Source organism: Scyliorhinus torazame, chromosome 13, assembly GCF_047496885.1.
Source record: "Scyliorhinus torazame isolate Kashiwa2021f chromosome 13, sScyTor2.1, whole genome shotgun sequence".
Taxonomy (NCBI): Eukaryota; Metazoa; Chordata; class Chondrichthyes; order Carcharhiniformes; family Scyliorhinidae; genus Scyliorhinus; species Scyliorhinus torazame.
Window position 1 is genome coordinate 135610971 of NC_092719.1, and position 72089 is coordinate 135683059.

Consider the following 72089-nt stretch of genomic DNA (forward strand, 5'->3'; position numbering starts at 1 on the left):
CTGGATTTCCAGGAAGCCTTTGACAAGGTGCCACACAAAAGGTTGCTGCATAAGATAAAGATGCATGGCATTAAGGGGAAAGTAGTAACATGGATAGAGAATTGGTTAATTAATAGAAAGCAAAGAGTGGGGATTAATGGGTGTTTCTCTGGTTGGCAATCAGTAGCTAGTGGTGTCCCTCAGGGATCAGTGTTGGGCCCACAATTGTTCACAATTTACATCGATGATTTGGAGTTGTGGACCAAGGGCAATGTGTCCAAGTTTGCAGACAACACTAAGATGAGTGGTAAAGCAAAAAGTGCAGAGGATACTGGAAGTCTGCAGAGGGATTTGGATAGGCTAAGTGAATGGGCTAGGGTCTGGCAGATGGAATACAATGTTGACAAATGTGAGGTTATCCATTTTGGGAGGAATAATAGCAAAAGAGTTTATTATTTAAATGATAAAATATTAAAACATGCTGCTGAGAGACCTGGTTGTGCTAGTGCATGAGTCGCAAAACGCTGGTTTACAGGTGCAACAGGTGATTAAGAAGGCAAATGGAATTTTGGCCTTCATTGCTAGAGAGATGGAGTTTAAGACTAGGAAGGTTATGCTGCAATTGTATAAGGCGTTAGTGAGGCCACACCTGGAGTATTGTGTTCAGTTTTGGTCTCCTTACTTGAGAAATGACCTACTGGCACTGGAGGGTGTGCAGAGGAGATGCACTAGGTTAATCCCAGAGCTGAAGGGGTTGGATTACGAGGAGAGGCTGAGTAGACTGGGACCGTAGTCATTGGAATTTAGAAGGATGAGGGGGGTTCTTATAGAAACATATAAAATTATGAAGGGAATAGATAGAATAGATGCGGGCAGGTTGTTTCCACTGGCTGGTGAAAGCAGAACTAGGGGGCATAGCCTCAAAATAAGGGGAAGTAGATTTAGGACTGAGTTTAGGAGGAACTTCTTCACCCAATGGGTTGTGAATCTATGGAATTCCTTGCCCAGTGAAGCAGTAGAGGCTCCTTCATTAAATGTTTTTAAGATAAAGATAGATAGTTTTTTGAAGAATGAAGCGATTAAGGGTTATGGTGTTCGGGCCAGAAAGTGGAGCTGAGTCCACAAAACATAAGCCATGATCTCATTGAATGGTGGAGCAGGCTCGAGGGGCCAGATGGCCTACTCCTGCTCCTAGTTCTTATGTTCTTATGATGTTAACCATTGCTAATGGCATATATTAGCAGACATCATTAAATAATCAGAAGTATAAAATGGGTTGGTATTACTCTTTTCTTGAATGCTCCTTTTGTGCTGTTATAACTGAGGAAAAAAACTGATCAGAGTTTTTAAGCAAGCAATTTTAGAAATTACATTTTTCTTCTCTTTAAAGTCAGTAAAACTGTCACATTCTCTGTCTTAACCTAATTAGAATTGCATAGTTCAATCATCATTTGACAACACTTGTCAAAATCATTTCAGACTTCCATTCAAATATCTTTGCCAGTACTTTCATTTCCCTGGTCAATGATGGCAATTTCAGAGGAAAGTGCCTGTTTTTCAAAGTTTGATTGTCAGCGAGCTTTCCATTCCATCTACAGGTGACCAGGGCATTTCTGCAGCACTCCACTGCATCATCTACATTTCAGCAACCACGGGAAATGAACGACTAGCAGCTGGATGACAAGGGCTATTTGCTGACCACCTGGCTTGTGACTCTCGTGCACAACATAAACCCACATGGGCAGCATGTACCGAGAGCCACATGAAATGTCCATCAAACAGACCCACTCGGGTGCTTAAACAAAACCTCCTCTGTCTTGACCTCTCTGGGAGAGCCCTGCAGTACTCAGCAGAGAGTGCATCACAATTCATTGTCGTTGCTGCATCCTGCACAACTGCCCCATCGTGAGGGTACAGCCTTTGCTATCTGACATATGGCAAGCAGTTGAGGAGGACAAGGAAAGGTAGGAGACGAAAGCCAAAAGCCTTCTTTCTTCCTAGTGTCCAGGATCAACTCATCCAACGGTGAACAGCTATGGCGAACATAGCTCCTGTTATCCTTTTTACAGCAGTCCACCTTACCTTCACTCTGTTACCGACCACAGTAAAAAAGTAAAAGACAGTACAAAATAACCATTTCAACCAAATTTTTACATGAAGGCATGCCACTTTGCAACCAAAAATTAAGCACTCATCCATAAAAGCGATCTGTTAATGGCTATTTTTGTGTGTCTTTGTTAATTATAGTGCACCTAGGCAGTGCTACCCCAGTGGCTGCAGTATGGCTGGTGGAAGGCTGCTGACTTTCAGTGAGGAGACTGCAGGAGGCCCAGCAGGATGACCACAAACAGTCTTGGACTCAAAAGAACCAGCTTGGGACTGCATCACCGCATCATGCGTGGCAACAGAGTGGACTTGACAGAGAACAGCAAGAGTGGAATGGTAGGAGGATGTTGCCATGCTGAGAGAAGACAGCCAGTAAATTCTGGCCTCTGTGACCTCATTCAGCTGTACAAAGGGCAACAACTTACCTTGTTTTGTTGCTAGTGTGTGTCTCATTGAGTGGCACTTCATTTTAAACTGTCCCTGCGTAGTTGACATGTGCACAAAATGAGGTATCCATCAACACCCAAAGTTCTTGATACCATCCAGTGCAAAGCAGGCTAATTGGATTGGGAGCACATGAGAACATAAGAACACAAGAAATGGAGCAGGAATAAACCATATTTGGATTTGGATTTTGTTTATTGTCACGTGTACCGAGGTACAGTGAAAAGTATTTTTCTGTGAGCAACTCAACAGATCATTAAGTACATGGAAAAAAAAGGAAATACATAATAAGGCAACCAAAGGTACACAATGTAACTACATAACACCGACATTGGGTGAAGCATACAAGGGTGTAGTGTCAGGTAGCCCAACAAGACAGCTCCAGCATTCAATACAATTGTGGTTGGACTTGGACAACTTAACTTTCCCTCCCGCTCTCCATATCTCTTGATTCTCGGAGAGACCAAAAGTCTGTCCCAGTCTGAAATATATCCAATAATGGAACATCTGCAACCCTCTGGGGAATAACATTTCAATGGTTCACAACCTTTTAAAAAAATTATTTTTATTGAAATTTAGAGTACCCAATTCATTTTTTTCCAATTAAGGGGCAATTTAGTGTGGCCAATTCGCCTACTCTGCACATCTTTGGGTTGTGGGAGCGAAACCCACGCAAACACGGGGAGAATATGCAAACTCCACACGGACAGTGACCCAGAGCCGGGATCGAACCTGGGACCTCGGCGCCGTGACGCAGCAGGGCTAACCCACTGCGCCACCGTGCTGCCCTGGTTCATTACCTTTTGAGTGAAGTAATTTCTCCTCACCTCAGTCCTAAATGATTGGCGCCTTTTCCTGAGACTGTGCCCGATGTTTAGATTCCCCAACTAACAGAAACAATCTCTCAGTGTCCACCCTATTAAGCGCCTTCAGAATCTTGTATGTTTCAATGAGGTCGCCCCTCATTCTTCGAAACTCTAGACAATATGAGCCTAATTTACTTTTCCACAGATTACAGGACAACCTCCTCATCCCAGGGAGCTACTTAATGAAGCATCGCTGAACCTGCCCCAATGCAAGTATTTACCACTGGGTGAAACATCCAAACCCTCTACCCTCTAGGCACCATCTCAGAGGCACTGCAGCAACTCACCAAAAAGTTTTTCAGCAGCACACCTCAAGCTCATTGTTTCCACAACCACGAGTACAAGGCAGTAGGTGCATCACTTCTAAGTGCCCCCCACAAGTCACACGCCATACTGGCTTGAACATATATTGCTGTCCTCTCAATGCTTCTGGGTCAAAATCCTGAAAATACTGACTGAAACATTGTGGGGGCACTTTCACATGGACTGCCATCTCAAGAAGGCCTACCATCACCTCAGCAAGGGCAATCACGGATGGACAATACATGCTGGTCTTAGCAGAATGCACATATCCTGAGAATATATAGAATTAAAATGCAATCCCAGCAGACCCATCCAATTGAGGACATTTTCCATATCTGGGAAAGGTGGCAGAGTTTGAGTAAGTATATGCAAACCAATTAAGCCAAAAGCAGTTAGCAATTAATCATGAAACAATTAAGGAAGATTGAACAGATAAATCAGAGTTGTGCAACAGTTATTTAAAAAAAAAAAAAATTTTAGAGTGCCTAATTCATTTTTTCCAATTAAGGGGCAATTTACCGTGGTCAATCCACCTACCCTGCACATTTTTGGGTTGAGGGGGCGAAACCCATGCACACATGGGGAGAATGTGCAAACTCCACACAGACAGTGACCCAGAGCCAGCATTGAACCTGGGGCCTCAGCGCCGTGAGACAGCAGTGCTAACCACTGCGCCGCCATGCTGCCGTGTTGTGCAACACTGATGAAGCTAAACATGGAGGTGGTTTTGGGAGCCCTCTGTGACAACCAGAGATAACTTAAACCACCGCTGGACACAATGAGCAGAGCAAATGACACATTTAAAAAATAAATAACATAGCTATGCTATATCTGAAGAGCAGAACACATTTGTGACTGTCCTAGCTGTCAAGTCTGTTGAAAGCAGAGTGGTGCTGCTTTGACATCTTTCTGAGCATTTTAAAATTAGAAATCACAATTTTTATGTATTTGGTGAGTCTGCAAGAAGTGACTCCAAGATGAAATTCCGACAGGTTCAAAAAAGTGCAAAGGCTGCAGTGCCAAAAAACTCTTTTTTTTGTCTTGAGTAAGAGGCTAACGCACAACCTTGCCAGTCCCTGGAAATGCTGAATGCTTCAGTTCCACTGGAGACATCTTTGCATAGCCATATCCGTATCTAAAGGGTGCTACCAAATGTTCTGTTGGTGTATAGTTCTTCTCTAAAAGACAGCAGATTCTTTTTGCTTTGTGGTTCCAAATAAAGATTTTCATGCATTTTTGGAAGACTGCTACATGTCCTCTAATCCTTTAGAATAAACCTTATTGCATTTATATGCCTTGTAAACTCATCGGAGTGATCCCAATTCCTGCCCACATGTGTAATAGTTGCTAGGTAATGATTCATTTGTATATATTTCAATTAGCTGTTTACACTCTCTCTCATCTTACTACTATAATTTTTACATTACAAATTATGTAATGGCTCAGTGCTTAAATAGGTTGTTTTACAGCCTCTGAAGCATTCTTCATTGAGATTTTCACGGTTTTATCACTTTCAGAATTCACCTTATGTAATCATCTGCTCTATTCCATTTTGCTTTTAAATTCTCCGCCCATTTCATATCCTACTAAATACATTCATCCTCCAGTAGAATTCTGAGAGAGAGATTTTCTAGCATAAAAAATGGTTGGAAAGACAATCTATCCAACAAATTATTTTCAATAAAAGTAGAAATGATGCAATATGTCTGACTAGCACTCTATTGTATTGCTTATGAGTTCATGTGAATCTCCTCTTACGATGGTACCTATCACTGCCTTTCATGTTCTGCTTGTCAACAGCATGAACGGTTCTGTTGGATAAAAATAAGAAAATGTTTGTGTGAAAGCTTTTATTGATGACTAACATCGAAGACTATTGAAAAGAATAGCAATGGCACTGATTGTTCTTTCCTGCATGGTTTCTTAATCCACCAGCCTACTTCAACTGAGTCTTTCATTTCATACAAATGTCTAAGTAGAAACAAGGGATTAAAATTTCAATAGTCCCTGAAAAACAGGCACGGAGAGTGTGTTGAGAGACTAACCCATGCCGATTCAAAGTAAAGCAGCAGCACACAAACTTGGTGCTGCCTGCTAACTTAAGTGATAGTGCGTGTAGTCCAGCGCTAAATGCACTGTTGAGTGACTACACACCTCCGTAGGAGTGAGGTGAGGGGAAGGGGGGTGGTGGAAGTTGGGCAAGGTTGTGCAACACCAGCATCACTCAAAGCTAGCCTGCATTGTTTAGAGGAGCTGCATTCTGCTGTAGCATTTATTGGGGGTTGTTTAACACGAAGGAATGGGAGCAGAGGGTCGCAGAGGTCAATATGAGCAGGGCTGCTCCAGGAACCTGAATGCAGTGACATAAGAAGTTTAATGACCTCACATGAGTGCTCAAGGTCAGTGGATTTATCTTCAAATGCCATACCCACACAGATGAACCACTAAACTCATACACTTCTAAATTTACCAGTCTCTTCACTTACCGACTAACATTCTCTATCAAGCACGACGTACACATATTTATAGCATCATCTCAGCCTCACACACTTAGCACAAACCTCACACCCACTTCTCAGAGCTTGCACATTGATGCACTATCAATTACGACGAGACGAGAGTAGAATGTAATCGAGGCTTTATTACACAAAGATGTGTGGCCTCCTACAGCAGCTTACGAAATGGCTGCTGTTCGGAGAGCACACACATTTATGCTCCGCCTCCTGGGCGGAGCCAGCAGGCAGGGATCTACCCCCGTACCTGTCGTACAGGGGCCTTACTGTAATACCCATATATACAATATAATACAACAGTGGTGACTACCACACACATATTTCCAGCTATTCAACCATGAAAGTCACATCCACTGTTCTGGTAAGTAGACTCGTGAAAAAGATAATATTGAAGCCCATAATTTGCTGCTGGCTTTAAGATCCAGGGAGGTAATTTATCTGAATCCAGAGCTTGATTACATTTCAGTAGGTCTGACAGCATCTGTGGAAAGAGAAAGGAGCTGTGTCAAAGCTGAATCATCCAGACTCAAACTGTTTGCTCCCTTCTCTCTCCACAGGTGCTATCAGACCTGCTGAGATTGTCCAGTATTTTCTGTTTTTGTTTCAGATTCCAGCATCTGTAGTAATTTGTTTTTAGCTTGATTAGATTTGTTCACCTTGCAATAATTTGAAAATGCACTGTTTCTAATGAGTTTTAGGATGTCTGATGAGTGGTTATGTGCATTATATCTTCTCTGGTAGATACAGAGAAAAATTGATCACTTATTGCTTCTGCGTTAGCTTTAGAATCACATGAAATGAAATGAAATGAAAATCGCTGGTGTCACAAGTAAGCTTCAAATGAAGTTACTGTGAAAAGCCCCTAGTCGCCACATTCTGGCGCCTGTTCGGGGAGGCGGGTACAGGTACAAATCACATTGTTGGTCGTTGTTCTGAGATCTGAAATATCCACTTCTTCCTTTTTGATCTTCATAATGAATGAGATTTAGGATTCTCCAGAACAGAGGTTGTAAAATACTTTGAAACATAGGGCTGAATTTTACATGCCCCTGGCAGGCATGTGTCCCACGTGGAGGGGGTACGTAAAATAGCATCAATGCCCATTCAGCTATCTTCCTGCCCACCCCTGAGCTCACCCTCATAATACAGTGTTGGGCTCATCTGCCATACCAAAATGACCATTTAAGAGTCAATTAGGTTTATTACCCAGCCTTTTGACCCTTAACTGCCCATGCCACGTTGCATTTTACAGGGGAAGCAAGTTGGGAGCAGGAAGCCTGATTTTTATCCTCAAATGGTTAAAGGGCAGAAAGGAAGTTGTCATGGTGGGGGTGGGGTGCTGGCGGGGTGGGGGGTAGTTCATCTGGGGCTGATCCTTGATGATTGTGGGGTGGTCCCCCTTTGACTGAAGCCGTCTTTCCTTCCTGTCTGTTCCTGTTCTAAAACCCACCCTCTCCCCTTCCACCGTCCCGCTCCCTAATGCTCCCAAACCCTCCTGGCCGAAAATGCTGGATCACCTGCTCTGGAGATCCTGGCACCTCTTTTCAGCTGCAGGACTTCTGCCTCAATGTAGGGCAAGAGACTCACTTGGTGCTTGTTAAAGTTTGGTGTGTTATCAGTCGACTTCACACTGGCATGGTTTACGGGGGTTGGGGCGGGGGGGGGGGGGGGGAGGGGGGCGGGAGGGAGGTGCGGGGGGGGGGGTGCCATCAGCCACTCCCCTCCCCCCTGCCCCACACTATATTAATCAGTCCCTAATATTTCCTTGCTCTGTTGAGAGCTTTCTTTTGTTTCCTCTGACAGGATTTGAATCCTTTTAGTTCGCTTCAGCCCAGAGATCACTGCTCTTTGTTGTAAAGATGATTTTTTTGCTGCATCTCCCACAATGTTCCATCAGGAAACTTAGGAGCTTTCTCCTATTGGATGATGTATATATTTATCCGTGGCTTCTGACAAGGCATTTTGCAGTTTGTCTATTTTTGTGTGCTGATGATGGAATTAAATTGATAAAATCGCAATTATTAAAATTCTGGAGTTGTTTTCTTAAATTCGGCTATGTTTCTAAAAGTTTTCCTCTGCGCTTTTGTCTTATATTTACCTCAGAGATTCAGGTCAGATATGAGGTGGCAAGGTGGCACTTAGGTTAGCATTGCTGCCTCGCAGCACCAGGGACCCAGGCTCAATTACAGCCTTGGGAGTTTGCACATTCTGCCCATGTCTGTGTGGGTTTCCTCCGGATGCTCTGGTTTTTTCTCACAGTTCAAAGATGTGCAGGTTAGGTGGATTGGCCATGTTAAATTGTCCCTTTATGTCCCGGGATGTGCAGGTGGGGTCACAGGGATAGGGCGGGGTGTGGACCTGCATAGAGTGCTCTTTTGAAAGGGTTGGTGTAGATTTGATGGGCCGAATGGCCTCCTTCTGCACTGGAAGGTTATATAACTAATCCCTGGTTCTACAGACACTTTTATGAACAAGCCTGTGTTGTTGATGAGCACAAAATCCATGAGATTCTCACTTGGTGGTACTTCAACCAGCTGTTCCATTCCACTACCCAACACTCACACTTAACAGGTATTTCACAGTCTAGACATAGAGTGCAGTGATTTGGGATGATTTCTTCTGAACCCCAGTTAATGTCAGATTGATTAGAGTCCCCTGCTATGCTACGAGTAAATAATAATAACAGACTGATGATTACTCTATATGCAATGTAAATATTCATTCTTGATGTCTTACAGTGTCGGTGAATTCTTAACATTGTCAAACAGTTCATTTTCAATGTATACATCCTTCCATCACACACTAATGGCAGGTGGTAAGAGAGAGTGTTTCCTAGCCAGTCATGTGAGGGAATAAAAAGCTTTGAAGCCTCTGCCATCACTATCCATAGCTCCAGAATAAAAAATGCATGTAAATGTGCTGTTGCCACAGCAACTCGGACTCTGAATAATCTAGAACACACTGCCATACCACCACTCTTAATAATGACTAATAATACTAAATCAGAGAGGCTATACAGCTCAAATCCACATTTGCAACATATAATTAGAATGAACCTAATTGGGACAATGTGCATGAAGCCAAAATTAAGATAAAGAACTTCAACCTTTTTTTTAACCATGCAATGATGAAGGGAGGGAGGTGGAAAGCCACCTCAAACATTTTGATTAAGATAGATTGTTAATTTACCTGAGGGAACAGGGATTAATATTTCATGAAACATATTTCCCAAGTGTCCTAATCTCTTCAACACGGAGAAAGGACCAGTGTAACAGTTTGCTAACAACTGGGGGACAGTACAACACAACATAAGACTTTTTATGCAATCCAAAATTGCTTTTATTTTTTCACTTCATTTCTTGTAATTTTTAACAGGTGGTTTTCTTACTTTATTTTTGCGGGCTGTTAAAATCAATTTTATATGATATTCTGAGACATTTGTGATTTATCTTGCACCATGCCCATTCCTCTATTTCAGCAAAGATGTATCAATACACATGTTTCAGGTAGAATTGTGTGAAAACTAATTTATAAAACTAATCTTCTGTGATCACCAATAAAAAACAAATCAGAAGGACCAGAAAACTCTCACATTCACCAGAGTCTCTCACAGCTTTAGTGCCACCCCGTTTATTTTGCAAGAAGCATTCTGCTTCATTTACTGTTCTCTTTTGATAATGGATTTGTGCATACACAATATTGCACCTGACACAAGCTTATATCATAATGAACCCAGGTAGTCACTAAGTAATGGGCCAGCAATCAAATAACACATCAACACATCTCATGAATGCTTTATCAATAGTGGGAGTAATCTCCTTATTTGATAACTCCTTACATGAGCCAATGGCCCAATGTAGAAGCTTAAATACACCTTCCACCACTCTGCTGTGACTTTAGAAATACATGCCATGAACTGTTACTATTCCATTGATGGATATGTTCCTTTAAATTGATATGGAAGTTCATAAGCATTTATGTCAATTATAAGACACTTCAAACATAGGATCATAGAATCCTTCTTGCAGAAGGAGGCCATTCAGTCCATCTGATATGCACCAACCCCCACAAAAAGCACCCTACCTGGGCCCATTCTCCACCTTATCCCCATAACCTCACCTAATCTTTGGACACTAAGGGCAATTCACCAAACTTGCAGATTTTTGGACTGTGGGAGGAAGCTAGAGCACCCGGAGGAAACCCATGGCAACACGGAGAGAAAGTATAAACTCCACACAGACAGTGACCCAAGGTCGGAATTCAACCCGGGTCTCTGACGCTGTGAGGCAGCAGTGCTAACCACTGTGCCACCGTGCCTCCCAGCTCCACTGTTCACATCTCCAATTGATGTCAACAACAATGGGCTTTGTGCTTTTTTAAAATTTAGAGTACCCAATTCTTTTTTTCCCAATTAAGGGGCAATTTATTATGGTCAATTTACCTACCCTGCACATCTTTGGGTTGTGGGGGTGAGACCCATGCAGACATGGGGAGAATGTGCGATCTCCACAGGGACAGTGACCTGGGACTGGGATTGAACCCAGTCCTCGGCGCCATGAAGCAGCAGTGCTAACCACTCTGCTACCGTGTCACCTAATGGGTTTTGTGCTGTTTGCCAATTTCATACTCTTTTTACTTCTTGCTGAAAAAATTAACCCACAGCTGCATTGTTCTGGAATTCATAACCTCTTGGAATGAAAGAAGATAGAGCTACATTAATCTTTCATTTTGGACTTATGTCTTAGAATATAAGAGATAAATTATATCAATTTTTTTTAACAACACTCCAGGCTTCTTAACATTTGTAATTTTTTCTGTGGACTAAAGTATATAGGTTTTCGATGTAATGATATAAAACCTTGCCTACTTTGTAAATGTGTCAGCCATTGATTTTTTAAAAATCTCATAGATCATTTCAATAATCCATCCTTTTTAATTGTTGACTTCAGCCAAATTAGTGACATCTCTCCTTACTCATTTGGCAACGTTTTAAGGCCAATCCTGTCCAAAGTTATTAGTTTCCTCTCAGGAAGATATGACTGTTGTGCATTAACATTAGATGTTTTGCTAAAAATGTTAGTATTTGTTCTTGTCACCAATTTGTCAAAAAGGCTCTGCAGTGGCAGAGCACAAAGTTTATAAAATTACACCATGAAGCACACTGACAAATATAATTTTGAATACCTTTCATGATTGTGTGAGAAGCTTTAATAATTTTGCCTGACTTAGTTGTTCTTTATGTGAAATGCAAGGTTGAGGCTCATGAAAGCTCTTGAATCCAGGGGAGGAAAATAGGGAAATAAAATGAAATATAGAATGCTATTTGCTGTAGAGTTGTACAGAAACAGACTGAATTTACAAAAGTGCCAAAAAGATTTTCAAAATAAAGTAACTGTTAATAGTTACAGATTTTTTTCCACAGATAAACAAAGTCATGAGTTCATGATGTAGAAGAACCACTTTTAAGGCTATGGACTGTTTAGCAAGAGGCTCAAAAGTCATAAAATTAGGTAAAAACCAGTAAACAGTGAGAAATACACAAAACAAAATGGAGCTGTGGTGCCAAGAGCCCCAGATTGACATGGCTGAAAATGTTTTTAAAAATATCACTTCTTAAGGGCTCCATAGTATTTTTAAAACTGCAGAAACTGGCACAAACTGCCATTCATTTGAAAGCCAGAAAAATTGGGCGGGATTCGCCGAGCGTCCCCAGCCCTGTGTTTCTCGGCGGCGTGCCATTCGTTGGCGGCGGGATTCTATACTTCCATCGCTTGTCAACGGGGTTTTCCATTGAAACCACCCCATGCTGCTGGGAAATCCGCTGGTGGGTGTGCGCTGCCGGCGGGAAAAGTGAATCACAGCCCCAGGAAAATTCCCGTCATTGTCTCCTCAAGAAGCCAATTTTATACATGCTCTGTCAGGTAGGTTTGTGCTGAATTTTTCAGCCCTTCCTGCTGGAGGGATCTTCTGGTCCGCTGAAGGTGACCCTCCGTGGCACGTTCCCCAGTGGCAGGATGGGCGAGCCATGCAAATTGCCGTAGAAAGCGACAGGACCGGAAGATCTGCCAGCAGCCAATGACGAGCTGCCTCCACTGTTGAAAAACATGCTGTAGGCAGGGGCGGGTGGGGGTGCGGATATTGGAAAGCTCTGGGCTTTTTCTTTAATTCTCTAAGAAACAGCTTGTAAGATGCCAGTAATTTCAGAGACTTCAATTGTTTCATTACCAAGAAAGGAGGTTGTTGTTGCATTTGCTGATAATGGTGTTGAAGACAGCTGTAGCACGTGTTATGTATTTTCTGGATGCTTTATATCTCACAAGGGATTTATCTCAGAGCTATGCTGAGATACACGTTCTAAATCTACAACACATTCATTTATAATACTTGAGAACATCTCAGAACTTACAGTATTTGCAAACATGGGGCAAATTCTCCCATGTCCCCACCGGCAGGATCAATGCCGGGCGGGACGGGGATGGAAATTCAAAACGAGGCCCAAAGTGGTTTCCCATTGGTATGAATTTACAGCAAGATGCTCCGATGCTACACATCATGGCAGATCGGAAATCCTGCTGGAGGCTGGTGTGAAACCAATTGCATCCCATTCATAGGATACAAATGAAGGGCTGACCCGAATCACCCTCCCCACATGCCCGATTCTCTGTTACATCAGCAGGCAGGCCCACCAGCCAGAACACGTCGGGACCAAAATGGGGTGCAAAAGTCAGGGCTTACCTTTATTCTTTTCTCAAATTGAGGACAACTGAGGAAAAGGTGGCGCTGGAGGCATACAGATACCGGATCCTCGAGGGAACGTGTGTAAATCGAAACATTTGTCAAGAGGAAGAAGGAGGCTTATGTAAAGATGAGACATGATGGTTCAGTTAGGGCGCTCGAGAGTTACAAGTTAGCTAGGAAGGACCTAAAGAAAGAGCTAAGAAGAGCCAGGAGGGGACATGAGAAATCTTTGGCATGTAGGATCAAGGATAACCCTAAAGCTTTCTATAGATATGTCAGGAATAAATGAATGACTAGGGTAAGAGTAGGGCCAGTCAAGGACAGTAGTGGGAAGTTGTGCTTGGAGTCCAAGGCGATAGGAGAGGTGCTAAATGAATATTTTTCATCAGTATTCACACAGGAAAAAGACAATGTTGTCGAGGAGAATACTGAGATTCAGGCTACTAGACTAGAAGGGCTTGAGGTTCATAAGGAGGAGGTGTTAGCAATTCTGGAGAGTGTGAAAATAGATAAGTCCCCTGGGCCGGATGGGATTCATCCTAGGATTCTCTGGGAAGCTAGGGAGGAGATTGCTGAGCCTTTGGTTTTGATCTTTAAGTCATCTTTGTCTACAGGAATAGTGCCAGAAGACTGAAGGATAGCAAATGTTGTCCCCTTGTTCAAGAAGGGGAGTAGAGACAACCCAGGTAACTATAGACCAGTGAGCCTTACTTCTGTTGTGGGCAAAACCTTGGAAAGGTTTGTAAGAGATAGGGTGTATAATCATCTGGAAAGGAATAATTTGATTAGAGATAGTCAACACGGTTTTGTGAAGGGTTGGGCGTGCCTCACAAACCTTATTGAGTTCTTTGAGAAGGTGACCAAACAGGTGGATGAGGGTAAAGCAGTTGATGTGGTGTATATGGATTTCAGTAAAGCGTTTGATAAGGTTCGCCATGGTAGGCTACTGCAGAAAATACGGAGGCATGGGATTCAGGGTGATTTAGCAGTTTAGATCAGAAAGTGACTAGCTGGAAGAAGACAAAGGGTGGTGGTTGATGGGAAATGTTCAGACTGGAGTCCAGTTACTAGTGGTGTACCACAAGGATCTGTTTTGGGGCCACTGCTGTTTGTCATTTTTATAAATGACCTGGAGGAGGGTGTAGAAGGATGGGTGAGTAACTTTGCAGATGACACTAAAGTCGGTGGAGTTGTGGACAGTGCGGAAGGATGTTACAAGTTACAGAGGGACATAGATAAGCTGCAGCGCTTGGCTGAGAGGTGGCAAATGGAGTTTAATGCAGAAAAGTGTGAGGTGATTCATTTTGGAAGGAATAACAGGAAGACAGAGTACTGGGCTAATGGTAAGGTTCTTGGCAGTGTGGATGAGCAGAGAGATCTCGGTGTCCATGTACATAGATCCCTGAAAGTTGCCACCCAGGTTGATAGAGTTGTTAAGAAGACGTAGGGTGTGTTAGCTTTTATTGGTAGAAGGATTGAGTTTCGGAGCCACGAGTTCATGTTGCAGCTGTACAAAACTCTGGTGCGGCCACATTTGGAGTATTGCGTGCAATTCTGGTCGCTGCATTATAGGAAGAATGTGGAAACATTGGAAAGGGTGCAGAGGAGATTTACCAGAATGTTGCCTGGTATGGAGGGAAGATCTTATGAGGAAAGGCTGAGGGACTTGAGGCTGTTTTCGTTAGAGAGAAGAAGATTAAGAGGTGGCTTAATTGAGGCATACAAGATGATCAGAGGATTAGATAGGGTGGACAGTGAGAGCCTTTTTCCTCGGATGATGATGTCTAGCACGAGGGGACATAGCTTTAAATTGAGGGGAGATAGATATAGGACAGATGTCAGAGGTAGGTTCTTTACTCAGAGAGTAGTAAGGGCGTGGAATGCCCTGCCTGCAACAGTAGTGGACTCGCCAACACTAAGGGCATTCAAATGGTCATTGGATAGACATATGGACAATAAGGGAATAATGTAGATGGGATTTAGAGTGGTTTCACAGCAGCGTCGACTTTGCTGACTTTTCACACCTTCATAGAAGTTAAATGACTTTGCCATAGCCTCACACCATCTTCCACAGTCTTCACTGAGGTGTTGGACCTGCTTTGGAACTTCAGGGACTTCACCACTGGCTGGTAAGAATGCAACAAATTTGAGTGGGGGAGGGGGAAAGGAGGTGTGAGTGACAGAGGAATGTCTGGAGGGGAGGGGGCGTGAAGCTGGGGGAGGGGAAGTGTAAGGACAGGGTTTGAAGAGTGTTAAAGTGTTCGGGCAGAGCAGGAGGGAGTTCAGAGGAGGGAAAGTGTCCCAGTGGGGAGGAAAGAGTTCAGGGAGAGAACGTGTCCGGGAGGGGGTGTTGAAAGAACGCAGGGGAGGGGAGGAAGGAGTTTGGGAGGGGAAGAAGAAGTTTTGGGGGGGGGGGGAGAAAGGAGTACAGGTGAATGTGAGAATGAGGACTTTGTGGTGGACCCTGAGGGTGGCAATGCAGACATCATGCAGGTTAATGTGGATGGGATTTTCAGGAAGGTAGGAAACATACATGTTCACCTGGACATCCTGCAATGAAAATGGTTCAGGCCATAGGGTAACAGTGAGGAGGTTGAAGGCAATGCCTGTGTTGTCAACAATAATGGGGTAAAGGATATAGGTGACGTGTGGAGGGAAAAGACAAGGGAGACAATGAGAAACCTGACGATGACCATATTTTTAACATAGTGATATGGGCGAGGTGTTTTCAGAACTCCAAAATGTATCATGGAGTTCAACCAACCTCCCCTTTTAATGCATTTTTTGCTTTTCCGAGCACACGGCTTGTTCTCCAGGTGTGGTGTTACAATTATGGACACGTGGGTTTTTAAACACAAAACAATGTTTATTCCATGAACTCAACTTAACCTTTTAAATAAACATTGGATCACTTAACACCCCTTACTTCAAAGATAACCCCAAAAATAATACAACACTAAATAATCCTTCAGTTATTCCTGGCAACATCCAGGAGACTTAATACGTTTAAACAGAAACACATCAGGTTAAAGGCATTACTTTTATGAGTTTAAATCACCCAAATGATCCAGAGATAGTTTTTCATAGCAGAGATCACAGCAGATCCAGCTCACTGCAAACACAGACACACCCCAGCTCTTTTCAAACTGAAACTAAAAAACTGCAAAATGTCTGATCTAAAGCCCAGCTCCACCCACACTCTGACATCACTGCATTTCTTATAGGTACATTGCTTAAACATCCTTTTCTTAAAGGCACTCTCACATGACAATAGGAAGTGAGTGGCGCCTCGTTTTGGACGGTCACAGGTGCTGCGTGGGAGGTCAGTCAGTGGGTGAACAGAGATGCAGGTCAGCTCAGTTGGACAACTGAAAGAAAACTGCAGCAGAAAGCATTGAAAATGCTCAGGCCAGTGAGATGAGTGTGATGGATGAAGGCTCTGTGTGCATGGGGGAGTGACTTTATGAGGCTGTGAAAGGCCCTGCCACAGACACTTCTCCCGCCAGAATAACTCGTGGTCTGGCTGAGTGTGTCTGGGGAAGAGGGGGGGGGGGTGTTGGAGGGTGCAATTAGGGAGCGGCGGGGGTGGGGGGGGGGGCTTGAAAGCCTATATAATGTCATCAGAGGACAACGGGGAAAATCTTTAGCAAGTGTGCATATTTTTGCAGATAATGCAGTAACAGTATTCATCTGATTTCTGATCAAAATCTCTTGACTTTTTGTTGCCTCCGACTTCTCTTAGGTGCCGCTTTAACATCGCAGGAGAACTTTTAATTAAACACACAGCACTGCAGTTTGGGGCCCTGGCCAATGGGGGAGCCCCATACAGAGAGGTGACTATTGTGTATGGAAAACCATGGGAACACCAATGAGAGCTCTAAATGAGCTAATCGGCTCAAGAAATGAGTCTATCAGCAGGCAAAACTGAACAACATCGGGCTCTGATTGGTGGACTTCCCTTTAAAGCAGGAAAACAGTTGCCAGATGTTGAGAGATGGTGGAGACTTACAGCAGTTCAGACAAGGATCTCCTGAATTGGTGTGAAGTTTCTGAACATTCATTAAGTGAAGCAGTAGCCAGGTTTCTGGCATTCACTCTGGCAGGCAGCCTGAGTCAAATGTGTGGTCGCCAACCTAACATCGGAGTGTAAACCTCTGAAGTCTTCATGAGATGAGGAGATGGCGTTGGCCAATAGTCATCAAGAGGAGCAGGGGGACAACTCTCAACCTCCCGGCTAGGGCTGAGGAGGGCGGGCAACCAACCAAAAAGAACAGAGGCATCCAGACTGCAGTGATATGCATAAGCAAGTGTATAGGTAAATATGCTTCGCCTCCAACCACTAGGTGCCAGGTAAGTAATAGCACATGGCACTGTAACCCAAATGGGGTCTGAAAGAGAATTTGTTGTGGTTAGTTGTATTTGTTCCAGTTTATGAGCATTAGTTTCCAACCCATGGTTTGGTATACAATAATAAATTTGACTTTGATAGATGTTCTTTAATACGTCGACTCTGTAATGTTCTCTGTACAAGAACATAACATGGTATTAGGGGTGGTGATCAAAAACTTAAGATCTGAAATGTGAACATTTGAAGGACACAGTCTTCAAATTTAGTGAAACTGTGCTACAAAAAAAACGTGCAACATCAAAGGTAATCTTTGAAAACACTAAACTGGTAGCAGAAGAAAATGGAAAGTTTGAAAACTCCTGAACATCTTTGAGTAACCTGCAATGTTTAAGCAACAGTTCATGCGGTATGTAGCAGCTTTAGGATTGCAAGCACAGCCAGATGAAACAAAAATAGCATTTTTGGTAATAGTAGCAGGGCCCCAGGTGATGGGGATTTACAACACATTAATTTTTGAATGGGAGGAAGATGGTAAAAGCTTTGATGCCATCATTAAAACATTTGAAGAGCATTGTATGCCGAAACTGAATGAAACTTTTCGAGTGATACATATTTAGAACGCGCATGCAGAAGACGGGTGAGTCCTTTGATAGCTTTCTTACCAACCTCAAGTTAAAAGCACAAACATGTTACTTCGCAACGTAAAAATCCTCGATGATGCGGGATCAAATTGCCTTCAGAATAAATTGTGATAAGGTGCATGAACGTCTCTTACGGGCGAATGAGTTTCAGTTGGAAGACGTGATTAAGATTTGCCATGACAGTGAAGTAGCTGCACAACATATAAACACATTGAATGCACAGAGTTTTGGCACAAAAATTGGGAGCAATGCCGACGCCATAGATGTTGTGACACACTCGAAAATAAAATGTGGTCTCAGCACTGGCAGCCATTTTAAACGCTTGCCAGAAGCAGCCATTACATCAAAAGATGTGGAAACAGGCACCTACCGAGGCAATGTCCAGCATATGGGAAAATTTCCACAAAGTGCAAAGAGAAAAATCATATTATAATAATAATAACCTTTATTAGTGTCACAAGTAGGCTTACATTAACACTGCAATGAAGTTACTGTGAAAGATTTTGCGAAACATTTTCACAAACAAGAAAGTAAATGTAGGGAAGTCAATCAATATTGATGACATTAACTTGGAAGGCACATTTTAAAATACTATAGTCTTGGATGAAGACAGGGCAAACACAGCCAAAAAGAATAAAATGTCACCTACAGAAACAAAAAATGATTCAAACAATATTTCAACAGTGACAAAAGACAAATGGACAGTTCCTCTGTTAATAAATACGTCTGTTAAATTAGACACTGGAGCAAGAGCAAACCTCATAAGCATCAGTTAATGGCCAGAAAATTGACACATTGGGAATGTGTGAGCTTCATGTTGAAATAAAAGATAAAATTTACAAGTTAAATTCTCCATTGTAGCTGAAGATGGTGAGTCGTTGCTATGTGTTGAAGTGTGTGAAGCACTGGAGCTGGTGAGAAGAATGTATAGCACTGACTGTGCACTGAGCACACACAGTGGATCAGTGGAGTCCATTGTGCAGGCTTTTCCAGCAATATTCCAGGGTTTTGGTGTTTTACCTTCACTTACAAGATTCAGTTAAAAAATGATGCTCAACCAGTGATACATGCCCCGAGAAGAATTCCAGCACCATTATGTGATCGTCTAAAAGCTGAATTAGATGGGATGACAGATCTTGGTGTTATCAAAAATATCGAAGAGCCGACAGATTGGTTAATTCGGTGGTGCATGTTAAAAAAAGAAACAATAATCTTAGAATATGCATGGATTCCAAAGATTTAAATGCAAATATAACAAGGGAACACTATCATAGAAACATGGAATTTACAGAGTAGAAGGAGGCCATTTGGCCCATCGAGTCTGCACCAGCCCTTGGAAAGAGCACCTCACTTAAGCCTCCACCTTATCCCCGTAACCCAGTAACCCCACCCAACCTTTTTGGACACTAAGGACAATTTAGTATGGCCAATCCACCTAACCTGCACATCTTTGGACTGTGGGAGGAAACCAGAGCACCAGGAGGAAACCCACGCAGACATGGGGAGAACGGTAGTGGACCTGCAACAGTAGTGGACTCGCCAACACTAAGGGTATTCAAATGGTCATTGGATAGACATATGGACGATAAGGGAATAGTGTAAATGGGCTTTGGAGTGGTTTCACAGGTCGGCGCAACATCGAGGGTCGAAGGGCCTGTACTGCGCTGTAATGTTCTATGTTCTATGTAACGTGCAGACTCCACACAGACAGTGACCCAAGCCAGGAATCGAAACTGGGTCCCTGGAGCTGTGAAGCCTCTGTGCTAATCAATGTGCTACCGTGCCGCCCAAATGCGCGACCTAAAAGAGAGCAGATCACAAGTGAGATGGCTGGGGCAACATATTTCAGCAAACTTGATGCCTCGCAAGGATTCTGGCAGCTCCAGCTAGATGAAGAAAGTATCAAGTATTGTATGTTCAAAATTCCGTTTGATAGATATTGCTCTCTTCGTATGCCCTTTGGCATAATCTCAGCGTCAGAAATATTCCACGGTACGATGGAACACATTGGGCGGGATTTTCCAAGCCCGTGCCGGGCCGGAGAATCGCCGGGGGGGGGGGGATTCTCCGCGCTCGACGGGCCAAATGCCCGCCGAGTTCGGCCGAGTTCCACCGGCGCCGTTCGCGTGTGGTCCTACCCAGCAGGTCCTCACTGTTCATGCTGAAGGGGCCGTCCTGGTGTGGGGTAGGAGGGATCGGACTCCGCGGGGGCCTCTACGGTGGCCTGGGCCACGATTGGGGCCTACCGATTGGTGAGCGGGCTTTTCCCGGGGGTGGGGGGGCTTTGTTTCTCTGCGCCGTGCCCCTATAGGGCTCCGCCATGTTGTCCAGGGCCCGGTGCGGAGAAAGCAATCCACACGCATGTACGAACTTGCGCCGGACATCGCGCATATGCGCGAACCCGCGCCGGCCGTGCTGGCAACCGTATCAGCAGCTGGAGCTGCTCCAGTGCATTGCTGGCCCCTTGTGCAATGCAGGATCGCTGATCCAAAGGGCCAGATGACACCGTCGTAAAACGCCCCGCCGTTTACAATGGCGTCAACACTTAGCCCCAGGATCGGAGAATCCCGCCCATTGTTTTTTTTAAATTTTAGAGTACCCAGTTATTTTTCTTTTCCAATAAAGGCGCAATTTAGCATGGCTAATCCACCTAACCTGCACATCTTTGGGTTGTGGGGGTGAAACCCACGCAGACATGGGGAGAATGTGCAAACTCCATACAGACAGTGACCCAGGGCCGGGATTCGAACCAGGGTCCTCAGCGCCACAGTCCCAGTGCTGTCCACTGTGCCACATGGCGCCCGGAACACAATGTTGAAGGCATTCGGGGTGTTTGAGTATACATCGATGACATCATAATCCGGGGTTCCACCCAAGAAGAACACAATGAAAGGCAATTAGGGTTTTCAAAATGTCAGAAGAAATGGGCTATGACTCAACAAGGCCAAATATCAGTTTGGTGTAAATGAAATAGGAGACAGATTGGCTGCTCAAGGAATAGATCCTGATGACATGAAGATACAAGCCATTATAAATATGCCACAATGTACAGATAAAAAGGGTGTACTAAGAGTAGTGGGCATGATCAACTTCATGGGAACATTTATACCAAATCTCTCAGCAAAGACAGCATGTCTTAGAGATGTCCTGAAGAAAGTGAATAGCTTCACTTGGACTGAAAAGCATGAACACAAGTGGATAACACTAAAGAAAGCTCTGTCGCCAACACCAGTGTTAAAATTTTTCGATCCAACAAAAAATACCAAGATTTCAACAGATGCATTGAAGGATGGTCTCGGTGTAGTTTTACTGCTACAGGAAAATGGTAGTGATTGGAAATCAGCAACATATGCTTCCAGATCAATGACAGAATCGGAATGTCGTTATGCACAAATAAAAAAAGTGTTTAGGGCTAGTGAATTGATTAGAGAAATTCCATAGCTACGTGTATGGTCTACGTTCGTTCATTGTCGAGACAGATCATAGACCATTGGTTGCAATAGTCAAGAAGAATCTCAATGAGATGTCACCTCACATTCAACGGATGATGATGAAACTTCAGAGATATGACTTTGAATTGATCTATACAATGGGCAAGCATATTATAGTAGCAGATGCGCTGTCCAGAGCTACAACATCTCTAGTTGACAATTCCATGGGAGACGATGTGCAGGTTCATGTAGATATGATCATGGAAACACTACCAGTGTCGGATGCAAAGTCAAGACTGATTATTGTAGGAACAGAGAAGGATGAAGTATTACAAATGAGATACATCATCTCAACAATGGATGGCCGAAAGGTTCATGTATCATCACACACGATCAGAGCTAAGTGTAGCAAATGGTTCATTACTGAGGCAAGAGAGAATCGTTATTCCACAGTCTCTGCTCAAAGAAATACTGCAAAAGCTTCATTAGGATCACCTTGGAATCGATAAATGGAAGAAAAGAGCATGGGATACTGTACATTGGCCAGGAATAACAAAGACACACCGAACATGGTGGGAAAGTGTACCACTTGTCACCACTTTCAATATCGGCAAGCAAAGGAATCGATGGAAATCGGTGAAATTGTGTCAGTTTATTGGCAAAAGATTGGGATAGAATTATACTACCTTGATGGTAAAGAATATTTGCTGGTAGTGGACTATGGTTCAAACTATCCAGAAGTAGCACAATTATCTAGCTCGTCAGAAAATTGTCTAATCATGCGCACAAAAACAATGTTTGCACGACATGGAATATCTGAGGTAGTTATGAGTGATAATGGACCATATTTCAACTGTAAAGAATGGCAGGAATTTGCACAGTTCTATGATTTTAGGCATGTAACGTCAAGTCCATTATACCCGCAATCCAATGGTAAAGCAGAAAAAGGAGTTCCAATAGTCAAACAATTACTGAAGAAGGCTATGGACAGTCAAGATAATCCATATTTAGCACTACTTAGTTATCGAGCATCCCCTTTAAGTTGTAGTTTGGCGCCATCAGAACTGTTGTTGAGTCGAAAACTATGAACAACTCTGCCATGCCATACCAAACAACAAGTAAATAACACATTCTCCAGTGTCTGCTTGGGTTTCCTCCGGGTGCTCCAGTTTCCTCCCACAAGTCTCAAAAGGCATGCTTGTTAGGGGAATTGGACATTCTGAATTCTCCCTCAGTGTACCCGAACAGGCGCCATAGTGTGGCGACTAGAGGATTTTCACAGTAGCTTCATTGCAGTGTTAATGTAAGCCTACTTGTGACAATAATAAAGATTATTATTATTATTAGATAAAAAATCAGTTGCAATCTCAAAAGAAGAAGAAAAAGGAGCATTATGACAAGTCTACAGGAGTTTGAAACCTTTGAAACCGAATGACATGGTGAGAGCGGAGGATTCTGTTGGCTGGTAAAATGTTCTAAGGTATTGCAGAAAACAGGTCCAAGGTCCTATACTGTAATAACTGAGCAAGGACAGATTCGAAGGAGAAATAGGCGAGCACTCCTAAAAGTGAAACAACCTGTTGCTGATCTGCCCTACCTGTGGAATGCCCTACCTGCTACAGTAGTGAACTCGCCAACATTGAGGGCATTTAAAAGTTTATTGGATAAACATATGGATGATAATGGAATAGTGTAGGTTAGATGGCTTTTGTTTCGGTGCAACATCGTGGGCCGAAGGGCCTGTACTGCGCTGTATTGTTCTATGTTCTAAGGCGGGGATGGATATGAAAACGTACATTCGTTGAAACCAACACAACCAGTGAACGAATCAAATGTCATTGTACAAACTGATGCTCAGAACAGTGATACGGTCGGAGCAGATGTAACTACAGAAGTCCAAAACTATCACACAGATTCATCAGATTTACCGAAGTTGAGACGATCAACAAGACACTGAAAGAAACCTGAACGGTTGGATCTGTGAATGGACAACATAACTGTACATGATGTAAAATACTTTGTTATGCATAGTATTTATTGAAATGATGTATTATATGTTTTGTTCAAAATCTCAAAGAAAGGTGGATGTAGTGATATGCATAAGCAAGTGTATATATAAATATGTTTAGCCTCCGACCACTAGGTGTCAGGCAAGTAATAGCATGGGACACTGTAACCTAGAGGGGCCTGAAGGAAAATTTATCGTGGTTAGTTGTGTTTATGTTTGCTCCAGTTTATTAGCATTAGTTTCCAATCCACAGTTTGTTATACAGTTATAAATTCGACTAGTCTTGAACTAGATGTTTAGTACGCCAACTCAGTGATTGTCTCTATACGAACATAACACAGGCCAGATAGCCAGCAGCAGCATCCAGGAAGGCAGCCAGGAGAACACACAATGGTCGAGGGTCAAGGCTCAACATCATTGTGGCCAGAGCTTGATGTCATTGGGGTGGAGCTCAATGTCACTGTGGGGCAGGTTCAATGTCATGGGGCGGGGCTTGATGTCATGGGGGCCGGGTGCAATATCATTGAGGCGGGGTTCAGCTTCATTGGCTGGCATGTCTCCAGGAATGTGTGATGTGGAGGGGAATGTGTGATGCGGAGCCCCAAAAAAGGAGAGTGCAGGGCCACCAAAAGTGTAAGTCCGTCCCTGCCTGACATCAAGAGCAGGTGTGGAAGCAGCCTGTGGAGTTGTTTGTCCTGGTGCCTTTAATGACTTTGGCATCAGTCCTCTGGCTTACTTTGGCTGTCCCTCTGTGGGGCAGCTGCTCTCTCTGCGGTGACAGAGGATGAGGCCATAGGCCAAGAGGATTCAGAGGAAGCAGACAACCTCTGAGAGTCCTGGGTGGATGACCAAGGCATGTTTTGCTGCTGGATCTGCCTGGATCTCCAGCAGATACTGGGCGTTTTGCTGGACTACAGTCCCCGTAGCATGCGCCAACCTCTCTATGGAAACGGCCATGTGTACACATGTGGCATCACATCATCAGAGAGCAGGCGGACAGAGTCCTCTGACTCGTGTGACACCATGGGCGTCATTCTCCGACCCCCCAGAGGGTCGGAGAATGGCCGTTGGCCGCCGTGAATCCCGCCCCCGCCGGTTGCCGAAGTCTCCGAAGGGAGAAAAGTCGGCGGGGCGTTAATGTCGCCGCTGCCGTCGGAGAATGTCACGGGTCTGCGCAAGGCAGCCGATTTTCGGCCTGCCGATATTCTCCCTTCCGGATGGACCGAAGTCCCGTCGACGTGATGACCGTTCACGTCGACGTAAATTAAACCTCCTTTTCATCGGCGTGACCCTGTGCTCCAGGTTCACGCCAACCAGCGTGGAGGTGAGTGACGGCCTGGGGGGTTGGCTCTGGGCAGGCGATGGCGTGGCCGCAGTCTGAATGCGTGAGGAGAGGTGTGTCTCGGGTTGTGTGTGTGTGTGCGCGGCGGGGGGGTTAGAGTAGGCTGGGCTCCGGGGGAGTGCCGGGTGGGGGTCCGTGCCGGGGAGGGGGATGGGGGTGTCCGTGCCGGGGTGGAGGTTGGGGGGGGGGTCCGTTCCGGGGTGAAGGTTGGGGGGGGGGGGTCCGTGCCGGGGAGGGGGATGGGGGGGGGCGTCTGTGCCGGGGAGGGGGAGGGGGATGGGGGGTCCGTGCCGGGGTGGAGGTTGGGGGGGGGGTCCGTGCCGGGGTGGAGGTTGGGGGGGGGTCCGTGCCGGGGAGGGGGTAGGGGGGGTCCGTGCCGGGGTGGAGGTTGGGGGGGCGGTCCGTGCCGGGGAGGGGGTAGGGGGGGTCCGTGCCGGGGTGGAGGTTGGGGGGGGGGTCCGTGCCGGGGTGGAGGTTGGGGGGGCGGTCCGTGCCGGGGAGGGGGATGGGGGGGGTCCGTGCCGGGGTGGAGGTTGGGGGGGGGTCCGTGCCGGGGTGGAGGTTGGGGGGGGGGTCCGTGCCGGGGTGGAGGTTGGGGGGGGGTCCGTGCCGGGGTGGAGGTTGGGTGGAGGTTGGGGGGGGTCCGTGCCGGGGTGGAGGTTGGGGGGGGGGGTCCGTGCCGGGGAGGGGGATGGGGGGGCGTACGTGCCGGGGAGGGGGATGGGGGGGTCCGTGCCGGGGTGGAGGTTGGGGGGGGGGGGTCCGTGCCGGGGAGGGGGATGGGGGGGTGTTCGTGCCGGGGAGGGGGATGGGGGGGTCCGTGCCGGGGTGGAGGTTGGGGGGGGGGTCCGTGCCGGGGAGGGGGATGGGGGGCGTACGTGCCGGGGAGGGGGATGGGGGGGTCCGTGCCGGGGTGGAGGTTGGGGGGGGGTCCGTGCCGGGGTGGAGGTTGGGGGGGGGGTCCGTGCCGGGGAGGGGGTAGGGGGGGTCCGTGCCGGGGTGGAGGTTGGGGGGGGGGCGGTCCGTGCCGGGGAGGGGGTAGGGGGCGTCCGTGCCGGGGTGGAGGTTGGGGGGGGGGTCCGTGCCGGGGTGGAGGTTGGGGGGGCGGTCCGTGCCGGGGTGGAGGTTGGGGGGGCGGTCCGTGCCGGGGAGGGGGATGGGGGGGGTCCGTGCCGGGGTGGAGGTTGGGGGGGGGTCCGTGCCGGGGTGGAGGTTGGGGGGGGTCCGTGCCGGGGTGGAGGTTGGGGGGGGGGGTCCATGCCGGAATGGAGGTTGGGGGGGGTCCGTGCCGGGGTGGAGGTTGGGGGGGGTCCGTGACGGGGTGGCGGTTGGGGGGGGGTCCGTGCCGGGGAGGGGGATGCGAGGGCAAGTGAGTTGGTCCACCTGGCCAGGTGCCAGCCTCCAACAGTTGGACCCATGCGGTCCATGCCACCTGGCTGGGGGGAGGAGGGGATATGGGCAATGATGGCATGTCGTCGTTCCCCTCCCCCCCCACCAGGCCGTCATGTTTTCCGATCATCCAGCGATGTTGGCCGCCGTGGCGGCAGCCGCTCATGTCTATGTTGCCCTGGATGAGGAGGAGGAGGAGGAGGAGGAGCGTGCCAGAGAGGCGGCGCAGGCTGCCGCAGAGGGACAGGCGGCAGCCGCCCAGGCTGGAGGGACACCTGACCGACAGGACGAGGAGGGGGAGGACGTCGCGGCCCCACGGCAACGGAGGCACCCGAGGGGCATCATTGTGGTGTGCTGCGTCCTGCACAACATAGCCCAGCAGAGGGGCGATGTGCCGCAGGCAGAGGAGGGCGGAGTGGACGAGCAGCAGGAAGAGGCGCAGTCCTCCCCAGATGAGGGGGATGGGGGTAATGGTCAGGGCAGACGGGGTAGACACAGGCGGGTGGCTGTCCACCGTTACCGGCTGGCCCAGCGGGCACGGGTCAGACTGATAGTCGCCCGCTTCACTGACTAGATGGGCGTGGGAATCGGGTAGTATGGCCACAGACCGCACACCATGGCAACTGCCGACCACCCACACCCCCCACCCATCCACCCACCCAACACCCTCACCCCCCTCCCCAACCCCACCCACCCCACCTGCATGCACACCACCCCCCCCCCCCATTGCCGATCCACCTGCGGCACAACGGGCCGGGCTCACACAGTTGCGGGTGGACGCGTGTCTATCGCAGGCCATGGAGGATGATGACAACCCACCCTGCGGTGAGCTCCTGGCTCTACATCGTTGGACTATGTCTGACCCATGGCCACAGTACCACCATCCACCCGGACCATCCCTGCATGCGGCTGTGACACTGCAGCGCACGGTCCCGTCCTCTGCCCGGGGGATGTTGACGGCGGCCCAGGGGGAAGGGGGCAGACTCACCTGGGGCTGAGGTAAGACCGCCCCTCACACACACACTTGCGCTCAACGTACATGACACCCCCGCACGCTTTGGACAGAGCACAAAGGCAGCTTCTGTAGGTGTAACATTCACTTTAATAACCAAAGGAGTTCATGCACGTGCCCTAGCCCCTAAAACTCATCTGTGCCCTGCACCCATGCCAACTTACTCAGTGTCTAATTGTTTGGCCTTACGGGCCCTTTGACTACGTCTACGTGGTTCCCCAGACGGTACAGCAGAACTGGAGGTGGACTCCTGTGATTCCTGCCCTCTGACACTGGATCCCTTTGGCGGCCGTTTCCTGGGGCGTCCTGGCCTAGATGGGCCAGGCTGCGGCCCGGGCGACTGGGATGGCGAGCTGCCAGCCTGTCCTGCCCGTTGCCCACCCGATGCACCTGGGACGGAAGGGGGGGGAGTCCGAGGTGTCGCGGTGTTCCGGGACCTCCCCTACAGGGGGAGCCGGGACGGACCACACCACCTCCTCCTCCCTCGGGATGCCCGATGGCCCCCAGGCCTCTACATGGGTGGGGGATGCGAACGGACTGGCCATCCGACGCCCCCCCGACATCTGGCGCTGCCAGTCCTGGAGGCCCGTGCTGGTATCGACAGGGGTCTGCAGGTTTGCAGCCATGGAGCCCAAGGGGTTGGCAAACCCTGTCTGTGACAGTGCGACGCCGGCTCGCACATGGCCACTGGCGCCGATGCCCTCAGCGATGGCCTGCAGAGACTGGGCCATGGCCAGCCGAGACTGGGCCATGGCCTGCAGAGACTGGGCTATGGCGTTGAGCGCCTCTGCCATCTGGCGCTGGCACTGGCTCATGGCCTCCTGTGAGAGGGCAGCCATTTCCTGGGCCACAGACGCCGCCTGCACGGAAAGCCCCAGGCCTCGCAAACCGTTCCCCATGTCTGACACTGTCGCACCCATTGCCTCCACCGCGGACGGCACCCGTGCGGTGTCAGCTTGGGTGGCACGCATGACCGGCACCACTCCCAGCTCCTGGACGCGGGTGGACTCCTCCACCTGCGACTGCAGCCGCCGCAAGCCGCCCGTCACCCTCTTCGCTCGTTCCGGGTCGGTGGTTGCATCGGATCTATGTGTGGGTGTGGTAACTCCAGGAACCGGGGATCCATCTGGGCGGCAGATGTTCGCTTGGGCTGGGCTGCCCTCCGACCGCCCGGCCCCTCTGCTGCTCCTACCTCCACCTGCTGTACCGGGACGGCTGTGTTGTGCGCACCAGTGAGTGTACCAGACGCCTCATCACTAAAGTGCCCAACCGAGGTGAGTGTTTCTGCGATGGTGGAGGGTGTTGGTGACAGCAGTGGCGTTGTGTCGTGCTCTTCGTCCCACTCTGAGTCCATGGCACCTTGGGGTGGGGGTTCGTCTCCACCCATCCACTCTGAGTCACTGTCCGGTATTTCGTCTTCCTGGGTAGTGCTGTCCCGGGTAGGGGTCTCTTGGGCAGTGGTGTCCCGGGTAGTGGTGTCCCGGGTAGTGGTGTCCCGGGTAGTGGTGTGCCGGGTAGTGGTGTCCTGGGTAGTGGTGTCCTGGGTAGTGGTGTCCTGGGTAGTGGTGTCCTGGCTTAGATGTGACGGGGGCCTGTGGCTGCCCCCCTCGTCGCTGGGTGGTCGCTCCCGCACGTGACGGGGGTGTCGTCTCCCTGTTGCTCCAGGTCTCTCCGTCTCCCGTGGTGTGCGAGGGGCATCCTGCGGGCGTCGCATGCTGGAGGGTGCGGGTCTCTCCGTCTCCCGTGGCCTCCGAGGGGCATCCTGCGGGCGGCCTGCATCTGCGGGGATGGGTGCCTGGACGTTTGGTCCTGCGATACACAATGAAGCATGCATGGTTAGACATCAGGCAGTGATCAGGTGATATGGGGGAGGGGGATATAGGGGAGGGGGGATATGGGGACGGGCTGTCGGTGGCACCCTTGCTCCTACACCCCCGACCTCTGCATCAGCAACCTCCCGGTCGTCAGGTCCGCCAGCCAGTTCCAGGGCCCTTTCCTCGTGTTCGGTCAGTGGCCTCTCATCAGCGGGGCCTCCTCCAGCCCTCACATGCTCCCTATTGTTGTGTGCGCGCTTATCCTGTGGGGGGGGGGGGGGATGGCAGAGGTAAAAGGCAACGCTGTTAGGCAGGTATATGAATGCACGCCATCGGTTGCGCGTGCATTTCAGAGGTTAAGGTTAGGGCTGGATTCACTTGGGGATATGGGGGAGGGGGGGATATGGGGGAAGGGGGGATATGGTGAAGGGGGATATGGGAGAGGGGGGCATATGGGGGAGGGGGGAGATATGGGGGGAGGGGGGATATGGGGGAGGTGGGGATATGGGGGAGGCTCACCCTGCCTGCTCTGACGAGGTTGTTCACCTTCTTGTGGCACTGGGTGCCTGTCCGTGGTGTCAGGGCCGCAGCGGTGACGGCCTCTGCCACTTCCCTCCACAGACGCCGGCTGTGGCATGGGGCAACTCTGCGGCCGTGCCCGGGATACAGGGCGTCCCTCCTCTGCTCCACCGCGTCCAGGAGCGCCTCCACATCGCGTGACTCGAACCTCGTGGCTGAGCGACGGCCAGCCATCCAGTCGGGTGTTGCGGTCGGGTGTTCCGGTCGGGTGGGGGGGAGCAGCGCGGCCTTATGAGCCGTCACGCCGTGCGGCACGTATGACGCTGCACGGCGTGAACCACTGCGCAAGCGCGGACCCCTTTACGTCGCTGCTAGCCCTTTTCGGGCCGGAGACTTTTGACCCATTTTTCTGACGTGACGCAAGTCGGATTTGCGCCGATCGGCGGACTTTCCGCCGATAACGGAGAATTTCGCCCCGTGTTTTTTAAATATATTTTGAGTACCCAATTAAGTTTTTCAATTAAGGGGCAATTTAGCCTGGCCAATCCACCTAGCCTGCATACCTTTGTGTTGTGGGGGCGAAACCCACGCAAACACGGGGAGAATGTGCAAACTCCACACGGATAGTGACCCAGAGCCGGGATCGAACCTGTGACCTCAGCGCCGTGAGGCAGCAGGGCTAACCCACTGCGCCACCGTGCTGCCTTGTGAGACCATGTTGAGGGCTTCCAACAGCTCTGCTTGATGTTGCCTCTTGCTGACTCTCCACCATGATTTGGAAGTTTATTTCAAAAGCTCATGGTCTGACTGGGACCTCTCAGGTGCCTCTTCCCCAGTAGTCCTCCAAAAGCTGGGGAGTTCAGCCGAACCTGCCTCCTGCTGCTGCAGGCACATGTCCATGCGGTGACCACCAGATTGTGAGGCTTTTCCTGAACTAGTGATAATACCCATCAAGGTGTGTGTTCCTGAGCTGAGAGAGGGTGCTGTGTGGACGTGTGGAGCTCTCCCTTTCCTCCCCCTCCTGACTTATCACTGGGCAGCAGCTGAGGCCTGATAGCGAGTCCACCTCCTCCTCCTAGTCCTTAGGCCTGGGTCTCTTTCTACAGATACCTGTAAGTGAGAGAGGAGAGTGCAACTGACAGCATCAGCTGCCTCCAACATGCAGGAACTTTTGACACTTTGTGTGATGAATGTATTACTGCTACCATTCACCATTGTATTGCATTACATTGTATTGTATTATGTTGATGCCCTTGTGGGCTCTGCCTATGGCTCCGCCCCCTCGGGGGAGGTATATAGATCTGCAGCCAGTAGGCGGCACTCAGTACAGAGCAGTCACAGGCAGGCCAAGATCTAGCTGATTAAAACCACTGTTCACTTCAACTCTTCGTCTCATGTGAATTGATGGTCGCATCAATTTAATCAGCTAAGATATCGCTATGGAAGCTGCCCTCAAAATTGATCGACTGGAACTCGACCCACAGGCAGCTGAAGCCAAAGGAATCTTTTTGCACTGGCTCCGCTGTTTTGAGGCCTACCTCGCCGCCTCCTCCTTGCCCGCCGTCACAGAGGCACAGAAACTGAGTCTCCTCCACGCCTGGGTGAGCCACCGAATCACCGTATTTATTGAGGAAGCGACCACGTACGCAGATGGGGTCGTGATCCTGAAAAGACACTACGTGAGGCCAGTGAACGAAGTGTTCACGTGGCACCTCTTCACCACTCATCGTCAATGCCCCGGGGAATCGCTGGAGGAATACCTACGTGACCTGAGGGTACTCGCTCAAAAATGCAACTACAAGGACGTCATGGCCTTGCAGCATATGGAACTCGCCATCCGGGACACCTATGTGGCTGGAGTCCGGTCCAACTGTGTCAGACAGCGCCTGCTCGAAAAGGGCGCCCTCGACCTAGAAGAGACGGTAAAACTATCCACCTCCTTAGAAGTAGCTTTCCAGAGCCTCAATGCTTTCCCCTCCGACCACGCGATTCCCTCGTGGACACCCGACCAAAGGGTGTCCCAGGCCTGAGCCGCACGGCTGCCCGCCCAACCCGGGACGCTGCCCTGCTATTTCTGCAGCCAGAACCAGCACCTCTGGCAGCGCTGCCCGGCTCGGTACACGACCTGTAGTGACTGCAGCATGAAAGAACACTTTGCCACAGTCTGCCTGGCCTGATGCAAAGCTCCTAAATTGCAGGCCTGGCTCACAGACTCACAGGCCTGTAGACCCCGCAGCGTGGCTATGTGCCTGTCGGTACTGCCCCCTTCGGACGCGTCATCAGCCCCATGCTATCCGTGGGGGCCGCCATCTTTAACCCTACCCAACACGTGCGACTCATGGGGGCCGCCATCTTGGCCATCATCTTCAACGCCACCCGACACGTGTACCGACGGGGGCTGCCATCTTGGGACCACTCCGCTACCTCCGACCACGCCGGCTACCCGCAGCTCAGCGCTGTCACCCACCCTCGACCAGTCACGGCCGAAGCACCTCAGGAATTTGATGATGACCGTCCGGGTCAATGGGCACGAAACGCCCTGTCGGTTTGACTCTGGGAGCACGGAGAGCTTCATACACCCAGACACGTTAAGGCGCTGTTCTCTCCAGATTTCCCCCGCATCCCAAACAATCTCCCTTACTTCCGGATCACATTCAGTGCAGATCCAGGGGTACTGTGTCGCGAACCTTGCGATACCGGGAGCCGAGTACGCCAATTTGAACTTTATTTCCTCCCCCATCTCTGCGCTCCTCTCCTGTTAGGACTGGACTTCCAGTGCAACCTCAGGATCCTGACCCTGAAGTTCGGCGAACCCCTACCCCCTCTAACCGTATGTAGCCTCGCGACCCTTAAGGTCAACCCTCCCTCGCTCTTCGCGAACCTCACCGCTGACTGTAAACCCGTCGCCACCAGGAGCAGGCGGTACAGTGTCCTGGACCTTTATCAAGTCAGAGGTCCAGCGGCTCCTGAGGGAGGGAATCATCGAGACCAGTAATAGTCCCTGGAGAGCCCAAGTGGTGTCGTCAGGACCGGGGAAAAGAACCGGATGGTTGTAGATTACAGCCAAACCATAAATCGGTACACACAACCCGATGCGTACCCCCTTCCCCGGATAGCGGACATGGTGAATTAGATTGCACACTACCGGGTTTTCTCCACGGTAGATCTGAAGTCCGCATGCTACCAACTCCCAATCCACCCGGAAGACCGCCACTACACTGCCTTTGAGGCAGACGACCGCCTCTTCCACTTCCTCAGGGTTCCCTTCAGCGTCACCAACGGAGTCTCGGTCTTCCAAAGAATGATGGACCGAATGGTGGACCAGTATGGGCTGCGGGCTACATTTCTGTACTTGGATAACCATCTGCGGCCATGATCAGCAGGACCATGATGCTAACCTTCAGAAGTTCCTCCAAACCGCCCAAGCCCTCAATCTCACCTACAACAAGGAGAAATGCGTTTTCCGCACAACCCGACTAGCCGTCCTTGGCTATGTCGTGGAAAACGGAGTCCGAGGGCCCGACACCGACCGCATGCACCCTCTTGCAACTCCCCCTCCCCACTGCCCCAAGTCCTTGAAAAGATGCCTCGCGTTCTTGTCATACTATGCCCAGTGGGTCCCCAACTATGCGGACAAAGCCCGCCCACTTATCAAAACCACCATCTTCCTCCTGACGACTGAGGCCCGCCTGGCCTTCAGCCGCATCAAGGCAGACATTACCAAAGCCACGATACATGCAGTGGACGATTCCATCCCCTTCCAGGTGGAGAGCGATGCGTCAGATGTCGCCCTGGCTGCTACCCTTAACCAGGCAGGCCAGTGGCCTTTTTTTCCCGTACCCTCAACGCCTCTGAGAATTGACACTCCTTGGTCAAAAAAGAAGCTCAAGCCATTGTGGAAGTTGTGCAGCAATGGATGCACTACCTGGCTGGTAGGAGGTTCATCCTCATCACCGACCAACGATCTGTAGCCTTTATGTTCAACAACACACATAAGAACATAAGAACATAAGAACTAGGAGCAGGAGTAGGCCATCTGGCCCCTCGAGCCTGCTCCACCATTCAATGAGATCATGGCTGATCTTTTGTGGACTCAGCTCCACTTTCCGGCCCGAACACCATAACCCTTAATCCCTTTATTCTTCAAAAAACTATCTATCTTTATCTTAAAAACATTTAATGAAGGAGCCTCTACTGCTTCACTGGGCAAGGAATTCCATAGATTCACAACCCTTTGGGTGAAGAAGTTCCTCCTAAACTCAGTCCTAAATCTACTTCCCCTTATTTTGAGGCCATGCCCCCTAGTTCTGCTTTCACCCACCAGTGGAAACAACCTGCCCGCATCTATCCTATCTATTCCCTTCATAATTTTATATGTTTCTATAAGAACCCCCCTCATCCTTCTAAATTCCAACGAGGACAGTCCCAGTCTACTCAACCTCTCCTCATAATCCAACACCTCCAGCTCTGGGATTAACATAGCGGGGCAAGATCAAGAATGATAAAATCTTGAGGTGGAGAATCGAACTCTCCACCTATAATTACGATATTGTGTATCGTCCGGGGAAGCTCAACGAGCCCCCAGATGCCCTGTCCGAGGCACATGCGCCAGCGCGCAAGGTGACAAACTCCAGGCCATCCACAATTACCTCTATCACCCGGGGGTCACCCGGCTTCTCCACTTCATCAAGGCCCACAACCTGCCCTACTCCACCGAGGAGGTCAGGGCCATGACCAGGGACTACCAAGTTTGCGCGGAGTGCAAGCCGCACTTCTATCAGCCAGACAAGGCCCACCTGGTGAAGGCATCCCGCTCCTTTGAACGCCTCAGCGTCGATTTCAAAGGGCCCCTCCCCTCCACTGACCGCAACGTGTATTTTCTTAACGTCGTTGACGAGTACTCCCGTTTCCCCTTTGCCATCAACATGACCGCGGCCACTGTCATTAAGGCCCCACATAGCATCTTCACCCTGTTCGGTTTCCCCCACTTACGTCCACAGTGACCGGGGCTCCTCGTTTATGAGCGACGAACTGCGTCAGTATCTGCTCGGTAAGGGCATTGTCTCGAGCAGGACTACCAGTTACAACCCCCGGGGAAACAGACAGGTGGAGAGGGAGAACGCGATAGTATGGAAGGCCGTCCTTCTGGCCCTACGGTCTAGAAGTCTCACATTTCCCGCTAGCAGGAGATCCTCCCCGACGCTCTCCACTCAATTAGGTCGCTCCTCTGCACAGCCACAAACGAGACCCCTCAAGACCGCCTATTTGTCTTCCCCAGGAAATCCACCTCCGGGGTCTCGCTTCCGTCCTGGATGACAACGCCGGGGCCTTTCCTCCTCTGAAAGCCCGTGAGGAGCCAGAAGTCTGACCCCCTGGTCGAGAGGGTCCAGCTCCTTCACGCCAACCCTCAGTATGCCTACGTGGCACACCGTGACGGCCGACAAGGTACAGTCTCCCTCCAGGATCTGGCACCCGCCGGTTCCCCTGCGACCACCACCTACCTCCCCCACCCTACACCGAAAAACGCCCCGGCCCCTACATGACCTACACCCCACCTCGCCCCATCGCCGACCTATAGTGATGAAGCTCCAGCCGACATGCTCCCGGAGTCAACGAGACCAACACCCGTGCCCGCAGCGATGAGTTCAACACCCGTGCCCGCAGCGACGAGTTGAACACCCGTGCCCGCAGTGAAGCCAGAGCTCAGACGATCGCAGCGAACGATCAAGGCACCAGACAGACTCGATCTGTGAGCCCACTTGAATGCTTCCTAGGTGAATGCCCAAGTCCAATCTCCCCATTGCGTGTGGATCGGTTCCACTCCACTTCTGCAAACTTAGTTACCTCTCCTCGAATTCTGTGAGAACCCCCCTCAGGTCTTCTCACACTCTCTTTGGTTGTGTCGGCTCTTTTCATGCTCAAAGAAGGCAACATGTTTGAGAGAGGTTGCCTGGTACATGTATTGGAGCAGTAGAAATAAGTTAATTTATCATGCATCCCCTTGTAGGATTTTGTGATATGCTCCACTGGTGTGATTTGGATAGAGGAGCTGTAGTGCAGCTCCCTCCAGAGCACTGAGCACATCCACATGCAAGGGGATGGCTCAGGCAGGCATGTTATTTTTCAGAGGTTGCTGGTTGCCCTGTACCTAAGCCGGTTCCCTCCCTGTACAGCACATTCCTGCGTGCCTTGCCGTGTTCCTGGATGACATGCAGGGAGGCATCTTTGGACTTCCGGGTGCGGCTATGCAGAGCTAGGTCGCATATTTGGCAGCTCCCACGTGGAACGGACTTTTGGGCTCTTTTACAGGGCCCCCACGGCATTTGTTTGACATTTCCCGGTGTGGGAAGAAGACTGCAGCATTCCCCTGACGGTGTCCCCCAGGAATGTTGTGTCTTTTGGCTGCCAGACCCGGCAGAAACAGTGAAGGCTTTGGCTTGATCTGCAGCAATAGACAGAGGCCTCTTCCAGTATGCAGGCGGGGGAAGGGCAAGCTTAAAGCTGCAATCTGACTTGACTCTATCAAAGGTGAATTCTAGCAGCAGAGGGAACAACTGTGAAAGGATCTACCAGGGCCATTGAAGAGGCAGGGGCGAGGCTTCTGGTGGTGGCCATGAAGGAGTAGATCGCGCATTCGGCAGCTCCCGTCTGGAACCGACTCTCAGACCTTTTTCAGGAGTTTCCATAGACTTTTTGGGGCAGACTGGTGAAGCAAACACTGCCAACTTCTATGAAACGGACCAGAAGTGTAACGGCCAAAGGAGCGGCACTGGAGCAACGGGAGAAGCGAGGGAAAGAAAACAAAATGGCGGCGGCCAGGGACAAAGGGGAGCTGCAGGAGTTCATCAAGCGCTGCTTCGAGGAGCAGCGCGAGGAGATGCGCAAAGAGATGTTGGCGCCTATGCTTTCGGCAATTGAAGGACTTGGGATCACGCAGAAGGCCCACGAAGCTAAGATCCAGGAGGTACAGAAAAGAGTCAGTCAGAACGAGGATGAGCTCGTGGGCCTGGCGGTGAGAGTGGAGCAGAACGAGGCGCTACACAAGAGGTGGGCGGGAAGACTTGAAGACCTGGAGAACAGGTCGAGGAGAAAGAATCTGCGAATCCTGGGTCTCCCTGAGGGAGTGGAGGGGGCTGATGCCGGGGTATACACGAGCACGATGCTCGAGGCGATGATGGGCACGAAGGCCCCTTCGAGGCCGCTGGAGTTGGACTGGGCACATCGGGTGCTGGCGAACAAGCCCCAGGCAAATGAGCCGCCAAGGGCGATGGTGGTGAGGTTCCACCGGTTCACGGACAGAGAGTGGGTCCTGAAATGGGCCAAGAAGGAGCGGAGCAGTAAGTGGGACAATGCAGAGATCCGAATATACCCGGACTGGAGCACGGAGGTTGCAAAGCGGAGAGCGGGTTTCAACCGGGCCAAAGCGGCGTTGTACGGGAAATAAGTGAAATTTGGAATGCTGCAGCCAGCGCGACTGTGGGTCACATACAAGGGCCAATACTATTACTTTGAAACGCCTGAAGAAAACGTACCTTTATACAAACCGAAAAGCTGGACTCTAACTGAGGGTTTGTGAGGGTGGGGGGGATGTTTTGGGGTTTGATGTGTGATGGTTGTTGTATATAGGGGGTCAATCACGCGCAGGAAATGTTACATGGGCTGGGGGAGAGAGACAAGGCCGCGACAGGAGCTGCGCCAGAGGGGGCGGAGCGGGCTTTGGAAAGCACGGGGTTTTTTCCCACGCGCGGGAAGAAAGGCGGGAAGGGGAACGAAGGAATGCATATGGATTGGGAGACTCCCACGCGGGGAGGTCAATGGGACGACGGGGGAAGCGGGGTCAGCAGGCGTCAGCTGACTTATGGGAGTGACATGGGGGGAGCAAAAAAGCTAGACAGGGGTCTAGCGGGGGGGAGGGGAGGGGGGGAAGGGGGGGAAAAAGGGTTGCTGCTGCACTGGCCGAAAGGGAATGGGACACAGAAGAGGTGGTCGGGACGGGGGTCCCCCCTCTGGGGGACTGGAGGGTGAGGGAGGCGTGGACACGGGACTGGCCCAGAAAAGGAGATGGCTAGTCGGCGGGGCGTGGGGGGGGGGGGGGGGGGGGGGGGGGTGAGAGCCCCTCCAATCCGGCTGATAACGTGGAATGTGAGGGGCCTGAATGGGCCGGTGAAGAGGGCTCGAGTGTTCGCGCACTTAAAGGGACTGAAGGCGGACGTGGCCATGCTCCAAGAGACACATCTGAAGGTGGCGGACCAGGTCAGGTTAAGAAAGGGATGGGTAGGACAGGTATTCCACTCGGGACTGGATGCGAAGAATGGAGGGGTGGCAATTTTGGGGGGAACTATCTTCTCCCTCTGAGCCCTAATGGAAATGATCACCGCCTTCAACGCCTCCCATACCACCCCCACCCGCATTTGAGGCCAAGACTATTGTAGCGGACAATGGAGGGCGATATGTAATGGTGAGCGGTAGGCTGCAAGGGACGTGGGTGGTGTTGGTAAACGTATACGCCCCGAACTGGGATGATGCAGGATTCATGAAGCGCATGTTGGGGCGCATTCCGGACCTGGAGATAGGAGGCCTGATAATGGGAGGGGACTTCAATTCAGTGTTGGATCCAGCACTGGACCACACCAAATCAAGGACTGGAAAGAGGCCGGCGGCAGCCAAGGTACATAGGGGGTTTATGGATCAGATGGGGGGAGTGGACCCATGGCGGTTTGCAAGGCCGCAGGCCAGGGAATTTTCTTTCTTCTCCCATGTACACAAAGCCTACTCCCGGATAGATTTCTTTGTTCTGGGTAGGGCGCTCATCCCGAGGGTGGAGGGGATGGAGTATTCGGCTATAGCCGTTTCGGACCATGCCCCGCACTGGGTGGAACTGGAGCTGGGAGAGGAGAGGGACCAACGCCCGTTGTGGCGGCTGGATGTGGGACTGCAGGCGGACGAGGTGGTGTGTGGGAAGGTGAGGGGGTGTATTGAAAGGTACTTGGAGGCCAACGACAACGGGGAGGTGCGGGTGGGGGTGGTATGGGAGGCGTTGAAGGCGGTGATCATTTCCATTAGGGCTCAGAGGGAGAAGACAGAGGGTATGGAAAGGGAGAGGTTAGTGGGGGAGATTTTGAGAGTGGACAGGAGATACGCAGAGGCCCCGGAGGAAAGATTACTTGGGGAAAGACGACGGCTCCAGACGGAGTTTGACCTGTTGACCACAGGGAAGGCGGAGGCACAGTGGAGGAAAGCGCAGGGGGCGACCTACGAGTATGGGGAAAAGGCTAGTCGGATGCTGGCACACCAGCTCCGTAAGAGGATGGCAGCGAGGGAAATAGGGGGAGTCAAAGATGGAAGGGGAGCCACGGTTCGGAGTGCGACGAAAATAAACGAGGTATTCAAGGCCTTTTATGAAGAGCTGTACAGAACCCAGCCCCCAGCGGGGGAAGAGGGGATGAGACGATTCCTAGATCAGCTGAGATTCCCGAGGGTGGAGGAGCAAGAGGTGGCTGGTTTGAGAGGAGGGGACCCTGCCCCCGACAATGTCGGAAGCGACAATTTCTTTGATCCTAAAGCGGGACAAGGACCCACTGCAATGTGGATCGTACAGGCCGATCTCACTCCTCAATGTGGATGCAAAGTTGTTGGCAAAAGTGCTGGCCACGAGGATCGAGGACTGTGTCCCGGGGGTAATCCACGAGGACCAGACGGGATTTGTAAAGGGCAGGCAACTAAACACCAATGTGCGGCGGCTCTTAAACGTGAGAATGATGCCATCGGAGGAGGGAGACGCGGAAATAGTGGCAGCTATGGACGCAGAGAAGGCCTTTGACCGAGTAGAGTGGGAGTACCTCTGGGAGGTGCTGCGCAGGTTTGGGTTCGGGGTATGGTGTGGTCCCCGATCAGGGGTAACCACTGGTTTGTCCCGGGAAAGATGGACGGGGGGTTCCAGAGCTGGTATCGGGCGGGGATTGGAAGAATGGGGGACCTGTTCATCGACGGGACGTTTGCCCCGGGACCGGACGGATTCCCGGTGGAGTTCTACAGGAAGTACGCAGACCTGTTGGCCCCGCTACTGGTGAGGACCTTTAATGAGGCAAGAGAGGAGGGGACCCTGCCCCCGACAATGTCGGAAGCGACAATTTCTTTGATCCTAAAGCGGGACAAGGACCCACTGCAATGTGGATCGTACAGGCCGATCTCGCTCCTCAATGTGGATGCAAAGTTGCTGGTAAAAGTGCTGGCCACGAGGATTGAGGACTGTGTCCCGGGGGTAATCCACGAGGACCAGACGGGATTTGTAAAGGGCAGGCAACTGAACACCAATGTGCGGCGGCTCTTAAACGTGATAATGATGCCATCGGAGGAGGGAGAGGCGGAGATAGTGGCAGCTATGGACGCGGATAAGGCCTTTGACCGAGTAGAGTGGGAGTACCTCTGGGAGGTGCTGCGTAGGCTTGGGTTCAGGGTAGGGTTTATCAATTGGGTTAAGCTCCTTTACAGAGCCCCGATAGCGAGTGTCGTGACGAACCGGCGGAGGTCGGAGTACTTTCGACTGTACCGAGGGACGAGGCAGGGGTGCCCCCTGTCCCCCCTGTTGTTCGCATTGGCGATCGAACCATTGGCCATGTCATTGAGGGAGTCTAATAAATGGAGGGGGGTGGTCCGAGGGGGAGAAGAGCATTGGATGTCGCTATATGCGGATGACCTGTTGCTGTACGTGGCGGATCCAATGGAGGGGATGGTGGAGGTCATGCAGACTCTGAGGGAGTTTGGGGAGTTTTCGGGCTATAAGCTCAATGTAGGGAAGAGTGAGCTCTTTGTATTACAGGCGGGGGACCAAGAAAGAGGGATAGGGGATCTACCGCTGAGGAGGGCGGAGGGAAGCTTTCGGTATCTGGGGATCCAGATAGCCAGGAGTTGGGGGACCCTACATAAACTGAATCTGTCGAGGTTGGTGGAGCAAATGGAGGAGGATTTCAAAAGATGGGACATGTTACTGCTCTCGCTGGCGGGTAGAGTGCAGTCGGTCAAAATGGTGGTCCTTCCGAGGTTTCTGTTTGTGTTTCAGTGCCTTCCCATCGTGATCACTAAGGCCTTTTTTAAGAGAGTAGGCAGGAGTATTATGGGGTTTGTGCCGGGAAAGATGGACGGGGGGTTCCAGAGCTGGCGTCGGGTGGGGATTGGAAGAATGAGGGACCTGTTCATCGACGGGACGTTTGCGAGCCTGGGGGCACTGGAGGAGAAGTTTGAGTTACCCCCGGGAAATGCCTTTAGATATATGCAGGTGAGGGCTTTTGTGAGGCGACAGGTGAGGGAATTCCCGTTGCTCCCGGCACAAGAAGTTCAAGATAGGATGATCTCGGGTGTATGGGTCGGGGAGGGCAAGGTGTCAGAAATACACCAGGAGTTGAAAGAAGAGGGGGAAGCGCTGGTAGAAGAGTTGAAGGGTAAATGGGAGGAGGAGCTGGGGGAGGAGATCAAGGAAGGTCTGTGGGCTGATGCCCTAGGTAGGGTTAATTCCTCCTCCTCATGTGCCAGGCTCAGCCTGATACAATTTAAGGTGGTCCACAGAGCGCACTTGACGGGGGCGAGGTTGAGTAGGTTCTTTGGGGTAGAGGACAGATGTGGAAGGTGCTCAGGGAGCCCGGCGAACCATGTCCATATGTTTTGGTCATGCCGGCTCTGGAGGGGTTCTGGAGAGGAGTGGCGGGAGCAATATCCCAGGTGGTGAAAGTCCGGGCCAAGCCAAGCTGGGGGCTAGCAATATTTGGAGTAGTGGACGAACCGGGAGTGCGGGAGGCAAAAGAGACCGGCATTCTGGCCTTTGCGTCCCGAGTAGCCCGGCGAAGGATCTTGCTAATGTGGAAGGAGGCGAAGCCCCCCAGCCTGGAGGCCTGGATAAATGATATGGCTGGGTTCATAAAGTTGAAGAGGATTAAGTTCGCCTTGAGAGGGTCTGCGCAGGGGTTCTACAGGCGGTGGCAACCGTTCCTAGACTATCTCGCGGAGAGTTAGAGGAAGGTCGGTCAGCAGCAGCAGCAACCTTAGGGGGGGGGGGGGGGGTAGGGGGTGGAGGGGACGTCCTGGGAGGGGGGGGGGGAAGGGGGGACTGCCTGGGGAGGGTGGATGAGCAAGGGATAACATGAAGGGTTGGGGAAACTGGCACGTACGGGTGAGGGCCAGTGTACAAAGCTGTGTAAATATATCATTTTGCCATGTATATATCTTGCTCTGCGCGATTTCTCAGTTTTTTTTGTTACGGGGGGGGTTTATTGTTTGTAAGGGAGAAAAATTGTGTTAAAAAACTTTAATAAATATATTTTTCTTAAAAAGAGAGGCATCTTTGAATTTCGGAGCTAGGAAAGTGAATGATCTTGCAGACATCTATCTGATTTTGGTCTGACAATGTAGATGTCTGGGTTCCTTTTAAATATGGCACCCATATATTACAGCAGGACGCGCATCATCAAGCCCACCCTGCCAATGACGAGGGAGTGCAAGGACAGTGGATGCATCATTAATTAGGTCAGCGCCAGAAGCGGCGGCATGACTTCCCGTCAGCCTCTGCAGCAGAAAACACTCCTAATTCCCACTTCCGTCATGGGACTTATCATAGAATTTAGAGTGCAGAAGGAGGCCATTCGGCTCATCGAGTCTGCACCGGCTCTTGGAAAGAGTACCCTACCTAAGGTCAACACCTCCACCCTATCCCCATAACCCAGTAACCCCACCCAACACGAAGGGCAATTTTGGACACTAAGGGCAATTTAGCATGGCCAATCCACCTAACCTGCACATCTTTTGGACTGTGGGAGGAAACCGGAGCACCCGGAGGAAACCCACGCAGACACGGGGAGGGTGTGCAGACTCCGCACAGACAGTGACCCAAGCCGGAATTGAACCTGGGCCCCTGGAGCTGTGAAGCAATTGTGCTATCCACAATGCTACCGTGCTGCCCTCTTGTGACTTGTGTCAGATGTCAAGATTCTGCCTATGGTCTGAACTCAGAACCTAAGTTTCTTTCTGGAAACTCCTCGGTTTAACTAACTCTCTTGATCCTCTCTGTGGCTTAAGGAATCAAATGCAGTTAACAAGATTCCGTCATCAGACTAATATTATAAAACAGAGATCAGTCAAACCATTGAACACTGAAGCCCAGATTTTTGCCACCTTGCTCACAGTGACAATCATATATTCTGCCCCCAAGCACTGTAATTCAGATTTTTGCAGGGGCGGGAATGGGGGTGATTCATTTTTCATGCGGTTTACCAGAGGCAGTTGGCCATTTAAATCATCAGATGTCTCCACTGAAGTCAGATTTTGGCAACCCAGGAGTCTGAAACCCGAAGTGTGCAAGGCAGACTTGATAAAAACAGATTTGAACTTCATGGATCGGTTTGAACAACCAAGGTACCCTGTCAGAGAGGCAAGGTATCCTTTTTTTTTATCTAGTCCAGGTACACCTTTGGGGCAGATCAGGTACCCTTTGAGGGAGGTAAGAAATTGTTAAAATTAGGCAAGAATGTGAGTAATATGTACATAAACTAATTAACTGTCAAACTCGTTGGAACAGTCAACAGGCCTGAGAAAATCAACTGTCAATAATGTGAAAAGAACCTGTCAAGAGGATGTGACAAAAATGTCAAGAGGACCAGTCCAAATTGTAAAGAAGAATTATCAAAGGCAATCACCAAAGGGAGCTGACAAGCTGTTTAAAGTGCTGCCGCAAGATATACCGGACTTATCGTGCCGGGCGTGAATCCATGCCAGCCAGTTAGATCGTGGATGAGGCCGAAAAGGGGAACCATGCTGGGCATCGATTGGTTTCCGATTTAACCGGCCCACTCCCATTGGTGAGATACAGATAACACCGAGGCGTGGCACAAAACCAATAATCACCAACTCAGTCCAATCTCCATCCCATTAACGGGAAGGACCCACTATGAACGGTCACCCGTGATCTACCCGGACACGCCCATCGAGCGGTCACACAGGTCACACAGTTCAGTACACCTATTTAACAACGTTAAGCCAGCATCCTTGGGTTGGTGGGATGTGTGGTCCACAACCATCCGGCATGTCACCCCCTGGATCGCGTACACCTATAACGGAGGCAGATCCAGCTGCTGTTTGTCTGTCCCACCGAGCACCCCCATGAAAGAGCGACTGTGGTAATATGGTGAAGGTCACTTTAACTTCCACTGACCGTGGTGGCCACTGGACGCACAGCTGAAGGCTATTGCTGAGAGGAAATAGGTAATTCTGGTAATGCGAGCACTTCACAGATCCCAAGTGGATTCCTGTGGGTAGGAGTGCCATGAAGCAGCCGGATGTTCCTGTCAAGCATCCCAATCACGCTGTGAGGTCTGGACACTTTGCCTGAATTTCGGAGGCAGCAACACCACAGAGACAGCAGCCAACATTCCAACACCCATGAACTGAGTTACAGCACTGAGGACATCCCTGTGACCAAAGGGTGCGTGTGTGGATCGGGGAGGGAACCAGTGGCTGGTCCAGGTAACATTACCAGCAGGTGTCTGGGGTACAGGGGAGTGGTTGTTGCCAGGAGCCCCTGCTGCGACCGGGGTGTGTGTGCGGGGTGTGTTGGATGGCACGATGAGGGACAGCAGGGGATATGAGGAAGGAGGAGGACTGGGGAACCCGTGGGTCTGGGATGGAAGCCATAGCTGATTGTCAGTCTCTCACCCTTTCCATTTCCTTTCAAATATCACAATATAGATGACATTGTTGGCCCCGCGGAAGCTGCCCTCATGGTGCTGGTAGCAGAGAAGGCAGCAGTGTCAACAGAGGCACGAGGTGGTGGCCCATGTGCAGGTCCCTGCCCCACACCCTGAGGATCCAGCCGCCCATCAGGCAAGGGAGGGACTCAGAGGGGGAGACCAGAGAAGGCTCAAGATTTACAGGCTGGTCTTTCAAACTGCTATCGCACAGCATAAGTTGCAGGAGGCTCTGCCTCATCAAGGCGACAGTGAGGCACCTGTGCCATGTCCTGGCAGACGTGGCAACAGGTGGAGGAGGAAGATGCCCAATCTTGGTGGCCGTAAAAGTCAACACAGCTCTGAACTTTCAGGACCATTTAAAGCTCGAGCGGGAACGTACGAGGCAGTCAGTTAAGACATTCTCCGAAAGGCACAGTTGTGGGCTGCCAGGAAAAGTAGCGGGGGATGACCAGGAGATGGGCTGAGAGTGGTGTGACCCCCAAACCAGGGTGTCCAGGCATGGAACACCATTGTCGCAGCCTGCAAGGCAGCCACCTTGCAGCGCATCCCACTGACCGCTCCCTATGACCTGTGGTTGCGCAGAGCGCTACCGGTTTTATGGGTGACCCCCCCTCTCAAGGCTGCCCTCCAAGGAGCCCACATACCACGCCCTCCTCCCACAGCCACCTTGCTGGCGGGGCACCACGGAGCCCACCCAAGTGAGATGCGCACAGTAGATGCTACGGGAGGGCGCAGGACAGGGGCTGCAGAGTTTACGACTGGCATGGACCGCCGTTGCCGCGGCCTGCAAGGCAGCCACCTTGCAGCACACCCCACTGACCGCTCAGCATAGAACATAGAACATTACAGCGCAGTACAGGTCCTTCGGCCCTCTAAGTTGCGCCGACCTGTGAAACCACTCTAAAGCCCATCTACATTATTCCCTTATCGTCCATATATCTATCCAATGACCCTTTGAATGCCCTTAGTACTGGCAAGTCCACTACTGTTGCAGGCAGGGCATTCCACGCCCTTACTACTCTCTGAGTAAAGAACCTACCTCTGACAACAAAAACAGCCTCAAGTCCCTCAGCCTTTCCTCATAAGATCTTCCCTCCATACCAGGCAACATTCTGGTAAATCTCCTCTGCACCCTTTCCAATGCTTCCACATCCTTCCTATGGCCCATAGTTGCGCAGAGCTCCATCGGTCGTATGGGTGACCCCCCCCCCCTCAAAGCATCACCCCTAGGAGCCCACATACTACATCCCCCTCCCACAGCCGGTACCCCTGCCGAGAAGTCGGTGTCGTCCCCGAACATGTTCTCAGGGGTGTCACAGGGTTGCGGCTGGGGACCCGCAGGCCTGTCCCCAGCAGGCCCGTCACCAGCAGGCCCCGTCTCGTCACCAGATGAGTCTTGGGGTTGTGGCTGGGAGCAAGCCTCATCGGTGTGTGATCCTGCAAGACAAAAGACAAGACGTGTGGTTAGGTCATGGGTAGGGGTGGTGTAGGGGGGGGGGGGGGATGGGGTGCTAGGGAGTGATGTGGGATGGGAGGATTGGTGCCGTAGGGGGTCTCACTTGCATCCCCGATGCCGACCTCTGCTTCAGCGACTGCCCGCTCTCCAGGCCCACTGAACAGGTCCAATGCCCTCTGCTGTGCGGCAGTGAGGGGTTGCAGGTCCAGGAGGCCCACTTTGGTCTTCTCTCTCCAGCGGTTGTGGGCTGCCTTCTTCTGGGGGAGAGGATAGACAATGCATAGTGTGAGGCACTTGGACTCGGGCAGCTCTGGGGGTCTGTGGCTACGGGCCTGTATGCGCAGGGCACCCGGCCATGGCAGGCAATATGGGTGTTGGCATGTAGCGCAGGGTGGGGTGCATGTGGACTGCCGGCGGGTGAGGTTGTATCGCGCCCTGAGGGGGAGGGGGGATTTTATGGGTGTGTGGTATGGGGGTTGGTGCCTGTGGTGGAGGTGGCTCACCCTTGCCTGGGGGGTTGCTCACCTTCATCCAGCGCTGCCTGCCAATCCGCCTGGTGGGGGTCATGTTGGGGGGGGGGGGGGTTTGGGGGAGTTATGGGTGTAGGTGGTGTGGGATGGGGGTTGTGCTAGCGGCACGGAGGTGGTTACTCACCCAGGCCACCCTGAGGAGGTCATGCAGCTTCTTCCTTCTCTGCTATCTGGTCCTGGCAGTGGGACCTACGTGCTCATGGTCTGCCACCTGTGCCTAGGCCCAGTTTACGTCCGCGGATGACTGCTTCCTTCCCATCCTGGGAACAGGGTGTCTTGTCACTCCTCCACGCCACCTAACAATGTCTCCAGCTCCACTTCTGCAAATCATGGGGCTTCTCTTCGGGATGGCATCGTCTTGGCTGGAATGAGTGTTTGAGGCGTGGGGTACTTATATGTGGCTGGAGCCTGTCAGGCTCTACAGTGTCAATCCTGACCCGGGCGAATCAGATGGCGGTGTTTGTTTTAATAGCAATAGTTCCACGAGGCACCTGTGTTTGCCCATTAATGTGTCCTAAATCGCTCCGTGACCGGCATCACTTTCGTCAAGGTAGAACTCTCACGATTCAGTCCTGGAGTCAGCACTTAAATGGAGAGTCCGCCCACTGATCTTTAAAGCTTTGAAAAAAAATGTCTGGTGTGTGAAAAAAATTATTGCTTGCTATTTCAATCCAGCTGTTGACATATGTTTGAGGTCTTCCATTACTTGGTTACTGCTGCACAACTGTTTTCACAACCATCAATACTCAATGTTGTAGAATCTTTGAAGTAGGACAACGAATTTCAATGCTCGTTGCTATAAGTAATTGTTAGAAATCTTTATAATATTTTGGTTGAAATAATTAAATTAAAATAAACAATTGAAGGTACAAATCAAAAGTACCGCCCCTTAAGGGAATGATACTGCATCAAATAAAAGCAAATTGCAAAGAAAATTTAAAATATCAAACAAAATGGGATTAACGGGGGAGTCAATAAAACACCCCAGTTCCCAAGGTCCCCACTATACATGGAAATCCACAATGGTGCCAGCAAATACCATGTGCTCCCTTTCCAAGGACACCCGCCTGTGAATATAGCTGTGGTAGAAGGGTGAATAGTCAGGTAGAAGGCTTTATGTAGTTGAAGGAATTCAAATGTAGTAAATAGGTTTTAATGAATAAGATTTATTTTCCCAATAGAGTCAAATCTGGAAGACACACTTGAAACTTTATTTTATAAAACTTTATTTCATCTCATTCCTGTGTGAATCCTGAGATCTGGCTTTGGTGGATCCTGGGTGAGTTGGCATGGTAGATGTAGGAGCAAAGTGGAAGAGTGGGGTTGGCAAAAAGATTGGCATAGGGACTGTAAAGGGTTATTGAGTAGGCACAGGGGAACATTAGTATGGAGAGTGCAATTGAATATGGGGAGTGGTTTCAGGGGCAGAGGTTGGCAAGGAGAAGGTATGAGAGTCCAGGGGAGATGGGTACAGAAGAATAGGTTGGCATGGATGGGGCGTGGCTGGGGCATGAGGAAGTTGTAGGACAGTGAGGGGGTGTTAGGTGTGAGGGCTGAAGAACCGAGGCAGGCCTTCCGCCCAGCCAGCACCTGGCAGCTTCCTCACTAATTCCAGTGTCGCCTGCCCTGATTTCTAATCATGGATGGAAAATCAGAAGTACGGGCAGAATTTTGAAAGGCCATGTTTGCTGAGCCAGGAATTCTCCTCACTCTGTGCAGCTGACCCATGGACCACTTTCCCCCCTGCTTTGAGAGACATTGGGTGGAATTTTCTGGCCCCACCCACCATTGGGATCACCTGGTCCTGCCAAAAGTCAATGGACCTTTGGCTGGGATGCCATCATGGTGGGGCCAGAATTCCCAGCAAATAATTGTTTGCAATTTAATCATCGTCATTGCTTAGACTTCAGCTCATCTGTTTTCTCCTTGATCTTGAGGTACAAAGGTGACTACAAACTGTGACTAAATGTAGGAATTTGGTGTTGTGGTTCTGTGATCAATTTGATGGGACAGATGATCGACACTACCCATTTGAAAAGGATCTATATCCTCACAAGCACTGTCTTCATATATTCATCTGGGTCCTTCTGCTGCCTAAAATCTATTTACATTCTGAGTACTGTTCAGGTATTGTATACATGTGTGTTTGTTCCGATATGCATCTTTAATCTGTAATTCTTGCTGAAATCTTTGTCACAGTAGGGATGCTGGCAGGGATGCTCTCTGTGTGCCTTCAAATGTGCACACGCAAAATTCCTGGCAAATTTATGACCATCATATGGACAAACCTCCTCCTCTCCAGCATATTTCCTTTTATGACTCTTAAGCATAGTAAGTCACAAAGGCGTTGTCACTAGATCACATTTGCAAGTAGGTTCACCATTGTGCATCATTTAGATGTCTCTGCAGAGAGGAGGAAGTTTGAAACAAAACCTTACACTTCTCCAACTCGAATGGTCTCTCTTCCGAGTGTGTCTTTTTGCAGTTCTTGTGCACATTTCTGCATGCAAATCTTTTTGCAATGGTGTATACATGAAGGAGATTCTTCTGCATGTCAAATCAACCTGCGTATCTTTGCCAGATAATTCCCTTTAAAGCATGAGTTGCATTTATCCCTCAAGCTGGACATAATATTGTGATTGATAAGCATTTCCACAATTTGGGCACAGCCTTGAAGATATCTGATCGTTTTGGGACAGGTGTTGAAGCGATAACTGAAATCTCCTTGCTCATAACTCTTGCACTCGTGCTCCTTATGCCGGCTGTGTCTGTGACCCTGACAGGGTACATTTCTGAGTAACCTCTTGGAATCTAACATGGCAGACTTGACTTGAACTGCCAACATTTTGGCTTTTCCTAATGCTAAATCATCATCCTCCATAAGGAGATGTTCCCTAATTCATGGAATTGAAGACTTTCAACTAATTGACCACAAATTAGTTCAATGGTTAGTATATGAAACTTGCATGCAGAAGCCAATTGCCACAACACTGCCATGTATTATTTGATGGGCTCACCATTCCCCTGGGATTTTTGATGGAAAGCATGTTGTACGATCATCACACTTTTCTTATGCCTGAAGTATTTTGTGAGAGCACTTATTGCTGTATCAAACATAGATGTGTCTTCTGTGAGCAGTTTGAATATTTGCTGGCCTTATGCTTTTTGACAATGTACAATCAGCATCTTCTGACGGATCACTGCTACATCTGGACTGTCCATCGCTGTAGCAAGTAAGCAGGTCCTGAAACACAAAATCCATCACTCCCATCCCATGATATTGGAGGGGCTCCTAACAATTATAGAAATGATTCTGGAGCTGTTCCAAATCTGCAACATACAAGTTTATAATATTTTTTAACATCGCAGTACTCACAGGACTTTCTACACACATGAGCCGGAATTGTCCAGCCATTGGGATTCACCTTTCCCGCCGGCAGCGCACCCCTGCCTGTGGGTTCCCTGGTAATATGGGGTGGATTCAATGGGAAATCCCATTGAGAAGCGGCAGGGAGATGAAATCCCACCGCCAGCAGACGGTGCACTGCTGAGAGACACGCAGCTGAGGAACTGGAAAATCCAGCCCATGGTTTCACCTGCCCTTGGAAGCTTCTCTGTTTAATTAGCACTCTAGGCTTCAGCAATCAGTTACCAGACTAAAATAAGCAAACACAGATCAATCAAATCATTGAACACTTCAGCACCCACAATTGATGGCAAATTACGGGAGGAAATTTAGAAAATGTACACTGTTGGGACATTCTCTAAGGTCATTGTTTGAACAAAAATTAGACACCTCCTTGAACTATTGCAGCTTCAGGTAGATTTTGATTGGATAGTATGAAGCTGTCAATGAAACATTCTATCACCTTGGAAAGAAAGGTAGAAAAATCATTGTATAGAGTGATTCAGTGTTTTAACCGAGCAGCTTGATCAGCTGTTGAATGGTACGATTGGCATGAGATTGACCCAATGTACGATGTGCTTGGAAAACTGCTTATCAGTTACTTTTAACTAATGGGCATATAGTAGTGTTAACAGACATATTGTATTGTTTACACCTAGTAAATTATTCATGTTTAATTTGAGCTTTTATTGTTGTCTCATTATTTCTCATAACTGTCATGCCTGAACTATGGAGTAACCGGTCAGGGGTAGAAAGTTACTTCTTGGAAGTTGGTAGGTACAATTCAGAATAATCAATTACCTTTGCTGATCAGATTGATTGGGAAAAAAAACTGCTGCATCTGGTGAAATCGAACTTTGAAAAGAGAAAGTATTAAGTAGAAATACATTATTTGAAAGGTTAGTCATAAAGGTAGTTCATAAATCTTGGCTTTGTTTTTCCATTGCATTGCATAAACTGAACACAGGGGATGGAAGTTTACTCAAGTGCATGCACTTTTTCCCCAGTTAATTTGTTGAACTCTTAACACACATCGAAAGGCAATTTAAAAGATTGAATTTATGTATCCTTATAATAAGCTAAAATAGCTCCCTTGCTTGTATCTTGTACGTAATGCTGGTTTAGCACACTGGGCTAAATCGCTGGCTTTTAAAGCAGACCAAGCAGGCCAGCAGCACGGTTCGATTCCCGTACCAGCCTCTCCGAACAGGTGCCGGAATGTGGCGACTGGGGCTTTTCACAGTAACTTCATTGAAGCCTACTTGTGACAACAAGTGATTTTCATTTCATTTCATGCTGATAAACATGAAAATATTCCAATAAGATGGATATTATTTCCCCTACTTGAATGTGATTATCTGTTGTGACTGGTAGATTATAGCAGCAAAAGATAAGTGAACAATACAAATCAGAGTATAAAAACTAGAGTTCCCTGTCACCATGGTATTAGCTGAACAATAGCATTGTTCATTTTTTAAAGTATTTTTATAGCGGACATAATTTATACATATAATCCATTGGATTGACTGGAATAAGAATCATAGAATTTACAGTGCAGCAGGAGGCCATTCGGTCCATTGAGTCTGCATCGGCCCTTACAAAGAGCACCCTACTCAAGCCCACATATCTACCCTTTCCCTGTCACCCAGTAACCCCCATTTAACCTTTTTGGACACTGAGGGAAATTTAGCATGGCCAATCCACCTAACGTGCATATCTTTGGACTGAGAGAGGAAATCGGAGCACCCGGAGGAAACCAAGGCAGAAACGGGGAGAACGTGCAGACTCCACACAGACAGTGACCCAGCCGGGAATCGAACCTGAGATCCTGGAGCTGTGAAACAACTGTGCTAACCACAATGCTACCATGCTATCCTTGAAGGGTACAGATGGGCAGAACAATCTGGATATCGCTGAGAAAGTATTTGCCCTGAATTTACATGTGACCGGATATGAAAGCTCCAGAGCAGGGAAGTGGGAAGAGAGTGATTGAACTCTCCGTGATGGGAAGGATGCATGAGAATTATGGATGTGTAAAGCTTATCATCTTTGACTGAATCCACTTGAATGAACAGATGATCTGGCTTTGTTCATTGTTTCGGAAGTGGAAGTCCCAAGTCCTACATACCATGAAAATGGTAAGATGGCATCAGTTACCTACTTGGTGCGGGCGCAGACTGCAGATTGACTAATATTACTTCTGTCACCTATTGCAAAGAGAAAGAGCTCAAAGCAAAAAGTTCACTGAGAGTTCCCATGATTTTCCCTGCCACATGCAAGTTGTGCCAATACATTTCAGGCCTTTGTTGTATGACACTAAATGGATCTTCTCCTTAGGCTAGGCATTTTCAAAGTGTGGGTCGTGACTCGCGGGTGGGCTGCGGGCGGGTGCTGGGAGGGTCGCGGAGCCGTCCGGCGCGGCATCCCCGATCGCGCACATTCGCGTGCAACAGCCGGCTTTTAACAATGCTGGCTGCGAGCGGCTTTGAAAATGACGGCCGCGACCATATAAAAAAATGTGGCTGCACTGCGCATGTGTGCCCGCTCATCGGGAAGCACTGCCTCCTCCTGATGTCAGCGTAATCTTCCTGCCGAAAGCAAGGCAGAGAGCAGGTCATGTGCCCTGAACGCTGATGTCACGTGCTTTGGCAGGATTGCGAATCCTCCATTTTGTCAGCAGCAAACAAGTAAATGAGGACCAAGCAGGCTCACCTCTCACATTAAAGGTAAGAGAAAATGGTGGGTCGCGAATGTCGGCCGGCGTGGGTCACGAAGGTCAGCCCGTGCCAGTCACGAAGGTCGGCTGGTATGCGTCACGAAAGTCAACCGGCGAATGTTAGCCGGTTGGTAAAAATGGGTCCCCGGAAAAAAAGTTTGAAAAGCACTGCCTTGGGCAACGCTCAGCGACACGTGAACTGAAGGTGAGTGAATCTGGACTCTCTCCTTTGTGAACTCTATCTGCAGCTTCCTGTGTTTCCACTCACTGTTACTCCTCTTCCTCTGGCCAGAATGCAGTGGCCAAGGTGATTGCCGTTCTCTTCAGTAGCCTAAAGCTCCTTCAGCTTTCTGAAATTCCAAATGTAAAATGCAGTCACTTCCAAAACAAAGACATCGGCATAAATCAAGTAAAATGTCTCCCAATGAATTCCAACAATCCGAGAACTTGTCTTGCATGCAGGTACCCCTTTATATAACACTGGAACTGGAAGACTACTGGCAGAATGGAGTTCAGCACTGAGGTGACCCCTCACAGTTTTGGATGATAATGGAATTGAGATCCTAACAAAATCAAAACATCCTGTTTTGTATGAATTGGTGAGGATCCTGCTTGTTTCTGGTGGAAATGCTGTTAACCTATCAATGAAATCACCTCTTCAAATTGCAATGAGTGGGATTAAGATACAATTTATTTTTCCTTGTTACGACTCTAATGCTACACAATTTGACCAATGGAAACTATTAGCCTGCTTGCTTCACATTCTTCTGTTTGCTATTTTAATACAAACATCAAGCCATTTATTTTAAAGGTGTTAATTCTTCAGCTGAAATGGCGACACAAAGCATTGCTTCACATTGACCCTCTTTCCTCTTAATATTGCTGAAGATATCTTCAAGGCTATGGGATTAACTAGCACTACAGAACCTATTTGAATAATTGTAACCGAGTCCGTTTTGATTGCAATTACAAGAAATGTAAATGTTTGACTCCATTATGTCATGGCCAGAGGCACAACAAGCCTTTTAGATTTCAATTTCTCCAAATATTTCAGACATCCATTTCTATTTTACAACCGCCCAGCTCGAGTTTCCTGCACCATTTGGGGATGAGCTAGGACAGTGCTTTTCAAACATTTTTTTTCTCGGGACCCACTTTTACCAACCGCCAGAGCTTCGGAACCAATGTTCGCGACCTATGCCGGCTGATGTTAGCGACCCACGCCAGCCGACTTTCGTGACACACCATTAGTGCCTACCTTTAATGCGACATATGAGCCTGCTTGATCCTCCCATTTGCACTTGCTTGATCCTTACGAACTCACTTGCTTTGTCATTCAATGCTACATTTTTCAGCAGATGATTTAAGTTCTCGCTGCATCCTTTGAAAAATATCAAGAGGTTTATCCTTGAACCCACCTTGCTTAGTCTTCAAATTCCATTGACAATTTCAGGGTTTTAAACTTTCATTTGCCAGTACTTCCCGGCATATAACACACATGGGTTACTTCCTGACTTGCATTGCCACAATAAAGCCATACCTCAAGAAATCATCTTTATACTGCTTTGTCCCCGATTTCAGTTTCTTCTTAATGTGTTGTTCACCAGAGGCCCTGGGGCTCTGTATACAACTCACACCAGCACTGCTTTGGCTTGGCGTGGACTCTCCTGAGAAGCTCTCTCCAGCAGATTCAGTTGTGAGATCCTGGCCTGTTTGTGTCTCTGACTCTCTGTTCCTTATTACAAAATGACCCATCTTCAGTTCTTCACGCAGTCTTGTTGCTTGCTTGCTGGCAGCTACAAAATGGAGGAATCTCTCCTCCACGATTTTGTGCCGAAAACATGGATGTACAGGGCGCATGGCATCAGCGTATGGTGGAACAGTGCGCGTGACCTTCTCTCTGCCACTGTCTCTGGCGGAAAGACTCCAAAATTAACTCACCAGTGGGTCACGACCCTGAGTTTGAAAAACCCTGAGCTAGGAGGTGGGAATGCTGCCAAAATGATGCATGCAATCTTTGTGGGGTTGAAAGGGGATTACGACAACTAAATGACTTCCCAACCCCATGCCATTTTGCCAGCTTTTGGTAAGTTATCAAGTCAACTGCCCATGAGAAACTCAATTGAGCCATTCAGATGGCCAATTCAGGGTCACTGCCCACCTCAGCTGGCATTCTGCCCATATCAAAGAACAAAGAACAAAGAAAAGTACAGCACAGGAACGGCCCCTTCGGCCTTCCAAGCCCGTGCCGACCACGCTGCCCGACTAAACTACAATCTTCTACACTTCCGGGTTCCGTATCTCTCTATTCCCATCCTATTCATGTATTTGTCAAGATGCCCCTTAAATGTCACTATCGTCCCTGCTTCCACCACCTCCTCTGGTAGTGAGTTCCAGGCACCCACTACCCTCTGTGTAAAAAACTTGCCTCGTACATCTACTCTAAACCTTGCCCCTCGCACCTTAAACCCATGCCCCCTAGTAATTGACCCATCTACCCTGGGGAAAAGCCTCTGACTATCCACTCTGTCTATGCCCCTCATAATTTTGTAACCTCTATCAGGTCGCCCCTCAACCTCCGTCGTTCCAGTGAGAACAAACCGAGATTATTCCACCGCTCCTCATAGCTAATGCCCTCCATACCAGGCAACATTCTGGTAAATCTCTTCTGCACCCTCTCTAAAGCCTCCACATCCTTCTGGTAGTGTGGCGACCAGAATTGAACACTGTACTCCAAGTGTGGCCAAACTAAGGTTCTATACAGCTGCAACATGACTTGCCAATTCTTAATCTCAATGCCCCGGCCAATGAAGGCAAGCATGCCGTATGCCTTCTTGACTACCTTCTCCACATGTGTTGCCCCTTTCAGTGATCTGTGGACCTGTACACCTAGACCTCTCTGACTTTCAATACTCTTGAGGGTTCTACCATTCACTGTATATTCCCTACCTGCATTAGACCTTCCAAAATGCATGACTTCACATTTGTCCGGATTAAACTCCATCTGCCATCTCTCCGCCCAAGTCTCCAAACAATCTAAATCCTGCTGTATCCTCTGACAGTCCTCATCGCTATCCGCAATTCCACCAACCTTTGTGTCGTCTGCAAACTTACTAATCAGACCAGTTACATTTTCCTCCAAATCATTTATATATACTACAAACAGCAAAGATCCCAGAACTGAGCCCCGTGGAACACCACTAGTCACAGCCCCCCAATTAGAAAAGCATCCTTCCATTGCTACTCTCTGCCTTCTATGACCTAGCCAGTTCTGTATCCGCCTTACCAGCTCACCCCTGATCCCATGTGACTTTACCTTTTGTACTAGTCTACAATGAGGGACCTTGTCAAAGGCCTTACTGAAGCCCATATAGACAACATCCACTGCCCTACCTGCATCAGTCATCTTTGTGACCTCTTCGAAAAACTCTATCAAGTTAGTGAGACATGACCTCCCCTTCACAAAACCATGCTGCCTCTGACTAATACGTCCATTTGCTTCCAAATGGGAGTAGATCCTGTCTCGAAGAATTCTCTCCAGTAATTTCCCTACCACTGACGTAAGGCTCACTGGATTATCCTTGCTACCCTTCTCAAACAGAGGAACAATATTGGCTATTCTCCAGTCCTCCGGGAAATCACCGGAAGACAGTGAGGATCCAAAGATTTCTGTCAATGCCTCAGCAACTTCCTCTCTAGCCCCCTTCAGTATTCTGGGGTAGATCCCATCAGGCCCTGGGGACTTATCTACCTTAGTATTTTTCAAGACGCCCAACACCTCGACTTTTTGGATCTCAATGTGACCCAGGCTATCTACACACCCTTCTCCAGACTCAACATCTACCAATTCCTTCTCTTTGGTGAATACTGATGCAAAGTATTCATTTAGTACCTCGCCCATTTCCTCTGGCTCCACACATAGATTCCCGTGCCTATCCTTCAGTGGGCCAACCCTTTCCCTGGCTACCCTCTTGCTTTATATGTACGTGTAAAAAGCCTTGGGATTTACCTTAACCCTATTTGCCAATGACTTTTCGTGACCCCTTCTAGCCCTCCTGATTCCTTGCTTAAGTTCCTTCCTATTTTCTTTATATTCCACACAGGCTTCGTCTGTTCCCAGCCTTTTAGCCCTGACAAATGCCTCCTTTTTCTTTTTGACGAGGCCTACAATATCTCTCGTTATCCAAGGTTCCCGAAAATTGCCATATTTATCCTTCTTCCTCACAGGAACATGCCGGTCCTGAATTCCTTTCAACTGACACTTGAAAGCCTCCCACATGTCAGATGTTGATTTACCCTCAAACATCCGCCCCCAATCTAGGTTCTTCAGTTCCCACCTAATATTGTTATAATTAGCCTTCCCCCAATTTAGCACATTCACCCTAGGACCACTCTTATCCTTGTCCGCCAGCACTTTAACACATACTGAATTGTTGTCAGTGTTCCCTAAATGCTCCCCTACTGAAACTTCTACCACCTGGCTCATTCCCCAATACCAGGTCCAGTACAGCCCCTTCCCTAGTTGGACTGTCTACATATTGTTTTAAGAAGCCCTCCTGGATGCTCCTTACAAACTCTGCCTCATCTAAGCCCCTGGCACTAAGTGAGTCCCAGTCAATATTGGGGAAGTTGAAGTCTCCCATCACAGCAACCCTGTTGTTTTTACTCTTTTCCAAAATCCGTCTACCTATCTGCTCCTCTATCTCCTGCTGGCTGTTGGGAGGCCTGTAGTAAACCCCCACCATTGTGACTGCACCCTTCTTATTCCTGATCTCTACCCATATAGCCTCACTGCCCTCTGAGGTGTCCTCCCATAGTACAACTGTGATATTCTCCCTAACCAGTAACGCAACTCCACCATCCCTTTTACATCCCCCACTATCCCGCCTAAAACATCTAAATCCTGGAACGTTTAGCTGCCAATCCTGCCCTTCCCTCAACCAGGTCTCTGTAAAGGCAACAACATCATAGTTGCAAGTACTAATCCAAGCTCTAAGTTCATCTGCCTTATCCGTAATACTTCTTGCATTAAAACATATGCACTTCAGGCCGCCAGACCTGCTGTGTTCAGCAACTTCACCCTGTCTGCTCTGCCTCAGAGCCATACTGGCCCTATTCCCTAGTTCTCCCTCAATGCTCTTACCTTCTGACCTATTGCTCCCATGCCCACCCCCCTGCCATACTACTTTGAACCCTCCCATGTGACACTAGCAAACCTCGTGGCCAGGATATTTATGCCTCTCCAGTTTAGACGCAACCCGTCCTTCTTATATAGGTCACACCTGCCCCGGAAGAGCTCCCAGTGGTCCAGATAACGGAAACCCTCCCTCCTACACCAGCTGTTTAGCCACGTGTTTCGCTGCTCTATCTTCCTATTTCTAGCCTCACTGGCACATGGCACAGGGTGTAATCTCCAGATTACAACACTAGAGGTCCTGTCTTTTAAATTTCTGCCTAGCTCCCTGAACTCCTGCTGCAGGACCTCATGCCCCTTCTTGCCTATGTCGTTTGTACCAATATGTACAATGACCTCTGCCTGTTTAACCTCCCCCTTCAGGATGCCCTCTACCCGTTCGGAGACATCCTGGACCCTGGCACCAGGGAGGCAACATACCATCCTGGAGTCTCTTTCACGTCCACAGAAATGCCTCTCTGTGCCCCTGACTATAGAGTCCCCTTTAACTATTGCTCTTCTGCGCTTTGACCCTCCCTGCTGAACATCAGAGCCAGCCGTGGTGCCACTGCTCTGGCTGCTGCTGTTTTCCCCTGATAGGCTATCCCCCCCGACAGTATCCAAAGGTATACCTGTTCGAGAGGGGGATAACGACAGGGGATTCCTGCACTGACTGCCTGCCCTTTCTGGTGGTCACCCATTTATCTGCCTGCACCTTTGGTGTGACCACATTTATATAACTGCTATCTATGATGCTTTCCGCCACCTGCATGCTCTTAAGTGCATCCAACTGCTGCTCCAACCGAACCATGCGGTCTATGAGGAGCTCCAGTTGGGCGCACTTTCTGCAGATGAAGCCATCCGGGATGCTGGAAGCCTCGCGGATCTGCCACATCTCACAGTCAGAGCACTGCACCGGTCTAATTGACATTGCGTCAATTAATTAGTAAATTAAATTGAAAAGTTTTTTAAAAAGTTACTGTTAACTATGTTTCCTAGCACTAAATTTCTACTATAAATGTGAAAACTAAATACTGTACTCTCCGATCTCTGGCTTAGATACCCCTCTAAATTATAATTAAGTAATTATGTTTAATTAGTTTACCAATGCTTAATTTTTTTAATTTAGTGTAGATTCCTAACCAGCCAATCAGGTCACAGCTTTTCAGTGATGTCACTTCAGTTTCCCCCCCACCCCCACACACACACAATTTGAAAAGGTAATAAAAGTAAAAATTAGTAAAAATCACTTACTTACCTTCTGAGGGTTTCAGATGCTCTCAGGTTCTCTCCCTGCAGATTAAAAGTTACAGGCCAGAAGAAAGAGAGAGAACAAAACAGTAGGGAAAAAGCACCTTCTCCCACTCTGCACCAAATTACCACACTGCACCAAATTACCAAGTTCCAAATTCCCACTCTGGGAGGGGGGGGTTGTTCGCTGCCCAAAGGGGAGAGTCACCAGTTAAATCTAGTGGCTTCCCAGAGGACTCTGGTGGGAGAGGTAGACCAGCTACTTGATGGGCACTCATTAGTCCACGGGGGGCCTCCCCAACAGCAATGATAACATCTGTACCTAACTGTCCACTGCTAGCACAAGCATCACAAGACTCCCCTCACAACCCACCCCCTACCCGCCCCTCCCCAGCACCCAGCCCCCCAGCACCAACATCTCCGATCGCCATGCAGTGGCTTCCTGCCTGACCCTGCATTTTCCCAACATGCAGGGCACCTTCCCATTGAGGCACTCTGTCCCAACAGCTGCAGCCTCAGCAATGGCTCCCACTAGCATTCATGCTGTTGAAATGCGTGATCTTTCTGATTGAGCTGGCATATCGTGGGGGCTGACCACCATACTTATTGGACATCATCCTCGGCAACAGCTACTTAATTGGCCACTGCTGACAATATGACTCCCTGGCTTCAGCCAAGGGCAAAAGCTGGGGCATCTCCCACTTCTGACTCTGGTGGTGGGAATTCTGCCACCTCCATTAAAAACAGCCCTTCTCTGAGATTAATTTCATCATTCCAAATTTATGAGTTCTTCCACTAATGAAGAAAAATAACTTTCAACAAAAGATGTGAATTCCAGAACTTCAAAGTGGATGTGATGCATTATTACTGAACCATGTGGTTATGAATAGGATATGACCATGTATACTAATATAAACTGATTGTGACGAAGGCAACTCCCCCGAGCACAGTTAGAATGTGGAATTGACTATCACATTGTGTAGCTGAGGTGACAAGCATAGATATATTTCCGAGGAAGTTAGGTGAGTACATGCTTGAATGGAAGAGAAGGATATGCAAATTAAGATTAGATGAAAAATGATGGGAGGAGACTCATGTGGAGCATAAACACTAGCATGGACCAATTGGCCAAATGGCCTGTTCCTGTGCTGAAATGTTTTGTTGTTCTATGTTGGGCAAATAGTTTCAATGCTCTTGGGTTAGCCTGTTGACAAACCAGTCTGAATTCTATTATAATGCTGTGGGTGGATCATCGTCAGAAAGACTGCAACAGTTCAGTGTAAAGCCCCCACCAGCCTCTCTAGAACAACCATAGGGATGAATGATAGGTGCAGACTTGTCAACATTGCCTTTGTACAATGATCGACAAAAAACTCAATGGTCCCGTTGCCGTTCAGTGATCGCTGCTGGATGTCAGGTGGAGGCAATAGCTTTGACATTGATGTGCTCTTCAGAGATTAGTTGAAATTATTGAAATCTTTTGGCGCATTAAAACCTGCTTTTTAACCTTTGATTTTGCTGGATGGCGGAGTGAGGAAACAGCTGGCAACTTCCCTAAGAACACATGTAAATTCTGTATCAAGGCAAACATTCACCCAGAAACATTATTATAGAGGGGTGGAACCTGAGCCAAAGAGGAGTTGATGTGATGAGCAAAGCGTTTACTTTCAGGCTGTGCATGATCATGTTCATCTGTGTTCATCTCCAAGGTTGGATAGCCTGACAATCAATGCTGACACATGGAGGCTAGTTATCTGCATGAAGTAACCGAAAAAGCAATCTGCTATTTCGATGATTATTATTATATGGCACTGTTAATTTAATCGGCCACCTTGCAAGATGACAATGCCACATATTGAAGTCCAAGCGTACTCAATACTGGTGTGTCTTTTTTGCGTTGGATTTTTTATTTTTAGTGAGTAACATTTTGTTAAATGTCAAGAAGCTTTCTCAAAGACAGCCACTGTGCTCCCAGTGACTGATGGAAAGGCAACTACAAAAGACAATGATAGCAAAAGTGTGAACAAATGTCCTAAATGAATTGAACTGAAACAGGGCAATCAAACAAATCAATGACATGGAATCGTTTGTGGAAAACAAAATCAAATTCAGTGCTTCGTGATCAGAAGGACATCACCATGGTGAGAATGTCACTGGAGAAAGTTCTAACTTCGCTGGAGGGAGAGAATAATCTTCAGGTTCTCCAGATAGCTAGCCTCGAGATGCAGATATTGTAATCTTACATGGCAATCTCTCTTTCTGTATATAGATCAGAATTGGAAAAACATACAGCAATATGCAAAATGTAAAAATGTGAATAATGCAGCTTCGTGTCCTAAATCTACTTATTTGTCTATTTTCAAATTGGGGTCTCCAGTCTCCTGGCCACAGTTCCAAAGCAGACATGACCGATTGGTTTTGAATACATCTCTGCTTTCTCTCAATAGATGATTCATTGGGGAGAATTTTCACAGGCATTGGGAAGGCATTTGGGTTCAGGTTTTGGACTTAAATCCCCTGAAAGTGACATTAGGTCAGAATCCTGACATAATTAGGCATTCACGCAGTTGTGCTTGAAGGAAGGCAGAGAGGCCCCTTTGGAATTGTTGGGGAGGTAATTAGAGTTGAAGGGGGACACGGTAGCACAGTGGTTGGAACGGTTGCTTCACAGCACCAGGGTCCCAGAGTTATGTAATTGCCAATTATTTTGAGTTCACCTCACTCGTTGTGTACTTCACTCAGCTTCAGCTGCACTTCCCTGCCCTCAACCTTCACCGCAACGTGAGGAAGCTTAAGGAGGTCGGCCTCGCAGGTCTGATGAAGAACAAGTGAGCAGAAACAGCAAAACCAACAGCACCACTGGCAGCAGAGAAACACCAACACCAGCTGCCTTCTGCTCAGCCACATGCCACTCCTCGGGGCCGAGAGGACTGGCACAGAGATCCAGCTGGAAGAATGGACCCACAACTCAAGGTCTACAACCCTCTCAGCATGTGTGAACGCCACCACCTCCCGAAGCTCATTTTAGGATGGTCAGTGATTTGCCAACAACATCTACATCCTGTCAATGGATAAAAACTATCTTCAAAGTACAAATTTCTGTCTCTGAAATATTTGAGACGAGAATCCCTGTGTCAGTGGAAGTGCAGGGTTAAAATGCATGATTTAAAAACAAATCTGCTCACAAAATCCCTTGGTTTGATATCAAATCGGATTTAATATCTGAACATCAGTGGGATCTGGTCTGATCGGGAAGATTCCAGCTTGTATTACTAGTCTGTGTTGAGTCAGCTCATTTCAGCAAATCAGAAAAGTCAATGCTAAGATTAGGTCGCGTTTTCCTGAGCTAAGCAATTTTTTGCTCATTCTCCTGGAATCATGACCAGGATTAAGTGTGGTAGATGATTTGTTACGACTGGGTCAAACATGGCTGTGCTAGTTCACAGTTTCAAATAGCTACTTGGCAAATAAGAATATAAGAAATTGAAGCAGATTACACAGCCCCTCATCCTGTTCCACCATTCATTATGATCAGAGAAAGATAAACAAGTGGAGCAGGAATAGGCCATTCGGCCCATCGGGCCTGTTCCACAATTCATTATGACCATGGTTGATCTTCTGCCTCAGCTTCACTTTCCCACCTGCCCCCCACATCCCTTAATTCCCTGGGAGACCAAAAAAGCTATCTCTCTCAGCCTTAAATATACTCATTGATGGAGCATCCACCGCCCTCTGGGATGGCCGATACAAATATTCACAATCATCTGAGCGAAGAAATTTCCCCTTATCTCAGATTGTGTCTGCATGTTTTAGATTCCCCAGCCAGGGGAAGCGACCTGACAGTGTGTACCCCATCACGCCCCTTCACAACAAGATCTCCACTCATTGCCCCAGAGAATATAAGTCCAATTTACTGAGCCTTTCATGATAGGATAACCCTCTCATCCCAGGAACCAATCGCTAGTCAGACTCACAAGTAAAACATGACCAATAAGATGTCATGGGTGTCACAATATTTAGATCAGCATATCATGGAGCAATCAAACACACACTGATGGACATGCAGTAGGACCAACCAACACACACACAACATCGCAGCCAATCACCAGTGAGAGCACACGCACTATAAAAACAGGGGACACTACAGTTCCCACTCATTGCAGCAGCAGCCAGCTTAGAGCACCAAGCTCAGAGCCTGCCACTCAGACATTCACCATGTGCTGAGTGCCTCACCCAGATAGTAATAGGACAGGGTCCACAGATTAGCTGGTAATGCACGTACCCAAGTTAGCAGTGTGCTGTTACAGTTGAGTAGTTAATAAAATTGAGTTACACCATCTCCAGCCGTGTTGGATCGTTTGTACACCAGAACACCCAACACGACAATGTGGTCTGCTGTCATTCCTTCTAAAGTTGTATTCAACTTAATTTCCTGCTCTAACCTGAAAACTATCCGGAAACCAACAATTAAAAGATCTAATTTTAATACTATAAATGAAATTCAAAAATGAATTAGTGACAGTGTGATGTTTAAAGTTTTGAGGCATAAAACCTTTCTAGTTAAAAAAAAACTCTAAGGTCTAAATATTTAATTTCTAACACGAGGATCCTCAGTTATGCATGACCTACAAGTTACAAATATCTAGTATTTGTGGATCAATTGGAATATTAAGCAATATTTTACATATACCTAATATAAAGAAGTGAAGACAACGGAGACACTTCATTTCTCAAGGTCCAGGAATTCTTGGTGTTGTCAGCACAGACAATGCCTCTCTTCTTTGTCTTTGAAGTGATGTTGAACTGTGTCCAGAAGAATCATACCCCTGCAGCAACACTGTGCCAACAAAGACCATGGGCGAAATTCTCCGTAATCGGCGCGATGTCCGCCGACCGGCGCCAAAAACGGCGCAAATCAGTCCGGCATTGCACCGCCCCAAAGGTGCGGAATCCTCCGCATCTTGGGGGTCGGGCCCTAACCTTGAGGGGCTAGGCCCACGCCGGACTGATTTCCGCCCCACCAGCTGGCGGGAAAGGCCTTTGGTGCCCCGCCAGCTGGCGCGGAAATGACATCCCCGGGCGGCGCATGCGCGGGAGAGTCAGCGGCCGCGAACGGCATCCCCGCGCATGCGCAGTGGAGGGAGTCTCTTCCGCCTCCGCCATGGTGGAGACCGTGGCGAAGGCGGAAGGAAAAGAGTGCCCCCACGGCACAGGCCCGTCCGCAGATCGGTGGGCCCCGATCGCGAGCCAGGCCACCGTGGGGCACCCCCCGGGGCCAGATTACCCCGCGCCCCCCCACCCCCCCCCACCCCCAGGACCCCAGATCCCGCCCGCGCCGCCTTGTCCCACCGGTAAGAGAGGTGGTTTAATCCACGCAGGCTGGACAGGCATTCTAGCAGCGGGACTTCGGCCCATCCGGGCCGGAGAATGCCGGGGGGGGGGGGGCCCGCCAACCGGCGCAGTGCGATTCCCGCCCCCTCCGAATCTCCGGTGCCGGAGAATTCGGCAACCAGCAGGGGCGGGATTCACGCCAGCCCCCGGTGATTCTCCGACCCGGCGGGGGGTCCGAGAATCTCGCCCCATAACTACAAAGTTGGGTGGGAGGATGAACTGTGAGGAGGATGCAGAAATGCTTCAGGGATTTGGACAGGCTGAGTGATTGGTCATATGCATGGCAGATGCTGGAAATGTGGATAAATGTGAGGTTATCTGCTTTGGTAGCAAAAATAGGAAGGCAGATTATTATTTGAATGGGTGAAAATTGAGAGAGGCGGATATTCAGTGAGACCTTGGGGTCTTTCTGCATCAGTCACTGAAAGTAAGCGTGCGGGTACAGCAGGCAGGAAAGAAAGTGAATGGCATTTTGGCCTTCAGAGCGAGAGGATTTGAGTAGAGGAATAGAGATATTTTACTGCAATTGTGTAGGCCACACCTGGATTATTGTGTGCAGTTTTGGTGTCCTTATTTGAGCAAGGATCATTTTGCAAAGGAGGGAGTGTAGTGAGGTTTACCAGGCTGATTCCTGGGATGGTGGGACTGTCATATGAGGGGAGACTGAATTGGTTAGGATTATATTCATTGGTGTTTAGAAGAGTGAGAGGGGATACAGAGAAACGTATAAAATTTTAACAGGATTAGACACAGTAGATTCAGAAAAATGTTTGTGATGGTGGGGGACCCAGAGCTAGAGATCATAGTTTGAGGATAAGGCTGAGGTGAGGAGAAAGTTCTGCATCCAAAGAATGGTGAATCTGTAGAACTCAGTACCACAAAATGCAGTTGAGGTGAAAACCTTGTGCAATTAAAAAAAACATTTTTTTTATTTGCCTCCTTTTTCACATTTTCTCCCGCATTTACACCCATCAACAAAAAACAATAATCAGCAACAGATATGTCAATCCCCATAACAGTAACAACGCTCCCATCCTCCAACCAACCCCCAAACATAAGCACGCATGTTTACATAAACAAATGACAAAAAGGAATAAGGGATTACCCACAGTCATCCTTAATATACACAGCCCCCCTCCTCCCCCAACCCTCCCACCCATCCCCCCAAACTAACGTTCGATGTTATCCAGTTCTTGAAAGTGCATAATAAATAGTGCCCATGACTTGTAGAACCCCTCCGAGCTTCCCCTCAGTTCGAACTTAACCTTCTCAAGGGTCAAGTATTCCAACAGGTCCCTCCGCCACGCCAGGGCACTGCTCTCCATCCCAGCAGGATCCACCTTCGGGCGATCAACGAGGCAAAGGCTATGCTATCTGCCTCCGCACCCGTTTCCAACCCTGGCTGGTCCGACACCCCGAATATGGCCTCCCGGGGACCCGGGTCCAGTTTCACACGCACCACCTTGGAAATTACCCTAAACACCTCCTTCCAATACTCCCCTAGCTTTGGACAGGACAAAAACATATGAACATGATTAGCGCCCGCCCCCCCCACCCCCCCCCCCCACCCCACAACGCTCACACACATCCTCTACTCCTTCAAAAGCTCATCCTCACCCTCGTGAGGTGCGCTCTGTACACCACCTTCAGCTATATCAGCACCAACCTCACACATGAGGTGGACGCATTCACTCTCCGGAGCATCTCACACCAGACCCCCTCCTCTATAACCTCTCCCAGCTCTTCCTCCCACTTTGCTTTGATCCTTTCCAGTGGTGCCTGTGGTGTTGGGTGTTCTGACACACAGATGAGCCAACACGGTTGTATATGGTACAACGCTATTTTATTTAAACTTACTATGTACAGTTTTGTCTTGATACTCTGCACGTGGGGATTCCCTGTTTGTGATTTTGTAACAGCTCTTCTCCGTGTCTTTGTCCCCAGACCTACTGAACCACCAGGTGTCGTGCTCGTGCTTTTTATGTGGTTGGTGTTCTTGTGTGTGATTGGTTGTGGTGTTGTGTGCTCTGATTTGCCTGTTGGTGTGTCCATCATGATGTGTGTGTTTGAATATCATGACATCCCCCCTTTTTACAAAGATATGTGCCTACGTGGTAATAAATATGATCGCGTCGTGAGTGCATCTAAGAGTGTGTGTGTGTCGTGTAAAGCATGTGCATATGACGGAACTATTTACATGGGGCGATGTCGGGTGCGTCACATGAACAAAGTTGTACCATAACATAACATGAATGCGAACGAGAAAAAAAAAACTTGAACAGTTGTCCAGTCAGACGATATCTGGAACGATAAACAACAACAGGTTATCATGTAAAATTGTGCAACTTGTTAGACATATGAACGGTATTATAAGTCCAGTCTAATGGGCTTGCGACAAGTTCGGGTTGACCGCCTCAAGGGTGGATCAAGAACCACCGGCTGCTGTGCAAGCATGGCCATGGGTGGCGATGGAAAGGGCGTGATGTGCGGCAGCTCCACAAAGTCATCCTCGGAAGCCTGTTGAGGATCTGGCGTGTGCGTACTGTGTGGCTGTGAGCGTGGAAGTCGGCGAAGGGCGCGCCGATTGCGGCGACGCACTGAACCATCCGGCATGCGAACCAGGAACGAGCGGGGAGCCACTTGTCGGAGGACTTCGGCCGATGCTGACCAGTCACCATACGGTTGATGGACGCGTACTTTGTCTCCGGAGGACAGGGGGGGGCAGGTCCGTCGCTCGTGTGTCATACCGACTTTTCTGGCGATCACGCAGCATTTGCATGTTCCGAAGAACCGTCTCATGGTCTGTTGTTGGTGCCAGGATGGAAGGTACCGTCATCCTGAGGGAGCGACCCATTAGTAGCTGCGCTGGCGAGAGACCCGTGGATAGCGGGGCCGATCGATAGGCCAGCAAGGCGAGGTTAAAGTCCGATCCGGCAGCAGCCGCCTTGCACAGGAGCCGCTTGGCGATGTGGACGCCCTTTTCAGCCTTCCCGTTCGATTGTGGATGTAAAGGGCTGGATGTCACATGAGTGAAACCATATGCTGCGGCAAAGGACGACCATTCACGGCTGGCGAAACAGGGTCCATTGTCTGACATGACAGTCCTTGGAATGCCATGGCGAGCAAATGTTTCCTTGCAGGCCCCAATGACTGCGGACGACGTCAGATCATGGAGAGGCATGACTTCCGGGTAGTTTGAGAAGTAGTCTATAATAACGATGTAATCTCTGCCGAGCGCGTGAAATAGGTCAACACCCACCTTCACCCAGGGGGACGTCACCATCTCGTGTGGTAGAAGCGTCTCCGGAGGTTGCGCCGGCTGAATCCTCTGACAGGTTGTGCAGTTGAGCACCATGTTGGCTATGTCTTCATTAATACCCGGCCAATATACCGCCTCTCGGGCCCTTCGTCTGCATTTTTCGACGCCCAAGTGGCCTTCGTGTAGTTGATGAAGAATCATCTGGCGCATGCTGTGCGGAATAACGATCCTGTCTAATTTCATAAGGACCCCGTCTATGTTGGTAAGGTCATCTCGCACATTATAAAACTGGGGGCACTGCCCTTTGAGCCACCCTTCCGTCATGTGGCGCATCACTCGCTGCAGAAGGGGGTCAGTCGCCGTCTCTGCGCGTATGTGTGAGTATGTATTAGTGAGAGGCAGCACGGTTTTGTGAAGGGGAGGTCGTGTCTCACTAACTTGATAGAGTTTTTCGAGGAGGTCACTAGGATGATTGATGCAGGTAGGGCAGTAGATGTTGTCTATATGGACTTCAGTAAGGCCTTTGACAAGGTCCCTCATGGTAGACTAGTACAAAAGGTGAAGTCACACGGGATCAGGGGTGAACTGGCAAGGTGGATACAGAACTGGCTAGGCCATAGAAGGCAGAGGGTAGCAATGGAGGGATGCTTTTCTAATTGGAGGGCTGTGACCAGTGGTGTTCCACAGGGATCAGTGCTGGGACCTTTGCTCTTTGTAGTATATATAAATGATTTGGAGGAAAATGTAACTGGTCTGATTAGTAAGTTTGCAGACGACACAAAGGTTGGTGGAATTGCGGATAGCGATGAGGACTGTCTGAGGATACAGCAGGATTTAGATTGTCTGGAGACTTGGGCGGAGAGATGGCAGATGGAGTTTAACCTGGACAAATGTGAGGTAATGCATTTTGGAAGGGCTAATGCAGGTAGGGAATATACAGTGAATGGTAGAACCCTCAAGAGTATTGAAAGTCAAAGAGATCTAGGAGTACAGGTCCACAGATCACTGAAAGGGGCTACACAGGTGGAGAAGGTAGTCAAGAAGGCATACGGCATGCTTGCCTTCATTGGCCGGGGCATTGAGTATAAGAATTGGCAAGTCATGTTGCAGCTGTATAGAACCTTAGTTAGGCCACACTTGGAGTATAGTGTTCAATTCTGGTCGCCACACTACCAGAAGGATGTGGAGGCTTTAGAGAGGGTGCAGAAGAGATTTACCAGAATGTTGCCTGGTATGGAGGGCATAAGCTATGAGGAGCGATTGAATAAACTCGGTTTGTTCTCACTGGAACGAAGGAGGTTGAGGGGCGACCTGATAGAGGTATACAAAATTATGAGGGGCATAGACAGAGTGGATAGTCAGAGGCTTTTCCCCAGGGTAGAGGGGTCAATTACTAGGGGGCATAGGTTTAAGGTGAGAGGGGCAAAGTTTAGAGTAGATGTACGAGGCAAGTTTTTTACGCAGAGGGTAGTGGGTGCCTGGAACTCACTACCGGAGGAGGTAGTGGAGGCAGGGACGATAGGGACATTTAAGGGGCATCTTGACAAATATATGAATAGGATGGGAATAGAAGGATACGGACCCAGGAAGTGTAGAAGATTGTAGTTTAGTCGGGCAGTATGGTCGGCACGGGCTTGGAGGGCCGAAGGGCCTGTTCCTGTGCTGTACATTTCTTTGTTCTTTGTTCTTTTTGTGGGCCAGACTAGGATCATCAGCTGGCAGATTTGCTGCTGTCAGAGTCACGTGTGCCTCAATTTGACGCACGAACCCCTCTGCATCTGGTGGTGTGCTCACTGCTCGGGAGAGAGTGTCCGCCACAATGAGATCCTTCCCCGGAGTGTAGATCAGTTCGAAATCATACCTCCTGAGTTTAAGTAAGATGCGCTGGAGGCGAGGGGTCATGTCGTTCAGGCCTTTGTTAATGATGTTGACCAGGGGGCGGTGGTCAGTTTCAACCGTAAATCGTGGCAGGCCATACACATAGTCGTGGAACTTGTCCAGTCCAGTTAACAAGCCCAGGCATTCTTTTTCTATTTGCACGTAGCGCTGTTCGGTAGGGGTCATGGCTCGTGAAGCATATGCAACCGGGGCCCATGACGGCGTGCTGTCTTTTTGCAGGAGTACCGCTCCAATACCAGATTGGCTGGCGTCTGTTGAGATCTTTGTAGGGCGAGTCGTGTCAAAGAACGCCAGCACTGGTGCCGTGACCAGTTTGTGCTTGAGCTCCTCCCATTCCCGCTGATGCGATTGGTGCCAGTTGAATTCTGTCGATTTTTTTACGAGATGGCGCATATTCGTTGCATGAGAAGCCAGGTTGGGAATGAACTTCCCAAGGAAGTTGACCATGCCCAGGAATCTTAGGACAGCCTTCTTGTCAGCCGGCCGTGGCATGGCTGTGATGGCGCTAACTTTGTCTGCATCGGGACGGACCCCTGACCGTGAGATGTGGTCCCCGAGGAATTTCAGCTCCGTCTGGCCGAAGGCACACTTCGCACGGTTGAGACGCAGGCCATTTTGTCGTATGCGGGTGAAGACACGTCGTAGACGATGCATGTGTTCCTGCGGAGTGGTGGACCAAATGATGATATCGTCCACATATACACGTACCCCTTCGATGCCTTCCATCATCTGCTCCATAATGCGGTGGAAAACTTCAGATGCTGAAATGATGCCGAATGGCATCCGGTTGTAGCAGAATCTGCCAAAAGGGGTGTTGAATGTGCATAGTCTTCGGCTGGCCGGGTCCAATTGGATCTGCCAAAATCCTTTGGACGCATCCAATTTGGTGAATATTTTGGCTTGCGCCATCTCGCTGGCGAGGTCCTCTCGTTTCGGGATGGGATAGTGTTCCCGCATGATGTTGTTATTCAGATCTTTAGGATCTATACATATGCGGAGCTTGCCAGAGGGCTTCTTTACACAGACCATGGAGCTGACCCACGGCGTGGGCTCCGTGACCCTGGATAGGACCCCTTTGCCCTGAAGATCCTGCAGTTGTAACTTGAGGCGGTCTTTGAGTGGCGCAGGAACCCTGCGAGGTGCGTGAACGACAGGGATGGCGTCCGGTTTGAGTCGAATCTTGTACGTGTATGGCAATGTCCCCATGCCTTCAAAAACCTCCTGGTTGTGAGCAAGGAGGGAATGGAGATTTGCGTGGAACTCAGCATCCGGGAAGTCGGATATCTCATCTGGAGAGAGAGACATAATGCGCTGTACCAGGTGAAGGACCTTACACGCCTGTGCGCCCAGTAACGAGTCTTTTGATGAGCCGACAACTTCGAAGGGGAGTGTGGCCATGTGCATCTTGTGAGTTATCTGTAGCTGGCAAGATCCTATGGACGGGATGACGTTCCCGTTATAGTCAACCATCTTGAGCCGGGATGGCGTGATGGGTGGTTTGACCTTCATGGCCTGGACTGCAGAATATGCAATCAGGTTGGCGGATGCGCCGGTGTCCAGACGGAAGGTGACGCGCGATCGGTTGACCGTCAGGGTGGCACACCACTCATCGGCTGGATTGATGGCATTGACCTTGTTGACATCGATGACGGAAACGCGGAAGGCATCCTGGTCATCTGCATCACTTAACTGGAAGTCTTGATGCGTGGGCTGGACGGTCCTGACTTGTCTGCGAGATTGTCGGGGATGTGCAGGATCCATGGGTTGAGCTGAACGACAGTGGGCAGCGTAGTGGCCCATCTTGCCACATCTGAGGCACTGTCGGTTTTTTGCAGGACATTGCCCTTTTAAATGTACAGCTCCACAATTGCCGCACGTCATGACGTCACGGCGTCCGTTGCGCCACTGCGCATGCGCAGTGCGATCTTGCGGTGGGCGCGCCTGCGCAGTGCGTCCCTCGATGTGGCCGTTATTTTTGGCGCGCACCAGCGCGGGAGACCGCGAAAAGCGCGGGAAGCGGCCGCTGTCGTCCGGGCCGTGGGTCGGGAAGTAATCGACGGCCTGGATGCGTTCGGCGTCGTGGGCGGCCTGGCTTGCCGATTCGGCAGCTGGGGACCCCCTCCGTGCCAACTCGGACGCCTGAAATCGGGCAAAACGGCTGGTTGCATTCTCGTGGAGGACACAGGCTTCCACAGCAGACGCTAAGGTGAGGCTTTTTATTTTAAGAAGCTGCTGGCGTAGGCCACTAGAGGCAACGCCAAAAACAATCTGGTCCCTGATCATGGACTCTGTGGTGGTGCCGTAACCGCAGGACTGCGCTAGAATCCGGAGGTGCGTCAAAAAGGGTTGAAAAAGCTCCTCCTTACCTTGCAGGCGTTGCTGAAAGAGGTATCTTTCAAAACTTTCATTTACTTCAACTTGAAAGTGCTGGTCCAGTTTGAGGATGACCGTGTCATATTTGGATTGGTTTTCGCCTTCTTCGAACACCAGTGAGTTGAAGACGTCGAGGGCGTGCTGACCTGCGTAGAAGAGGAGCATTGCAATCTTCGTTTCATCCGAGGCACTCTGTTTTTCGGTGGCACGGATGTACAGGTCAAATCGCTGCCTGAAGAGCTTCCAATTGGTACCTAGGTTCCCCGCGACTTGCAACGGCTGCGGTTTGTCGGTGCGGTCCATGTCCAGAATGGCAGGTTAGTTGGCAGGTATCGATCCACTCCTGTACCATGTGGTGTTGGGTGTTCTGACACACAGATGAGCCAACACGGTTGTATATGGTACAACGCTATTTTATTTAAACTTACTATGTACAGTTTTGTCTTGATA